We start from the raw sequence: 70,690 nt of genomic DNA on the forward strand, positions 1-70,690 counted from the left end.
ATCTATACACAATGGAATATTATGCAGCCATTAGAAATGACAAAATAATGGCATTTGCAGGGAAATGGATGGAGCTAGAAGGAATCATGTTGAGCGAGGTAAGCCAAGAACGAAGAGACAAACGGTACATGGTCTCCCTGATAAGTGGATGCTAAATCCAAAAGGTTAGGTGATACGACAAAACTAACAGGACTTAAGAAACAAAGAACTCCCGCTCATCTGGTTGAACCACTACTAAATATCCCCATGCTGCTGATCACAAATATGGTATATAACATGTGAACACTGTTATATATTACAGACTGTGGTAGACAATTTGCTCCAGGGAAGTTAGAATGAACTTGTGACTTTGAAATTATGTAATCATTTAATCACAATCAAAAAAAAAAAAAAGAACCTCGGGGAAAGGAGGGAGGGAGGGGATGGTAGGGGGAAAACAATGGAGGGGGTAACAATGTTCAAGAGGAAGTGTACTCATAACCTCACTCATGTAACTGTAACCCTCTGTATAGTAGCTTTACAATTAAAAAAAAAAAAAAAAAGCAGATAGGAACCCATCTCTTTGATGAAGACTAATGCAAATCTCCTCAACAAAATTCTGGCAACGACTAACAAAAAATTTATACATTGAAATCAAACGGGATTCATTCCAGGGTTGCAAATCTGGTTCAATATATGAGAGTCAATTAATGTAATCTAACACATCAACAGAAGCAAGGTCAAGAACCACATGGTCATCTCAATAGATGCAGAAAAAGCATTTGATAAGATTCAACACCCCTTTATGATAGAAACTCTGGTGAAGCTAGGAATCCATGGAACATTTATCAATGTAATAAAGGCTGTACATGATAAACCTACAGCCAGTATTGTATTTAATGGGGGGAAGTTAAAACCATTCCCTCTAAAATCAAGAACAAGACAAAGATGCCCATTCTCTCCACTCCTCTTCAACCTAGGGCTGAAAGTCCTAGAAAGAGCAATAAGGCAAGAAAGAGAAACACATAAAGAGGATTCAAATAGGGACAAAAGCTATCCAGCTGGGAAGGCGGCTCAGTGGTAGAGTGCTTTGGAAAGGCAACATCAGCCAACACATTGCCCACAACCAGCGCTGCAGCAAGGGCAGGCCTACCCAGACGGAACGATCCTGGGGGACCTGAAGAAATGAACCTCAGGACACTGCCACAGCTCTGGGGTTGGGCGGGTGTTTGTGGAGAACTTTGTGTGGAGAGTGAGGTCTGATACAGAGCCAGGGAGGAACTCCAGCAGTGGGAACTCTGACAGTAAAGGGGGCAGTGGTGAATGCCCCACCCTGCCTTCCTGGGGCAGAGGAGTCCCGTTGTCTGAGAATCTCAGTGGAAACAGATCATGGAGGATATGGCTAGTGTTGTGTTCCACCTGCAGGTTCCTTCATCTTCCCTGCTTGAGGTTCCTGAATCATGTGATACCTCCTCCTTCCTGTTAGCACAGAGAGGCATAGTGCCGGGAGGAATCTGAAAGCCCTAAGTGCTGACTCTGGGAAGCACGTTGGTACTGTTGGATGTCAAGTGGGACAAGAGCGCCATGTCTAGGCCTCTGAATCACATGATTTCTATGGAAGCCGGCTCTCCGCAGGGGAAGCAACTTCTGAGTATGACAGGAACCACTGATACTAGTGGGATGGTACCAGGGCTCGGGCCCTCCCCAGGGTGCACCACCAGTGCATCGAATGCCACCCCACTCTGCTTCATTTGGGGCTCACCAGGAGGCCTGAATTCTTGTTACTTCTGAGGGCATAAATGGGGGGAACTTGGAATGTTCCCTCTGGCTGCTCACTGCACCTCTGAAATAAAAATCACCCAGTAAACAGCTGAATTAAACCCAAACTACTCAAATAAAAGCTGCATGAAAAAGACAATAATGTAGCAGATGAAAGAGTTGTTCAGTAAGCATGTAGAAATTCTAGCCATACATGTGTGTAATTCTATTGAATAAGCTGAGATTCAGAGGATATTGATTCAAAGGTGGCTGTGAAGTAAGTCTGCAAAATTTCATCTTTCAAAATAGCAAAAAGCCAGACAGGAGCCATGGCTTAAGTGTGAGTGCCAGCCAAGCAAGCTGAGCAAACACAATATATACATAAGCTGGGCACTGGTGGCTCACGCCTGTAATCCTAGCTACTCAGGAGGCTGAGATCTGAGGATCATGGTTCAAAGCCAGCCCGGGCAGAAAAGTTCATTAGATTCTGATCTCCAACAAAAACCACTAGAAAACCGGAAGTGGCCTTGAGCTGAAGAGCACAGGGACAGTACCCAGGCCCAGAGTTCAAGCCCCATGACCGAAAAAAACAAACAAGTAAATAAACAAATGTGTCTATATACATATATGTGTCCATCCATGTACAGTATGTTTATTCACTATTCACAGTGATTGACCAGTGACAGATGATTTACTTATGTATACTTAATATATTATATATAGTAAAAATTAAAAGCCTAAAAATGAAAATCTTAAGTCAAAATGAAAAAATTCAGTAGAAAGCCTTATCAGAAGACTTTACAACTTGAGACAGACTGTCGAGCCTAGGAGAAAGTAGATACATATAAACATACTGTAATTAAAAAAAAAAAAACTGGAAAACTATGAATAGAAAATTCATAATTACTCTGTAATCAAAAAGCAAGTGTTTCTTGATCACAACAGAAAAAGAGAATTTTAGATATAGTTGAATTGAATTGAAAACTTAGTAGTCTTATAATTTAACAAAGACTGAAAAACAATCTCTAACTAGTCTTGTATAAAATGAATAAATTGAATTTGTTAAGAGACTTATATATTATAAAACACAGCTGGATCCAAATTATCCTCGGAACAAAATTGATTAAGGTGATTAGTCTTAACAAATTCCAACATCCCTTTGCCACTTGAGTGTAACTTGACCTTCAACCCTCTTTATTCTGAACCTGACAGCTCATTCTGGATTGAATAAGATAGTGAAGATGTTCAAGAGTGACACAGACATTGCATGCTACAGTAACAGTTTAAGTTGCTGCTTGTTGCCCCTTTGGTAGAAGAGTTGGGATGGAGAGAGAAACTGATGTGCTCACATACCTAGTGAGCTGAAAAACGACTTACTCCAATGTCACCATGAACGAACACACACCACTGTGAGTGGTGTGGGCAGCCTGTCAGCTCCCTGGTGCTGTAACTCAGTGTCTGACACATCAACTTAAGGAGGAGAGCTGTATTTGGGTTCCTGCATTCAGCCCATGCTCTCTTAACCCTGTTGCCAGGGCTGTGGCAGTAAAATGACCATAGCCAGGAGTGGGAGAGGAAAGCTTCTCACTTCATATGCCGGGAGAAGGAAAGGTGTTGTCCCAATGTCCCTATCAAACCATGTCCCCAGTGACTTACCTTGCACTTGGCCTCACTCTCCCATAGTGCCCCAGGGAGGGGAAACTCCTGAACATGTGGCACCTTGGGGCTGTTACAGATCTAAACAACAACAGTGGGTTAACTAGGCTCTGACCGGTGAGAACACACCACACATCTCCCTTGAGGACCCATTCAGAAATTTTAAAACATTCACATCCCACAAGTATGTATTGCAACTGCCTTTATTTCTTAGCCATACATATATGTCAAAGTAACAAATATACTGGGAAAAAGCCACAATTCTACATTGTAACTGGAGTCACCTGGCACATGGTGTATTTCACAATGCATTATCTAATTTTGAGGACATACCCAACTCTGAATAATTAAGTATTTACTCTCTACCACACATGGTTCTCACAAAGATGATCACACGTTTATCAGCACTGATCAACACCAGTGGACTGACTGTGGCATAAATATGGCCAACAAGAATCAGGATATAAAATAAAATTGGGTCATCATTCCACATAATTCGGGAGACATGGATACTGTAGAACAAACTGGACATCACCAAAAAGAAACCCATGAGCAGCAGAATGGTCCGGGTGGCCCTTTGCTCTGGGGACGCGTTTGGAGAAAGGCTGGTGCGGTGAAGATGCTGGGACCGCCTCTTGTGCCTGCACAGGAGAAGGACCATGTGTCCACTAGAGAGGAACATGAGGCCCATGAGGAAGACTTCCCGTAAGGTCAGCAGTGTAGAAAATACCTGCCTGAGAGTGGGAGAAATGGGACAAACGGAGCAGGATTTAGATACATAGACAAGATTGCTGGAGGTAAAATTGGGGGTACCAATGACAGACAAAAAGATGTGACTGTTCGCTAACATGTAGAAGACCCACAGCACAAGAACAGAACACAGGTAGTGACGTGGGGATTTACTCTTGAACTTTGCCAACCAAGAGTTTCTAGGGCTAAGGGTGATGGCCTGGAGGACGCTCAGCAGGCAGGTGATGCAGACAGACAGGGCCCTAATAAACCTGTGTAAGTAGACAAGTGATTTACATGTGATGTCATCCCAAAAACCCTCCCAGTACATTAAAATGTCTGTAGCTATGAACGCTGCGGTTATCAGCATCGCTAGGTGGGTGAGAGCCAAGAGCCCAATGGGCAGGTCGGTGGGCTTGGGATTGTGCTCAAGAAGGAAGATGAGGATATGGAAGAGAAGGAGGATGGCATTGGCCAAGATTCCAATGGCATATTCAAAGAAAATGGTGCTTCTGATAACAGTATTCTGGTACAGATCTTTTCTAATCATTCTATGTGATAAAGAAGCATATATTCAGTATCTATGGAGAAAGAACAAAATACTTCATTATGAAAAATCTTACTACTTCATTAATTTCAACTAACACCAAAGGCTCTGTCAAAATAAAGAGTAACAGTGAAGCTCAAAACACACATCACCATTGTTTCATGTGTATATTCAAAAGGATGATAATAATAAAAAACATGATTTCGAAAGGTGGACTGTTTGGATAGATCCAAGTGACGGGGGTTATAGAACCAGGTGACAAGATCTAATGAGATCAAAGTACATCATCTATATTTATAAAATTATTGTAAGGAAACCATTAGGAACAGGGGGTGGAGGAAGAGGATCAGAAAGAGTAATTCAGAAGCCGAATTAATTAAAGTGTGTTATATGTGCTCACAGAATAACCCAATGAAAAACCTTTTGCACAATTTATGCTACTAAACATATGTGTATCAACCCTCACACACCCTTTTCCTCCTTTCTTATCAAGTTTATCTCACACTTTGCAGAAACCACAGCCATTGGTTCCCACATACCAACATATCCATTGTGATTTGCTGTAAGTAAGGAATGCGTTTCTGTACATTACTTCCTCTGTGAGTTTTTCTGGGGTAAGAGCATTATCTTATTTTGTTCTCATCTGCGGTATCTATTTCTCATTTTTCAGTGCGGGAAGAACCCACCATGGCAACCATGCAAACTATGTCATCACTCTGTCACTACCACACCCACACCCTCCTGCGCATGACCTTATGTGCATAAAGGTAATAAGCACTCAAAAGTACTGGTGAATTGAATGGTGAGGACTGAAGGAAAGTGACGAGGAGACCTCTGCAGCCAAAGGACTCCACAGGTTTGACACACAGGTTATTCACTGCTTTCTCTCTGGATTTAGTATAGTTAATGTCAGACCCAATACCCTTAATAGATGAACAGAGCACAGGCTGCTATTGGTGGGCTGTAAAACTACTGCCTGAATCTGTAAACATGACCCTGAGCTACAACACTGAGCGCCAATCTTTTCTATATGAACAGTGGGAGTCATATTACAGAAGTGGGTACTGGTTGCTCAATATTTTTGTCAACCTGACAGACTAGCAATGAAGGATTACAGTTCAAACCTAACCCGGGCACTAAAGTCCAAGAGAACCTCTCAAGTATGAGTTGGATTGGTGCCACATGCCTGCCTGGGACCCCAGCTGGGAGAAAATGACTAACAGAGGATAGTACACACAGGAATAACAATGTCCAGGAAGAGAAATCCCTATAACAACTACCAAAACACAGAATGGAGGCATTCCTCAGTCTTAGGACCACCAACCAAGTAGAGCTTTGACCTCAGAACTCAGTCAGACCACAAAAAGAATAGGACTTGGAAAAACTAAGCATTCATAACAAATATGGAAGTGCTTCTGGCATGAAAAGACCTCTGTTGAATAACTGGCTAATATTTGATCATTATGTAATTTCTCACACATGGGATTTGAAATAATGCTGTTCTTTTAATATCAATAGCTTCTTTCTATTCTAGGACAGAGAAGATTAAAAAAAACTACAAAAGGGTAAAATAGTTTAGCAGTCTCCATTCATAGAACTGAGATTTCCAAATCTTTTGTCTGAATTGTTCCAAAATAACTACACATTCTATGCATGTTTATTTTTATGTCAAAATCAATACTCTAAATGACCAGAGTCTACACTCAAATGTTCATCACAGCTTATGACAAAGTGTTTTATATAAAGAGAGGAGTAGCATGGCCCCTGGAACCCCAATTAACATAGACTCTGAGACATTTAACATTCAGTTGGGGTAAGACAAGCATCCATCCAGCCCTGAAGTTCTCCACAGGAGTTCGCGTTTCCTTCCTGCCTCACGGGAGCCATGATGCCTCTCCAGATTCAAGAGGCCCAAGGACAAACTTAATAAGGGACAGTTTGTTGATGACGCACTGGTGGAACACCCCCTTATCATCACCATACATGTTTAATTCAAGCCTGATACACACTAGTTTTCAAAGCTTCCAGTGACACATTGAAACTATTAAAATTTAAAAATCAGAGATACAAAGTGGAGTCATTTCATGGATCTTCAGACTGTTCAGATCAAAAAACAAAAGGAAATATACAGAAAGGGAAATATTTATGAATATGGAATTCTCTTTCAGAATTCAGAGCTGTTAAAACACTGGAAATGTGATTTTTCAAAAATAAAAATTTCATGGTAGCATTAAAAGAATCAGCATTTTCCCAACTAGTAAACTATATTCTACATTCACACATACAATGTATATTAGTTAAGTCCTGAGAAATCAGAAAAAAACAACACACCCTTGAGGTTGAGCACCCTGGTGTCACACCTGAAATCTGGGCTACCTGACATGCCAAGAGGAGGATCATGAAGGTCAGCATGTGCCAACAGCTATCTATACTCCAGGGGACACATTAAGGTGAAAAGAGTCTATCAGAGAGGTTGTGCCACAGCTGAAAAAGTGCATGACACCCTGGGTCCAAACTCCAGAACAGCAATGTAATAAAGTATGATAAAAGAAGAGGAAGGAAGAAAGGAAGGAGGCAAGGAGGGAAGGAGGGAAGGAAGGAAGGAAGGAGGGAAGGAAGGAAGGAAGGAGGGAAGGAGGGAAGGAGGAAAGGAAGGAAGGAAGGAAGGCAGGCAGGCAGGCAGGCGAGAAAGAAGGAGAGAAGAGGGAGGGAGATGGGTAAGTACATGGAAATAGAAGAAAAGAAACTGTGTGCCTGTTCTTGCAACCACGCCTCAGGTTGCAAACTCACACTTTGTTGTCCATGAGGAGACAAAAAGTCCCTGTCCTCTGCAGGGTGTCCTGGGGGGTGCCCCGGGAGGGCCTCTGACTGGAGGGTCTGAACTGTGGCAATGTGGGAAATGGTTGAAAAGCTGCACACTCATGCTCAGAGCTTCCATTTTATACACAGGAAGAAACAAGCAAAATGAGCAGACTTGAGCTTTTTGCTGGCCCTCAGAGAAGGTGAGGCAGATACAGAGATTTCCTTAGTACCTGAAGGAATAAGCAATCATTTCAGAGGCTGTGTCCCTGGTAGTTGCCCAGGTCCTGTGTGAATGGATCACCAGCGAGCTCCAAGCTGGGGTGGAGGCCTGGGGCAGCGCCCTGAGCATCGGGAGGCGGAGGATGGGCTGCCTCGGCACGGCCCGGCATGGCGGGGATGTCTGCGGGGACAGACTGCAGCATGGAGAGAGGGAGGGAGGCACACCTGCTTCTCGTCTGCAGTATGAACATAATTGCGCTTATCCGCTGGGTAAATAAAGATGCTACTGCAGATGATATTCAGGAGAGTGACAGAACTCATGTCTACCCAGGCACACCACAAAGCACACACGTTCCTGGCACCACCACAGCTCCGCTTCACTACTGACACCACCACCATAACCTCACAAACGAAGGCGACCCTGCCAGCCTCACACGGGTGACCCTGGAAACTAGAAGAGCACCTGGGGGAGATGGCTCCAGCCTTTGGAAGGAAAAACACCCGCCAGAAACCAGCCCTGTGCCCAGAAAGGCCACAAGGGAAGCCCGGCCAGGTAATGGGCAATAACCAGAGAAATGTCCGGAAAATGGTTGGTTTTTCAGCTGGTTCTGAAAAACAGGATGAGAATGTGCACGACTTCGCAAGCTGACAGAATGGTAAAGAATAACTCAGGGCTCACACTTGGATGATACAATATCTACAGCATTAATGTGTGAAACTGCTCTGGGAGACGTCCATAGAAGAGTTCTCGATAGGGAAGACCGGAAGCCGGAGGAGTGCCATCCCTGACAGGAGGCTGTCGCCTGGGAAACCCAGACAGACCTGCAGACAACCTGCTTCCTGAGAAGCCCAGGGATGAATCAGAGGCAAACTGCATTCTTGCTAACCAGCTTTGGCCTTCCTTTCTCCCCAAATTCACTGTACCTTAGGAACTGTACCTATGTCTCTCTTCATACAGATAAGTTAATAAGAAGAGAGTCTGAGAAAAATAAAACTAAGCATGGAGACAAGGGCAAGATGAGACAGGAAACTTTCATGACAAATACTACCAGATATTGCAGGCACATTAGGTTAGCCTCCGTGAGTTACAAGCTTCGGAACAAAGAACCCCATTCCTGCTAAAGAATTCAAAATCTCTTTGTTTTAATTTAAAAACTTACAATTCACATGTAGCTCACTTTTCTACTTGATTTATGGAGAGTATCCAAGCTTTTGTCATAATGAGAAAGAAAAACATTATTTCATGAATTACATGTACATAAATAAGTAATCTTTATTTGTCAAAATTCCTGCCTGACAAAGTGTAACTTGAACATTCTGTGATCCTCAACTAAAGCCATTTAGTCAGAAAAATAAATAGGAATTACTTCTTACCTAGAGGAAGAGCCTACTAATATTATAAGCTACCAAATTTAAGGTCTAGATGTCCTAAGAAATGTTCCGTCTGCATTCTAGAGGACACGTCCTCTGAGCCATGAGGACTTTCAGAGAGGGAGGCTGAATCTGAGGCCCGACACCCAACACGCACTTCCCTTCCCGTCCTGCACAGGGGCCCCACCTGCCCGTCACCCTCCACCTGACACACAGAGCAGCACCGACCTGCAGCACGAGGGAGTCTGTGCGCTGAGAGGAGCCGCGCAGCTTTAAGGGCGTGAGGTGGTTGGCTCATCCCCCTGCAGCCTCTAATTTTAGTCCTCTGTCAGTCAGTGACAAGGTCTCGCCGGGGAGCGCAGGCCTTGGCGCCCCCAGTGGGACCTTTCACCTGCTCGCGGTTTACTTCCCTCTCTCCCAGACACGGCGATCCGGGGAGAGCTGTGCTCAGAACTTTTCTCTAGCTTCCCTTGCCACATGTGGGAGAGGGAGCAGAGGAGTCCCCTCCGGGGAGAGCCCCAAGTGCTCTTGTTGATCACACTGCCAAATGAGTCCAAAGTCGTTTCTCGCTTCGTGGTTTCTCCCTCTGGGGAGTGGCTCCGGCGCCTCAAGTTGGCGCCCGAGGCTGTGGGCGTCTTCTCCCTGCGGCCTGCCCTCCTCTTAGGTTTGTGGCTCCAGTCGCCCTGGCCGGTGTCCTTCAAGATTTCAAAACTCAGTGTTGGGCTTAAAGCTCTGTCCCAGGCTGACAAGACACTGAAATCGTTCTGGGGTAGATTGCAGGGATTGCCGGCGAGACCCCAGACTCCTGCTGAGCTGGCTCACAGCTCTGAGAGGAGCCGGGGGCCTTTCGCTCTGAGGCCGAGGCCCTGGGAGCCAAGCCCTGAGCCCGCAGGACAAAAAAGGAGAGGAACTGAGCTGAACACTGTATGGGAGCAAATACATCAGAAGACTGAACGACTCCGCTTTCTGTGTTTTATTAAACTTTGCGGGACAGGAACTGGAAAACAGGCACAGGCTGCTCTCTACCCACCGGACAGTGCGTTATTACACAGCGCGAGGCCAAGTACAGACCACAGAGGTCACCGGCTTCATAAAGAATGCCCTGGCTGCAAAGACTGCGCAGGCGGGCAACCTGCGCCAGGACAGGGGAGGACGCAGCCCGACCCTTCCTCGCCACCCTTCAGCACCATGGACAGCGAATGCAGCTGCGGCTTGGACTCAGCCGCAGATGGCAAGGGGTGGGGGTGGAAACCATGCAGCCATGCGGAAAAGCCCATCCCCTTGTGTCAGGAGGAAGGCCCGCCCTCTCATGGCATCAGCAGGAAGGCCCGCCCTCCCGTGGCATTAGCAGGAAGGCCCGCCCTCCCGTGGCATCAGGAGGAAGGCCCGCCCTCCCGTGGCATCAGGAGGAAGGCCCGCCCTCCCGTGGCATCAGCAGGAACACCTGCTCTCCCGTGTCCGGTGCTGCTACGTTTGTCTTCTTCTCAAGCTACTATCAGAAATGAAGTAAGTGCCACAAGAACATGGAGTGAGTGCTGACAGAATGCCGGATATGAATTGCGTGGTGTTTTCCTCAAGAAACACTGAAAAAATGAAGCATTAGGTAGGTCTCAGGGCATAGCGCAGGGGCAGCACATTGTTTAGCATGTGCAAGACCCTGACTAAATGCAATCGGTAGATGCAATGAAAAAACAAAATTAAAAATACTGTTCAACAATTCCAACAGGTACAAACCCTAAGGAAATGGAATTATACCAAAACATGTATTCACTCATTGCAGCACTATTCACAAAAACTGAAACACAGAGCCAACCTAGATCACCCTCAATGGACAAATACAGAATATGTGGACTACATGTACAAAGGGGTATCACTTAGCCATTAAAAAGAATTAAATCGGTGCTTCATAAAGAATGCCCTGGCTGCAAAGACTACGCACTGGGCTCCCTGCGCCTTGACAGGGGAGGATGCCCTCAGGGCACTGGTGGAAATAAGGGTCACTGTCTTAAGTGAGATAATCTAAACACAGAAAGACAAATTAGTGCAAAGTAGAAAGTTGGCCTCAGAAGAACAGAGTGGAGGATGGTCATGAGATTCTGGGAAAGGTAGAGAGGAGGGAGCACAAGGAAGTTTAATAAGGTGCGCCAAGACACAGGGAGAAGGAATTCTGCTTTTCTGTAGCAGTGTGTATAGAATATTATAGAAACATTGGAAGAGAAGGGAATGCTTATGGCCCTGATCTGATCATTACACAGGCATCAAATTATCACAACATACCCTACAGAACATTTTTTAAAAGTCTTAATAAGAAAGAGAAACTCAGCAGTAAGGACACAGATACACTGAGAGTGAACAGACAGAAAGACACGCCAGGTGGGTGGAAACCAAAACCAAGCATTAGCCACTCGTATTAGATAACACAGAGTAGGTCAAAACACCAAAACATTCACAGAGTAGGTCATGGCAGTGATGGATCATGAGAAGAGAAATCCACTGTGCACAGGCAGGGGTACAGATCAGCAGCATGAGCCTATAGCATCCAGAGGCAGAAAGCTTTCACAACACTGCCAGTCAGCCCAGGATCAACACCGGGAACTGTGAGTACCCTGCCGGGACCCCTCCCACAGGAGACCAGCACTGGTGGAGACCCACAGTGCTTAGCCTGGACCCCTCCTTCCCTCCCTCCCAAGAAGGGACAACACACTTGAAGGAAAAGAGGCCAGAGCCTGTCCTCCTCTCTCCCCCTCCCTACTTGTCTGCTTCCAGCAGAAGACCACCAGGGACAATACTGGGTGGGCACAAGGACTGCATCCTCCACAGCCCTGGCTGCAGCAGAAAAACCTGATCTGCTAAAAGAAGGTGGGCCAATCTCCCTGTGCCTACAGGAAGATCACCCTTCTGAAGGTCACACCCACCCCAGAGGCCTGGATCTAGCCACTCCCACCCCCACCCCGGGCCTGACCAAGCCTGTGCCAGCCTGAGGAGAGCTTGGCAGCCTGAGAGCCAAACTTGAGCCGGTTCACCCAAGTGAGCCACCCTCCAGGTGTTGGACAGTCCAGGGCCAAGAGCGTTCCAGTCTGGAGGAAGTAAATACCAGCCCGGGATTCCAGTGGGGACAATCTCCCGCACCACTCTGTGGGAGCCCACTCCCTCTGATGCCCATTCCTCTCCCAGTCCAGGACTTGTGGGGTGGGGGAGATAACCTCTCATTACAGCAGAGTGGGAACCTGCACCTCCCGCCCAGGGCTCAAATGAGATCCAGGCGCTGGAATACTGCCTCCAGCCCCTCTGGAAACAGACACCAGTCCAGGACTGGCCAGGGGTCAGAACGAGATCCCACTGGACTAGCGGGGATCCACCTATCCTGGATAAAGAACCAGACAAAGACACCAGACTGCTGTGCACTACATACCGGGAACATGCCACTGGGCCCAAACCTAGGCCAGAACACCAGACTGACCCCACACCACACAGCCCCAACCACTGAGCAGGACACATTACGCTATCCACACCACCCGGAGCTGAAGACTGCCGGACGCTAAGTCTGACAGATCCATCCAGTGAGTCACTCCACCACCACACTTCAAAACCCCGACGACCTCCACAGCCCCTGCACCCAAATGCATACATCACAACAGAAGATTACAAAACTCATCAACAATCAAGACAACAACAAACCAAATCCAAAAGCCAACAATCCAAGGAAGAAACGGGGTGAGAGTGAAGAAGAGATGGAGGACAAAAGAACCATCAAAGAAATGATGAGAGAATTGGTCGAAGAAATAAAATGGGATATCCAAAAGCAAATAGAATGAAAGGAGGAAATGACAAAGAAAATACAAGTCGCTCAAAAAAAAAGGGGGCAATACAAAAGCCACATTCCTCATTAAAAGACAAAATTAGGCTGGGAAGTTGGCTCCGTAGTAGAGCACTTGCCTCGCATGCATGAGGCCCTGGGTCCGATTTCTCAGCACCACATAAGCAGAAGAAAGCCCGAAGTGGCACTGTGACTCAAGTGGTAAGGTGCCAGACTTGAGCTGAAGAGCTAAGGGACAGCACCCAGGCCCAGAGTTCAGCCCCAACGACCGACAAAAAGAAAAAAGAAAGAAAAAGAAAAAAAAAAAAAGATGAAATTAACACTATGAGAGAAATGATCTCAACAAAGAACTTGGAATCATAAAAGGTTCAATTTCCTTATTGCAAAGCACAGTTGAATGCCTACGCAACAGAATAAGTGGAAAACAGAGCATCTGGAGTTGAGGATAAAACAGAGGAATTAAAGCAAAAACAAAACACAAGCATGGAAAAAACATTCAGAACATAGCAAAAGGAAATCTAAGGATTGGAAGACTCAGCCAAAAGGTCGAATTTATGCATAGTTGGGATTGATGAGGGCAAAGAATTGACAACTAAAGGCACTTGAAAAACCTACTGGATAAACTAATAACAGAAAATTTCCCCAATATTGAGAAAATCTCATCTACCTGATAGAAGCATACAGAATTCTAGTACACAGGATTCAAGAAGAAATACTTCTACACACATTATAGTGGAAACACTGCATTTAAAAAATAAGGAATTAAAAGAGCAATGTCACAATGGAAAGGTCAGAATCACTGCAGAACTCTCCACACAAACTCTCAATGCAAGGAGAGCCTGGAATAGTACAATTAAAGTTCTGAAGATCAGCAACTGCCAACCCAGACTGGTGTACCCAGAAAGGATAGCATTTAAACTTTACTGTGAAACTAAAACCTTCCACGACAAAATTAAAGGAGCTCATGAGCACTAAACCAGCATTACAAAGAATACTAATGGGAAGCATACAGTCTGAAAGAAAAAACAAAAACAAAATCAAGGAAACACACTGGACAAAAGTAACTAGAAGACTAGTTTAATAAGCACAGGAAGGGGAAAGAAGCAAATACAGGATATCAAGAAAATGGCAGGAAATATGACACATCTCTTCATAATAACTCTAAACATTAACAGACTCAATTCCCCAATTAAAAGAAAAAGAAGAGCAGATTGGATGAAAAAACAAGATCCATCCATTTGTTGTCTCCAAGAGACCCGTCTAACAGTCAAAGATAAAAAACAAATTCTGAGTGACGGTATGGGAAAAAAGATCTTTCATAATACATTCTGCAAGAAGATGGGAGTAGCCATATTGTTAGCTGACAAAATAGACTTTAAAATGAGTATTTTAATGACCTTCTTTGTGTCATTTCAAGAAAGGTCAATGCATAGTAATAAAGGGAATGTTCCATGAAGAGGAAATCACAGTGGTCAATAGCTTTGCACCAAATAATAGAGCACTTGAATACGTTAAACAAATACCTTCGGACACATAGAACAGGATGGACCCCAACACAATAACAGTGGGAGATTTTAATACCCCACTTTCACTAAAGGACAGGTCAACCAAGCAAAAGATAAGACAACACTAAAATAAATGACACCACAACCCAAATGGACTTACCCATCTAAAAGTATTCCAACCAACAACAACCCAATTCTCAGCAGCCCCTGGAACATTCAACAAACTTGATTGTATCATAGGACACACAAAGAACCTAACAAGAGGATTGAGATAACTCCTTGCATCCTACCTGACCACAGTGGAGTCAAACTAGTTCTCAACAGCAGAACGTATTACAGCAATCACTCAAAGACATGGAGACTGAATAACACTCTAATGAATAACACCTGGGTCATGGAAGAAATTAGAAATTTCTTACATTTCCATGCAAATGAACATGTTACAATGGAACCTCTGGGATACAGCAAAAGCAGGCTGAGGGGAAAGTTTACAGATACAGAGCACACATAAAGAAAACAGAAAAATAACCTCATGATGCAACTAAAACTGCTAGAAAATCAAGAACAAATCAACCTAAAACTACTAGACAGTGTGAGAGAGAGAGCAATGATTAGGGCAAAAATCAATTAAATTGAAACTAAAAAACTACATAGTCAATGAAATAAAAAGCTGGGGGTTTTTTGAAAAAAATTAATAAAAATTGACAGGCCACTGGCAAGATTAACAAAGAAGAGATGAGATTCAAGTCAATAAAATCAGACATGCCGCAGGAAATATTACATCAAACATCCAAATGATTATCAAGGACTATTTTCAAAACCTCTACTCACAAAAGAAGGAAAACCTACCAGAAACGGACACATTTTTAGAAACAAAGATGGCCAGAGGATGAGGGGGGAAGGCTGGGAAGCGGCCTTCCAAGAAAGTAGATCCTAACACCAGGCAGGAATCGCCATACTTTACCTGATAAAATAAACTTCAGGCTAAAGCCAATCACAAGAGATGAAGAAGGGCGCTTCCTACAGACCACGTGGCCCACGGAGAGGTCAGCTACTAACGTGTGCGCGGGCCACAGTTTGGGGATCCCAGGCACCTCACAAGGTCAGAGGAGACTTGGATACAACTGACGAACAGGCCAGGACTAAGACAAGTCAACAAAGACCTCCGGGCTCCAGCCCTCGCGGAGCACGGGGCCCCCAGGCCTTTCCCTGCGCAGTGCAGCCAGGCAGCCAGCGCAGCCAGGCAGCCAGCGCAGCCAGGCAGCCAGCGCAGCCAGGCAGCCAGCGCAGCCAGGCAGCCAGCGCAGCCAGGCAGCCAGCGCAGCCAGGCAGCCAGCGCAGCCAGGCAGCCAGCGCAGCCAGGCAGCCAGCGCAGCCAGGCAGCCAGCGCAGCCAGGCAGCCAGCGCAGCCAGGCAGCCAGCGCAGCCAGGCAGCCAGCGCAGCCAGGCAGCCAGCGCAGCCAGGCAGCCAGCGCAGCCAGGCAGCCGCGGACTTTCTCCGCAGGAAAGCCTGAGCAAACTCCAGACAGCCGGAGTAACTCCGTACGTTCTACGCGACCGGAGCGGAGTCAAACTGGAATTCCAAGGCGAGCCGCGCGTCAGGTGAGGAGTGAGCGGGTGACGCGGGGCGCAGGCCGGGACGGCGCCGCTCGGGGCGCAGGCCGGGCAGCCTCACCGTCCCGGAGGGCCAGCACCCCGACCCGGAACCAGGGGACCGAAACCTTTCCCTGAAAAGGCCAGACACGCGCTCTGCAGCCGGGGGAGACTCCGGGACACGCCCGCGCACGCGGACCACGAAACTGGCTGACTACGAGGAGAGGGCGAGGCCTCCGACGGGCGCGCCCGGTGCCCGCCGCAGACAGGCCTCCGACGGGCGCGCCCGGTGCCCGCCGCAGACAGGCGAGGCCTCCGACGGGCGCGCCCGGTGCCCGCCGCAGACAGGCCTCTGACAGGCGCGCCCGGTGCTCCCCGCCGCAGACAGGCCTCTGACAGGCGCGCCCGGTGCTCCCCGCCGCAGACAGGCCTCTGACAGGCGCGCCCGGTGCTCCCCGCCGCAGACAGGCCTCTGACAGGCGCGCCCGGTGCTCCCCGCCGCAGACAGGCCTCTGACAGGCGCGCCCGGTGCTCCCCGCACACAGGCGAGGCCCGCCGCCGGGCCGCCTCCATCCGCCCCTCCGGGCTCGGCGCGCCACACGCTGCCGCGCACGCGCTCAGGCGGCTCCAGCCGGGCTCCCGCGCTCACCGCTCACCGTGCAGTCATCCGGACCTCGCCATGGTCCGGGCTGTGGGAGGCGCGCGGGGCGGGCGTGAGCGCCCGGGAGAGGGCGTCCGCCCTTCTCCAAAAACTCCAGCCCAGACCCGAAACGCGGCCGTTCTTACCGAGGCGCTTGCCGAGCCCGCGGCCCGGGGTCGGATGAAGGGCAGAGGGAAGAGCTGGTCTGGGGCGGAGCACGGCCGAGCTGGGGCGCCCTGCGGACCGGCCCCGGCCCCGCGTGCCCAGGCCGGTGCGACGTCCCGAGATCCCCTCGCCTTTCTCGATGAATTACAGGAACCGCGGTGACCGCCCTGTTTTCTTCCAAAATTCATAATGTGGCCCGCCGTGGGGATGGGGCGTGCATGCGTGAGAGCCGCCGGGGCTTGGAGGCGCATGCGTGGGAGCCTCACGGCCGCTGTGGACCCAGGTGCGCATGCGTGGGAACCCCACATCCGCCGAGGGCCCGAGTGCGCATGTGTGGGAGCCGGACGACTGCTGTCGCAGCCAGGACCCCAGCCGAGCACACGACACAAGCAAACACAGACACAGCTAGGACCAGGCCCACGGCCACAGGCCGAGGACCTCCGAGGCAGAAGGGCAGCCACACTGGACGGGCCTGCTGAGTCCCCGGAGCCCGCCGGGGGAGGGCCGGAGGGAGGGCAGGGGGCCGAGGGAGGCGCCGGGAAGGCGGGGTCTCCCGCAGGCCCACAGCCCTGCGCCTGCCGCCGTGCCGGGGACCGCCACCGACGGAGAAGAGGAGCGCCTCGAGCCGCTGCGTGCGTCCGGCCTCCGCCGGGCGAACCTCCCGTCCCCCGCCGGAGCGGCTTCTGTGGGGGAAGGCCGCGGCGGTCGAGGCGCCCCCTACCGCTTGAGCCTCAGCGCCACTTCCGGTTTCCTGGTGGTTAATCGGAGGTAAGAGTCTCAGGGACTTTCCTGCCCGGGCTGCTAGGATGACGGGCGGGAGCCACCGGCGCCGCGAGTCCCGGAAGCGAAGGGAGAGGCGGGCGCCGGGCCGCACGGGGGCACGAGGGGGCGAGGGCTCGCCCGAGGGGACCCGTGTCCTGCACACCGGCAAGCGCGGGGCAGACGCCGCACGCGGGGCTCCCGGCTGAGAAGGGGAGGCCCCCCGCGGGCGGAAGCTGGCCCGCATCCCGGCCCAGGGCGCCCTCTCCACGCAGCCAGAGGGTCTCCAGGATGGGACATCCTGGGCCCCTTGGATGGGGGCTCGGGAGAGCCGGCCTGTGTGCGCCAGGGGCCGCTGGGTAGCAAGCCTCCCAGAGACGGCGTTCACGCTTTACTGAATCCACAGAACGTGTCCGGGGCCTCAGACTGCTCGGCTCCGCATCCCACCCGGCGCCCCTGCCCTCCCCACCCGTGGCCCTCCCTGCTAGTCACACCCATTCTCCTTCCCCCACAGAAGAAGGCCACTCACCACCGCATCCCTAGCCAGATTCCTCCTGGCCCCACCCCGCTCCACCCCCGACCCCCCATCCACCCTCCCTCCATCCACCCACCCCTGCTCCATCCACCCCCCCATCTACCTCCTCTCCCTCCATCTACCCCCCCTCCAAACGCCCCTGCTCCATCCATCCCCCCTCCATCCACCCACCCCTGCTCCATCCACCCCCCCATCCACCTCCTCTCCCTCCATCTACCCCCCCTCCATCCACCTCCCCTCCTCCAACCCCCCCATCCACCTCCTCTCCCTCCATCTACCCCCCTCCATCCACCTCCCCTCCTCCAACCCCCCCCATCCACCTCCTCTCCCTCCATCTACCCCCCCTCCATCCACCCACCCCTGCTCCATCCATCCTCCTCCATCCATCCACCCCTGCTCCATCCACCCCCCCATCCACCTCCTCTCCTCCAACCCCCCCATCCACCTCCCCTCCTCCAACCCCCCCATCCACCTCCTCTCCCTCCATCTACCCCCCCATCCACCTCCCCTCCTCCAACCCCCCCATCCACCCCTGCTCCATCCACCCCCGCTCCATCCACCCCCCCATCCACCTCCTCTCCCTTCATCTACCCCCCCTCCAAACGCCCCTGCTCCATCCACCCCCCATCCACCTCCCCTCCTCCAACCCCCCCATCCACCCCTGCTCCATCCACACCACCACCACCACCCCGCTCCATCCAACCTGCCGTATCAGTGTGGGCTCCCGAGAGGGCGGCCGGACACCATGGCCGTGGTGTTCTGCGGGTGCTTGCTAGTTTAAATGTTTTATGCCTAGGGATTCTGACGGCAGGACTCTGCATTGGGCTGCGTCAGCCAGCTCGAGAGCAAGGGCTCCTGGGAAAGCCCCAGTCTGGGATGCCCAGGTTCCCAAGAGACCCAGCGAGGCCCCTCCCCCGGGCCCTGGAAGCTAGTGCCCCTGCTCCTCTGCTGACTTGACCCCATAGAGCGGCTCACAGTATGGTACTGAAAACTTTTTAATGCACCCTGAGGTCAAGGTGAAAGGAGGCCCCAGTGCTTCTCTGACCGGAGCGCCTCCCGCCCCGCAACACTCAGGCAGGCAAGAGCGTCAAGGTTCCAGCACAGGCATCTGGCGGGTCCGAGTGGGGACACTGACAGCAGGTGAAATGCACTGCAAGGCTGCATTCTAACAGTTGACTAGAACCCATGCGGAGCACACGGCGTTCTTGCAGTGGCGAGTGTCTCTCCCAGAAGCCATGGACTGGCATGGGCCAGGCCCAGATGCTGGGAAGTTGCTCTGTGACTGTCAGTTCCACCAGAGTATCTCCAGGGACATGGAAAGAGAGGGTGCAGGGACTCTCGCAGGGACAAAAGGCAATGTGGCTAACTGTCCATCCTAAGGGCTTGGAGGAGTTCAGGTCTGACGTGCAAGAGTCGGCCGCGGCTCACCTGTGTACAGGTTCGGGGCCGGGGCGTCAAGGGCGCAGTCCTCCTGCTGCTTGCCGTCAGCCAGGGCTGGGGCCGCTGCTGCCGTCTCCTGTCCTCTTCTCATCTCTATGCCAGACTCTGTGCCCACAGTGTCCAGGGCACAGGGCATCTGGTCTTCAGAGAGTGGAGAAGGGAAGGAGGGCCGGCAGCAGCGGGCTAGCCTCAGCAGCCCTTCTGAGTGATGTCTAGGCCCGATGACTTTGTGATTTCCAGAGTTGTGAATACCTGCTCAAAGGAAGAACGAACAGTGAACACACGGAGACATGACCACCACTGCTGCTTTAAGAGACACTCTCGTAGCCAGCCGCCAGTGGCTCATGCCTGTAATGCTAGCTACTCAGGAGGCTGAGATCTGAGGATCACACTTCAAAGCCAGCACGGGCAGGAAAGTCTGTGAGACGCTTATCTCCAATAAACCACTAGAAAACCGGAAGTGGCGCTGTGGCTCAAGTGGTAGAGCGCTTGCCTTGAGCTGAAGAGCTGAGGACAGCGCCCAGGCCCAGAGTTCCAGCCCCACAACCAACAAAAAAAAAAAAAAAGAGAGACACATACACGCTACTCTACAAATCTCTGATAACCTGCTTTCAAATAGGTTTGCAAACACCATCAGCTAAAAGCAACCGCATGGCCTCCCACCCCTTACCTCCCCACATGTGGGGTGGATCCCGATGGTGTCACTGAGCAGCTGTTTCGTGAGCCCACACTTCATGGCGGCTGCAAACCCCTGGGTGATCTCACCAGCATTCGGTCCAAGAACATGAAGTCCTATGATGCGATCCTTTGATACAAAGAGAACAGGAGGACACAGGTTCGGGGTTGGCCTCAGGTTCACAGTACCCCTAAAACAGCTCTTAGTGCTTTGCCGAGCTGAGAAGAGAACATTCCACGGAAGCAGACTCTAACACTCTACTAAATGAACCAGGAAATGCTCACCCAGTGCTAATTTGCACTCCAACTTACTAGAACAAGCCATTTACTCAGCACAGAGGAGTCCATCGTCTAATGTAAATGTCTGAATGATGTTGAGCACCGCCACAGCAGAGGTGGATTCGACTCCCACGGTGCCATCATTCTAAAGTCCCAGCCGCACTAAAAAGGCAGCCAGCCACGGCAGGGAGCTGCGCCTGGCTCCGCACACAAAGCAGTGACCAGGAAGCCAGCACCCTAGTCTGTGTGGATGCCGGCGGATGCGAGCGCAGACCTGGGTGATAGGACGCGAGAGAACATGCATTTCTAGGGTCACAGTATGCTACAGGCTCACAACTCACTGGTACTTTCTCATCAGATTCGGGCCTTGTTCATCTTCAATACTGATGACAGTACTGGAAGGGCCATGGGCCAGCTGACCTCAGGCAGCAACGGTCCCCAAGCCACTGCGGCCTGGGATGCACAGGTAACGACCAAAAGGTTCGCTCTATACTGACAAGCCTAATGCACAGCAAGCCCAGGAAAAGCCCAGGAGAAGCCCCGGAGCACTGGCGTCCACCTCTGCCATGGCTATGAGAACTCTCGTCCTGAAGCGTGGCTCTAAAGAGACTAAAGCCCTCTTGCTAGGAACAAATCTCTGCTTTTAAATGCCAGCCCTTGGGGGGAGGGGTGGGCTCCATGGTGGAACCCACTGTGTTCAACCCCAGCCCCATAAGTGAGAGTGCCAGGCTGGCTACGTACGTGGTCACATTTGTTGCAGATTATCTTTGCGTAACAGGCGTTGTTTTCCCTGCCAGCTACTGTCCACTCCAGGGGCCAGAACAAAGTGTGATACACCTAGAAGACAATTGTGATACACCTAAAAGACAAGGATGATACATCTAGAAGATAACTGTGATACACCTAGAAGGCAAGAGCAGGGCGGCTGTTGCTCCTTTGGGCAGCGCAAGGACTTGAACTTGGGTACCAATGCATGTCAAAAGTCAACAGACATCATTTGTTGTGTTTGGCACTGAACACTGCCAAGAGAGAGGTCTGAGGAGGTTCTCTGCCTACATTCCCAAGGACCAATCACAGAGACAGACTGGTAGTTGTGCTCCACCAATCTCTCCTGGAACTGTTACTTCAGTCTTCAGATTCAGTTCTTTAAGGATATGTTCTTCTTTTTGTGTGTGCCAGCACTGGGTCTTGAACTCAGAGCCTTGCAGACTTGTTGCTTCTAAATCCCCACTCCCCAGTTGGAGTTCTTTAATTATTTTGCACAAAAGATTAATTTGAATTCTCCTGAAATAGAAATGTCATCTTCTATAATGTAGCCATTATAGCAACTTACAAAATGACAAGACAGAAAGAGCTGCAAGACGATGGCGGGTTAAAGGGAAGATCTCAAGAGGCAAACAAGGCACAGGATCTTACCTCCATGTTCTCCTTTTTGTAAACTTCAACAGCTCTCTCCTCAGATAGTCCACAGCAGCCATACTCCAGAGGGGTAAACACTGTGGTGGGAACATTCGTGTAATCACACTGGAAGACAACAAATCACATTCTCCTATTTTGTGACAGTGTTTCTGAAAAAAACTATTACAAACATTTACAAAAGGTAGTAGGACTGTCAGATTTAAAGGGACTTAGAAGGTTGTTAAGTGGCAATGGTGGCAGGTGAACCAACACACACACACACACACTCTGTCTCTGTGTCTGTCTGTCTCTCTCTCTCCATGGAGAGATGACTACCCCCTTGGCTGACCTTCTCAGGTGCCATGTGATGCAGTGAGCTTATACTCACAGACAGAAGTACAAGGGGCAAGTCAGGTGCTGGTGGCTCACACCTGTAATCCTAGCTACTCAGGAGGCTGAGATTTGAGGATCTCGATTCAAAGCCAGCCTGGGCAGGAAAGTCCATGGGATTCTTATCTCCAATAAACCAACAGAAAACTGGAAGTGGCACTGTGGCTCAAGTGGTAGAGTGCTTGCCTTGAGCTGAATATCTGTGGTACAGCACCCAGGCCCCATGACCAAAAAAAAAAAAAAAAAAAGTACAAGGGGCAAGGCACCATTGATGTCGCCATTTCAAAAAGCTCAGCCAAAAGAAGAGGAAAGAGTATATGCACAATATCTATGTTCACATGTATCAGAAAAGGAGTGAGCAGAAATGGCAGACTAGTCACTGGGTTAATATGGGCAGTGGTTTTACCACCCTTCCTGCGTCTAAAGGAAAACTTGGGAGAAGTAAGGTCTTTGCCAGCTCCTCACACCGGGACAGCCTCCCGCCCACTCCTGCCTACTCTGTGTACAAACTCCTCAACATATCACCTGCATCATGGTTCTCAGCCCTTCCTGTGACATGCCTGGCCCTGCTAGCAATGCCCACAGCACACATCCCATGTTCTCGTCTACACTGGTCTCAGAGACTGCCATGAGGTGACCACAGTCCTCAGACAAACCATATGTTGCAGACTCCATGCCCTTACCTGGACAACTGACCTTCAGAAAAATCCTTGCTGCCCTAATGTTGATCTGCTCATCCTACAAAGCCTATCCCAAGAACACAAAGAATATGAACACTGCAAACCACTGGACCCACAGCACTGGCCCAACAGTGGTGACAGAGGTTTGACCAAGTCTCCCCAAGCAGGCACTGAAGCCCCTGGCCACGCTGAGGGCCCTTCTGCATGTACGGAGGAAGCCTTTCCCCATCCTTTGCAGTGACAGCGCAGTGTCCTCCCCATGGCCCGAAAGCAACTGGCTTATGGCACATACTCATGTTCTGCCTTACTATTTAACATGCTGTCTGACTCATGACCACCAACCAACTGGTAAGCTGTAGGGCTGGACCATGGTGGTCTTAATTAAATCAATGCACCATCTTGGACAGAGAGAAACTCAGCCATATTTGTGTAAAGTAACTACTCAACAGTGAGCCAGCTGCAAATCCATCTCTGGGAAACCTTCACTTGGAAAGTGATCGCACAAGCATTACTTGTGCTGCTGTGTTCGGTCTCAACTTCCAGATATTACCTCGGGGCCAGGGGAGAAGCACACAAGGTTCCAGCCTCACAGAGAACAAGGACACCATTAGCACCTGGAAGAATGTTACCTTTTCCAGAGAGGTCCCAAAGAGTCTCCGAGCCAGCAGCTTGCCTGCCTGAATGGCTACTGGAGTGAGCTGCGGCCTGCCCTCCAGGACATCCCCAACAGCATAGACATAGGGCACAGTGGTCTGCTCCACATCATTCACTGGTATCTTGCCACTCCTGGTTGTGTGTGACAAGGAAAGGAAATCTGTGACTAACGGTACTGCTGACTGGTAGCATTCCATATGAAGAACTACACAAAGGAAAGCCCTCCTTCATTTGAGAACTCACATACCTCGGGCTAACGGTAATCTCTATTAATTTAAGATCAACACCTTAAAATAACCAGGGTTTCCATCATTCCAAAAGGCAGTGCCTCTGTGGTCCAGCATGCACACTTCTGGGTGCCAAGGCTCACCACCAACTCTTCCCATGTCACACACTGCCAGACTCTTCCCATGTCTCAGTGGATCTTCAGGCTCTTTTTCATTAGTCAGTACCATCAGAATTCATTCTCACAGACACTGCATCATATATTTCCACAAATATATTTAATCTGTATTTAAACAGCTGTCAGATACATGTACTCTTTAAGGCACATAGTAAGCGTGACTGACTGAAAAAACCAGAGTACAGAGTTGGCATAGTCCTGACTACAAGGAGAATTTAAAGCCTAAACATTTTATATCTTCTAACTGAGCAACCTAAGAGGGGGTGTGACAAAGCTGTGCTTTGCAGTGCAGTATACAGTGTGTCCACCCACCACAGCCCTGTGCTCATTCACACACTTACTTCTCGTTGATTCTGACACCAATCTTCTCCAAGCCTACTTTCTTTGTACATGAGTCACGACCAATTGCTAACAAAACCTACGTTTAGGAAGAAATTTAAAAAATAGGAGAGAAATAAGGGACAGCACTATAGATACTTTCTGTTGCTAAAGGGCTGGACATAAGTATTATAAGCAACCTGTACCAGCTTGTTTGTCAGCTTAGGTGAACACTCCTCCGAAGGTTTATGATAGAAGTCCACGTGAGCCTGTGTGTCCCTCAAAACCTATGCGTTGAAGGGCTAAGCTCAAGTGCAAGTGACTATAAGCAGAGGGCTATAAGCAGAGAGATGAAGCCACACAGGCATGTCCTGAGCACAGTGCACACAAGTGTTCCCTAGGACAGCTTACTTGTGCTGAGGATGACAGCATGTGTCCAGCCATGGTGCTGCCCCCCAGCTGAGAAAATAAGTGCATGCCACTTCTCCCAGCCATCAGTTGAGATGCGGTCTTGTGAACTTGTTTTTGCCTGAGCTATCGTGGAACCAAGATCTCCACATCCCAGGGAGCTGGGACTATAATTTGAGGCTCCACACCCACATGTTCAGTTTTTAACTACATGAGCATATGTATACAGTATATGCATATAGCCACTCTTGCTTTCTCTTGAGTTCCCTTTTCTTGGAGCATCTTTTTTCATGCTTTCACTTTTAGTCTGTCTTTGCCAGTAAGGTACATTTCTTGTAGGCAACAAGGGATTGGGTCTTGGGTGTGTGTGTGTGTTCTACCACTTGAACAACAGCTCTACTTCCAGCTTTTTAGTAGTTAATTGGAGAAAGATTTCACAGACTTTTCTGCCTAGGTTGCCTTCAAACTGAAATCCTCAGATCTCAGCTTCTTGAGTAGCTAGAATTACAAGCATGAGCCACCAGTGCCCAGCCTTTTAAAAAATATCCAATCCTCCTGTCTATGTCTTTTATTTGGAGAACTGAGACTATTAGCACTCAGAGTTAGTATTGAACTATACTAATTCCTGATTCATCCCTGGTACTTAGTTGCTTATTCTTCTACCGAGATTTGTTCTCCCCCACATTCTCATGGTTGTATTTCTCTTCTTCTGTGGTAGGCTTCTTTGAAATATCGTCTGTAGTGTGGCTCATGCTCATGAATTGCTCCCATTTTTATCACATAAGGTTTAGTGTCTCATTCAGTAATCTAGATACAGTAATCTGGATACAGTAATCTAGACTGGCAGTTATTTTCTTTCAAGGCTTGAAACATCATTTCCTGCCCTCATCCCTTTTAGAGTTTCTACTGGGATATAGGCATCTTGTGCTTCCCTTTTGCAGCTTTCAATATTCTTTATTCTGTATGCCCAATGTTATGGGGCTGTCTTAAGATTGAAAATACAGAACAAAAAACATTGAATGTTCAGACCAGGTTCTGCCTGGCCTTGTCTGGTACTCCAGTTTCTATTCCTGAATAACCATCTCTTCTCAAGATTTGGGTTTTCTACTAGTATTCTGTTGACTACACCATCTTTTATGCTTATAACTTGTAAGTTATGTCTTTCAGTAATGGTCTAGTTATCTCATATGTTCCATTTGTACTTTTCTGGTTTTCTTAACGGTATCTGAACACTATAATTCATCTACCTTTTCTTCATGCCTCCATAGTCTTTTATTTATTCTAGTCTATTGATAAGGATTTCAACTGAATTTTATTTGACTTGTTAAGCTTTTCATTCTAAATTTTAATTTTTCCCCCAGAAATTCTCTTTCACATCTTCCATTATTTCATTCCATTGTTTGTTTATAAACTTTACAAATGGAAAAATGCAGTTTTCTTCAATGAATTTAAGTGCTTATTTGTGTCATCTTTGACCTAGATCATTCCTATTATTGTTCTTTTGAGTGCTTTGGGGTTTCATTTACTTCAGCACTGAATGTCCATTTTTGTGAAACTACTGACTTTTGCTTTTTCCTATTTCTTGTGTTTCTGCATTGGCATTTGTGCAACTGGAGCCAAAGCCCTGGTTAGAGGGCTTACCTTACTGCATTCTTTCAGAATTGCATGAACACTGCAGTGGCAAGGAGGAAGTCCAGCTTCTCCCCATGGGATTAGGAGTGTGGTTCAACTGGCAGTCTCCCAACCCCCAGCTCTACTCTTAAGAGGAACAGACTGGCTTAATGGAGGTCATCCAATGACCTCATGGTATTCTTTATGAAACCACTGATAAGAGCTCTTCTCCCTATCTATATACTCTCCCAAAGAATAAACACTCATCACAGTATGGAGGTTCTGTAGGTTCAATTTCTGCTAATTTCTGAGTGTGTTCATTCACATACTGCTTATAAAACAAAAACTCACTGTGTTATATACTCCTTCGATGGTTTCTGGTCCTTCAGTGGATTTCGCCAATACTTTCAGCTTTCCAGGTGAACCCTTCTCCAACTGTTGGATCTAGTAAGGATAAATCATGTCATGATTCTATTTATGGTGACAGAGAACAAATGCGTCCAAAGACGTATGTGTGTGAGCATACCTATGTGTGCATGAGGATCTACATTGTGAGTGCACCTTCATGGCATACTTACATGTGAGAGTTTACGTGTGTGAGCATATTTATATGTGAATGATGGAGTGTGCAAGTGTCCTCATGAGCTGCCAGGAGGCACAGAATAAAATGAGGACAGAAATGTGTGACCACTACATTTCTTGAAAGGTAGTTTCAAGGAGTGATAGAGATGGCAGCAGTTAAGAAATGACTAGTGAAATACAGGTAAGAAGCAGCATGGGAGGAAGGAGGAAAGGAGGCAGGCAGGCAGGCAGTGAGAAAGGCATGGAGGTCTTCAGTGTTTCAGGACAAGACATACTGATGTGACTCAGAGGCAAGAAGATACTAAAGATAAATACTCTGTGAGGACGGGGCGAGGAGAGGAGAAGAGAGAAGAGAGCAGCCCTAGCCCTAGAGAACAGGGACATTGTCTCAAGCAACCAGAGAAAGAATTAAGTGAGTGAACTTTTGTGGATCCTGGGTGTTATATTATTTGCAATGCTACTTAAGTGCAGACTAATTTCTTTTTTTTTTTTTCTTTGTCAGTTGTGGGGCTTGGACTCTGGGCTTGGGTGTTGTCCCTGTGCTCTTCAGCTCAAGGCGAGAGCTCTACCACTTGAGCCACAGCTCCACTTCTGGTTTTCTAGTGGTTTATTGGAGATAAGAGTCTCACAGACTTTCCTGCCCGGGCTGGCTTTGAACCTCAATCCTCAGATCTCAGCCTCCTGAGTAGCTAGGATTACAGGCGTGAGCCACCGGCGCCCGGCTCAGACTAATTTCATTAATTGAATGCAGGAGAGGTAAACTTAAAAAGTTAAAGAGTAAGAAGAACAACTGAAGGAATTGCAAATGTCATTCACACCTACCGCCACAGGCACAAACTTTCTTATGAACTTCACGCCATGCTTTTCCATATAGGCGCCCACTTTCTCTGCCATTTCTTGATCAAAGCCACGAAGAAGGATTGAGCGCACCATGACTGTAACATCCAAGCCGAAGCCAGCGAGGAATCCAGCACACTCCAGAGCGACGTAGGAGGCGCCCACCACCAAGGTCTTCCCAGGGCAGTAGGAGAGAGAAAAAAGATCGTCGCTGAAAGAGAAAAAGAAAGAATGCCTGGGCCATGCAACCAAAATGTTACTGGGCTCCAGTTTTAATGGCCTTCAGTCGGACCCTACACCCTGAAGCTAGTAGGCCTGCAGGAAGTTTAGAAGCAAATTCTCAGGTCTTTTCTAGCAATTACCCAGACAGAGCATAGTTTTGTACATAAATCTTCCCACTCTTATTATTCATCTAATTTTATTTCATCTTTGCTTCATTACTTAGCATTTAGTGTGATCAGTCCAAGCTTTTGTGGAATAAGGGAGTAAATCCATTGAAGACATATAAAGGCAATGCTGTTGATTAAAGTCAGAATGGAGTACTTAACCTTACCTAGTAATACAGTATTCTTTATCTCCTGGGATTCCTAAGTAGCGTGGCCTTTCACCTGTTGCTATGACAAATTTTGAGGCAGTATGATACGTTTCCTGTCCTTTTTTATTGGTTGCCTTGAATAAAGGAAAGCAATTTTCACTTACTTAGTTAATATTATAGAGTATCAGACATAAGGGAAAAACTTCATTCTATCCATAGTTAACAGGGTTTCTAATTCAACAGAGTAACAGGTGTGCAAAAACAACAGTGCAGCACACGGAAGCAGAGATTGTTACAAAATGGTAGTCAAAGCGCACTGTGGGCTGGGGTAGCAGAGCAAAAGGTCAGCATATATTCAAACCAGAGATGAGTGGAGTGAGATGACCAAGAGGAATGGAGCCGGAAAGAGTGAGCAGCGCCCAAAGGCACCTGGCCTGCAAGGAGCTGGGCTGGGGGGCTGTCAAGTGGCCTGAAGCAAATAGTACATGGATGTGTCAGTGGTGAAATGAAACAAACAAGAGCCAAAGTGGAGGCCTTCTCATGGAGAGTCAGCTGTGGTTGTGGACTGTTTGTAATTATAGAGATTATTCAGAGCACACCTTCATATAAAGAATTCAAACCTGTGGGCTGGCATGAGCAGTCAGACAGAGGAGGGGCACAGGCCTGCTCAGGAGTCCTGAGACACACCAGAAGTGCCGGCCACAGGCAGAGGGGAAGAGCTCAAGGTTCTAGTCTGAGCCACTGAGGAGAGGCCGATATTGCTGAGGCCCTCAGGAGGGGCAGACTCAATTGGGGAATGGCTGGCTATTCAACCATCTGCACCAGGCACACTGCAACGTGAGAAATAAAACTTGTATTTTACAGTCTTTCTTGTGAATAATGTATTGCCCATGCATAGCTTTAGAGGGGCACTCTAAATGACCACCTCAGTGAGCTAACAGCTGATGCAGAGTAATCAGAATCATATCCAGATTATCTTACATGATCTCCCAGAGCAAAGCACTAAGTTCTGCGGATAATAGTTGACTGTCTTTCATAATTCTATCTTAAAAATTCTGTGTTCATCAAAATGATCTCATTGTGGGGCTGGGAAGGTGGCTCAGTGGTAGAGCGCTTGCCTTGCATGCCTGAGGCCACATAAGCAAAAAGAAAAAAGCCGGAGTGGCGCTGTGGCTCAAGTGGTAGAGCGCTAGCCTTGAGTTGAAGAGCCAAGGGACAGCGCCCAGGCCCAGAGTTCAGGCCCCACGACCAGAACCAAAAAAAAAAAAAAATGATCTCATTGTTCTTACAGTACTGATTTGATAACATAAATATCATAAACATAAATATATTAATTCTGATATACTTTATCCAGGATCTTATGAACAGTATACTTTGGAGTTATAGTTAACATTTCAGTATACAAAAGGATTCCAACTGGGAATGAGTGGCTCATGCATGTAATCTTAGCTACTCAGGAAATTGAGATCTGAGGACCATAGTTTGAAGCCAACGTGGGCAAGAAAGTCCATGAGACTCTTATCTCCAATTAACTACCCAGAAGTATGGAATAGAGCTGTGGGTCAAGAGATAGAGCACTAGCTTGAGCTGAAAATTTCAGGGGCAGAGCCTAGGCCCTGAGTTCAAGTCCCAGGATGAAAAAAAAAAAGAAAGGATTCCACAGCTAAAATGCTAAATCTTTTAGCCTTTTAAACTATTGAAGAGGTCTTTAAAATGCAATTTCTTCAATTTAGCCCACATATGGGTAATTAACAATGGGAGAAATGCAGATGGATGTGAAGCCATGTGTATGCCCTGCACTGGGTCTGTGCTGTCTGTGCTGTGTGCATAGGTGTGCATGCGTGCGTGGATGCCTGGCCCCCATCCTTGATGTGCAGCATGGACAGGACAGGGCATCTGACAACACCTTTATTTTATGAGGCTCAACAAATTCTCCATAGGAATTGACGTAGGTCACGCCTTTCTCCCTCAAGGACAGCCTGTAGCCCCAGTTCAGAGAGCCGATGTGGCTCTGGATCGCTTGTGTCATGGTCTCCCAGTTGTGCTTCACTGAAAAACAGAAGCAGGCACGGGTGTGAAGTGCATCATATTTATCTTTGAGACAGTATCTCAACATAGCCCATACTGGCCTCAAACGCATGATCCTCCTGCCCTGGAAGACAGTGCTGGACTGTCCATGTGTATGACCACACCTGTGGACTTTTACTTATAATGGTAACTTGCATATAGCCACATATTAGCTGTATTACCTATTGCTTTATAAACCCAGAAGTGGACAGAAAGAACTTATACCTATTTCCATTTCATACAACAAGGCCCTGCAAGCATCAGGGCTCTGTAAGAAGAGATAATACAAGCATCATGGGAAAGGCCGTGCAGGAGAGCAGACCTCTCCGGTAGCTGATGCCCACCACATAACAAAGAGGGTGGCCTTCATCATGGAGCACCTCCTGGATGCCCCCCTCCCTCTACCAAGCCTGCACCCCTGGGCTGTGGGAGTGCAGAAGGCTCAAGTCAGTGAGCACCAGCGTGGCTGGCCACACCCCCCCACAGCCACTCATTGGGTATGAGAGGCCTTGGTGACAGGGCGTGCATGTTCTCTTTCTCTTTTGTGGTGCTGGGGATGGAACCCAGGGCCTCACAAAGCTAGGCAAGCCCTCTACCACAAGGCAACACCCTAGGCCTTTACATTGCTTCCTAATTTATATTTCTTCATTATGAAGGTGAGCTACCCAAATGAGTAACTATTTCTTCTGCGGGTGGGAAGGGGCCTGAGGATAAGCTCTGAGCCTGGCCCGTGCTAGCAAGCACTCTCGCACCATGCGGTCTCCACTCCCAGCCACTGAGGATGTCTCCACACCTCATCCCAGCAATGACAAAGCATTCTGCAATGGGCAGCTTTGAGGAATCTCAGTTGTGCTCACAGGAGGAAATGAGATTCCTCAAAGTTCCTCATATATAACGTCTACCTAACGTCCAGGGGGCTGTTGTGATGTGTATTCAGGAAGATCTAGCACTGCCCTACACAGGCCCCTACTGGACTGCAAAGAACAACAAGTAACTTCCGGTGAGGCCCGTGGGCGTGAGACATCCCATCCGACTCCCTAACATGGAGTCCAGGCAGGTGAGACACTGAAGGGCAGACAAGAGGAACCCCTGGTTACCAGCTGGTATGAATCATGGCATGCGAGGGTCACCCACATAAGCAAGCCACCTCCACCTTCACCACCAAGGCTCTAGGGTTTACTCCTTGCTATGGTTTGTCTTCACTACCCTCAGACTGGAATCTTACTGCCTTGAGGGTACCAGGAGGGCCGTTCAGGGTTCCTAACATCCTGGCTGGCACCCATCTGAGTCACTAACCAGAAGCACCTCGCCTGGGCTTCCATGCAAGAGGCGGACTTGAGACAAGGAGGGTTCTCTGGGGACCTCACACATGCCGGCACTCTGAGCTGCGGGCCATCAAGGGGCATCTCCTCGGTGAAAAGACTGTCTAGAAGTCACGCTGCCAGTGGGAAGGCCTGGTCCTAGCTACAACCAGGCTGTGCCTGCTTGAGCTAGCACTCTCCTCTGCCTACAAGAACAGTGAAGCCCCAGCCCACTATCCTCAACCCTGCCAGGCCCGACCGCAGGCCTGCCCTGCCCATGCTGCACATCCCCAGCTCCCAACCCTTCCTCTCTCTTCTACCTGACCAGAAGGCCTGTGCCACCTGGCCAAGCCTCAAAATCACCCGAGACACTCTAGAGAGGCCTGGTCCACGCCTGCGGCAGGGGAACCATGGGGAGAGATGAGTTGTGGTGGCTTCTTAAAGCCCACAGGACATTCTTACAGCCACCATGATGGAGAATCACCAGTCCACACCTAGCTGGGATACTAACTGGACAACCCTCAGCCTTGCGCAGGGGCCACAGAGCCTGGAGTGTCAGCCTGGCAAGTGCTTACCAAATGACTTTCAAACTCGGCTATGAAGTATGTATAGCAGGCTGTCCTTCTCACCTTGTTGAGAGTACTCCCAGCCGAACTTCCTCGAGTCGCTGAGCGCCTGGCCCAGGAGAGCAGCCTGATGCATCAGCTTCTTAGGAATGCAGCCCACATTGACACAAGTGCCGCCAAGACCTGGGGAGAAGGAGCAGTTGTGATGCCGTGTGCGTGCTTTCCTTCTGCATCATGCTACTGAAACATGGCGTGGCCAGGTTGAATGGTGGTGGAGAAACACCCCGCCCCCCAGTGAGACACAACTCTGCATCACGGAGTCAACAAGCAAAGCCATAGGTGTTAGAGGGAGAGTTTTCTGGAGGCAGAGCCAAACCTCTTGCTTGCATCTGACGCACAAGGGATGGGAGCTGCCTTAGACTTGTGAGGCGAGCACCCTGCCAGGCGTGGAGGCACAGCGTCAGGGCCCACAGTCAGAGGCCACCACAGCACATCAGCGCCAGCCCTGCCAGGCAGCCAGGGACTCCCTCCCTGACTGTGCTCACCTCATGTCTGCCTGATAGACTGGGTCGTGTCTGGGCAGGAAAGGGAGAAAGCAGGAGAAAAAAAAGGAAGAAGGTAGAAGTAGGGGAAAGAGATAAGTGTACACTGCTCAAGACAAGACACAGCCGGGCGCTGGTGGCTCACGCCTGTAATCCTAGCTACTCAGAAGGCTGAGATCTGAGGATCGCAGTTCAAAGCCAGCCCTGGCAGGAGAGACCGTGAGACTCCTATCTCCAATAAACCACCAGAAAACCAGAAGTGGCGCTGTAGCTCAAGTGGTAGAGCGCTCGCCTTGAGCTGAAGAGCTGAGGACAGTGCCCAGGCCCAGAGTTCAAGCCCCACGACCGACAGAAAAAAAAAAAAAAGACACAGTCAGGCTGGGAAACTGAATAGAGACAGGAATTACAAGGGCTCGTAGGGTGCACTGGGAGCCCTGTGTGAGGGAAAAGGAACCTGAACGGCCACCAGGGCCCTGAAGGTGGCCTTCACAGGAGGAGACCCAGCTCCTCTCCTCTCTCCCTGTTCCCCTCTCCCTTCCCACTACTGGCCATGCGCAGCTGGAAATCTGAGGACAAGGTGCCAACTGACCTGTTCTCTGGGCAGAGATGAAAGGAGAATGTGTCTGAAGAATAAACGGAGAACATCTAGCACAACAGCTGCACATTCGATTCCACAGTGAGCACTGTCCGAGCAAGCAGCAAGGCTGCGCCTCGCTCCCGCCCTTACTCAGCAGATACAACACGCTGATGCCACAGCCAGCAAACCCAGCTCCAGAACGGGTGCAGAACAGGAAAGCGTTCAGGCAGACCCGGGACCCAGCACAAACACTGGGACCACAACAATGCAAAAATATGAACACTCGTGGGTAGAAAACACCATGCGGCAGAAGTGCCAGAGCACCAGTCACGGCTGTACCATTCTCCGCGATGGCGTCACACTGTCACACATGGAGCACAGCTGGCTTAGACTCCTGAGAGGGGTGGGGCTCGGTGGGCCTGGGTAAAGCACAGCACATCAGACAGAGCGGCTTACCCCAGGACGCGCCATGTGGGGATGGAACCACAAAGTCTAGCACCATCACTTTCTTTCCCAAAATGGCAGCTTCCTACAAAAAAAAAAGGCTATATATAAAAATCTTGTCATTTTCTTGTCCTCCATTTTTCTACCCTTAACAGACAACAGTTACGTTTTACAAGAGAGCAGTCTTTTCCCTAAATTAAACAAGTTATCATAATAAAAGCTTCAACCACAACATTAAGATTAACTTTTAGAAAATGTCCTGTGTGGGCTTAATTTCCAGTCCACACCTTTGCACACGAGAGGCCCCCGGAGCCCCCGCCGATGATGATGAGGTCGTAGTCGTGCACCGAGTCTTCCTGAAGGAGCTTCTGCAACAGCCCGTTCTGATGCGCCTGCAGCCCACCAAAGCAGAAAGAATGCCCAGTGAATGAACGGTTTAAAACTTCATTTGTACTCAGTGTGCAATCAGCATGGAAGTCTTTTATTTTAAAAATACCTTAGAAACAAATTGACATGTCTACATTGGAATTGTAAGTCTCTCCGGATGCTATCCTAACAGGGAGCAGCCAGTGTGACGTCAGCCTGGCACTCTGCTGCCCTGCCCGCACCCCATGGTGAGGCATCTGCCGAATGGCCCCAGGGCACAGGCTGTGTTCTGTCATGTTCCCAGGTCTAGTGATCAAAATATCACAGTTGAGGGCAGTGAAGTGAGCAGACATCGGCGTCCTGGTCCTCGTTCTCCTGTGCTAATTTTCCTTTTAAAAGTGGCTCTGGGGGCTGGGAAGGTGGCTCAGTGGTAGAGCGCTTGCCCTGCATGCCAGAGGCCCTGGGTTCGATTCCTCAGCACCACATAAGCCGAAAGAAAAAGCCGGAAGTGGTGCTGTGGCTCAAGTGGTAGAGCGCTAGCCTTGAGCTGAAGAGCTGAGGGACAGCGCCCAGGCCCAGAGTTCAGGCCCCACGACTGGACAAAAAAAAAAAAAAAGTGACTCTGGTGCAGTATCTGTGCCTCCCCATCGCGCCTCACGACTGAGCTGAATCCTGTGACTATGCTGGGGAGCTTCCCACAGAACACATCACCTGTGGTTTTGGCAAGGGCCACGATGCCAGCTCTTCTATTCATCCCTCTCTTGGGTGAGGTTAACAACCATTTTCTTTATGCAAAGGCACTTACTCAATCCTGCGCTTGGGAAGCAGAACAGGTGTTTCATAACTACAGACTCGCCCCACAGAATGAGCGCCCAAGATGCTTTTAGAACATCATAAAAAGGGTACCAATCTCCTTACTTTTAGGTGCTTCTAGAGAAATCCTTCTCTAAGAATCTGCTTTCTAAGGACAAGCCTTTCAGTCCTGAAGTGCATTCGCTACCTCTGTTACCTCTAGATTCAGGTTAGGACCATGAGCCCAGAACTTCACAAATGTTTAGGGGCTGTGATCAATCACAGTACCTACCAGCCTGCACATGAGCACTTTCTAGGGCTGACAAAGCAGTCAATTACTGCCTAATGAGGCAGATTGCAGATTAGCGCTCAATGCAGACAGTCTTTTTCCCTAACCAAAATATAATTATTAATTACAATTTCAAACAAGTATTTAGTCAGTCACTGAGTATTAACATTTCATACATGTATAAAGCATTCCCTTTAACATAATTTTAATGAAATTAAGTAACTAATAATGAAGACTTTAATAAGCATCCACAGTAGAGGAGATGGGGAGAAGAGTCATGCTGGAGACTAAACCCAGGGCCTCGTAAGTGCTAGGCAAGGGCTCCACCAACCACTAAGCTACATCTGCAGCCACATAAACATTGATTCTTTAGTCTGTCACTGCCTGACTCCTGCCTGCACTCTGCAAATCAAAATCCTTACAAGTCATGGGCCTCTGCAGAGCACCCAGAGCTGGCAAGGAATTCTAATTATCCCAGATCAATGTCTGTGCTGACCTCGCTCTCCTGGAGGGCAGCCTTGCTTCTCTCCCTCAGGGAGACTCGGCCTGGCTCCAGGCCTGTGTGGCCTCCTCACCTCGTTCAAGAAGGACCATCTTCTCAGATTCAGACATTCACTGGGTGGTTGGCAAGATTATCTATTGCCATCCTTTTCCATTTTACAGCTTCCAAAAGACAGAGCAACTCCTAAGAACCATTCCCCCTTGGATATTTTTTAAAATAATATGGGCAGGCGGCGTTGAAGTAGGTAAGCAACCATTACCTGGAAGATTCGGTCACATCCACCCACATGTACTTTGTTCACAAAAATGTTCGGCACGGTTTTCTGATTAGTAATTTCCAACAGCATCTCTTGAACATTGGCTCCATCATCTACAAACAAAGAACTCCATAAAGAACTGCTACGCCCGGCCTCTGTGAAATCAACCCAATGTCACCACGCTGCCTGCCGTGAGTGCCAGCCTGTGTGAGCTGGGTAGACTGTCACTACGCTGGGTGTCTGTGGGTGCCCACCAGCAAGAAGCCTGGATGCTTTGTAACCTTGCCAGACAGGACTTATAATTATGTTTTATAACATAAAACCAGTCCTTTTTAAATAAGCCCTCTGAATCAGCTTGGAAAATAATACAATGACTGCCAAAAAAAAGAGCAATTATCAAGATGAAAGATAATCCATAAGTCTCAATGACTATATGTAAAGATTCTTTATGAACATAGTCCAAAATTTATCCTCTATCACTGAAAATAAAACTAGGTCATGACTACTAAAGACTTACTTGTTTGGAATACTCTAGAGAAACATTTGGTGGATGGGGATGGAAGGACAATGGAAGAGGTGACACTGTCCAAACAGAAATGCACTCATTACCTGACATGCAGCTGCAACTCCTCTGTGCATCACCTTTATAATGACAATTTGACAAAGATTTGTTTTGTTTCCTATGACAATTTGGCTGCAAACGAGACAGAGCCAGGGAGGTGAGAATTCTGACGACACACTCCACCCCACATGTGCAGCACTGTTCAGTAGCAGGCAGGGGGAGGGGTCACAAAGATCTAGATTCTAAAGCCTCGAAGGTGGCGTTCTCTCCTCCTTTTGGGCAGCATGTTTGGGAAGCAGGAGCTGACTCTTCTGTTTGCCCACCTATTTTGCTAGAGAGTTGGCAGCTATACCTGAAACTCCCCCAAAGACTTCAAAAGTAGCAGCTTCTACATCTTCCCCTACTCCCTCCCTCAAATACAAAAATGAATAAATAAAATCTACATCAATTATGTCATGTAAATGTTCGTTTCTGCACGGTTGAATTTTTTCTCTCTCTCTCTCTTTTTTTTTGTGCCAATCCTGGGGCTTGAAATTTGGGTCTGGGCACTGTCTTTGAGCTCCTTTTTGCTCAAGGCTAGTACTCTTATTACTTGAGCGACAGCTCCACTTCCAGCTTTTATCTGGTGTTTAATTGGAGGTAAGGGTCTTACAGCCTTTCCTGCCCAGGCTGATCCTCAGATCTCAGCCTCTGGAGAAGCTAGGATTACAGGCAGGAGCCACCAGCACCCAGCTCTGCATGGTTGAATATGGATAAAAATGGACTATCTAACGCAAAGAGACAAGAGTAAACTGAGTTGAATAAAGTAAGTGAGAAGAAGCTGATGTTGTTGGCATTTTATCATGAACAATAAATGTCTACCTACCGACTTGATCAAGTTCCAAGATATTATAGTCAACTCCCAGAGAAGCAAAGAGCTCTTTAACCTGTAACAAAAATATAGCTGAGTTTCAGTCTTACAAAAGGTGCAGCCTCATTATGAAATGAGGCCACAGTCATTACAAGATGCCAAAATAAATGTTCTTTACAAATAAGAGTTCTGCTTGACATATGTCTTGCCTTCATTTTATTGTCACCTGCCTAAGACTCCCCAATGTACAGTGTTGTCCAAATCTCTCTCTCTCTCTCTCTTTTTTTTTTGTCAGCTGTGGGGCTTGAACTCTGGGCCTGGGTGCTGTCTCTCAGCTCTTCAGCTCAAGGCTAGCACTCTACCACTTGAGCTACAGCGCCACTTCCAGTTTTCTGGTGGTTTTTGGATATAAGAGTTTCACAGACTTTCTTGCCTGGGCTGGCTTTGAACTGTGATCCTCAGATCTCAGGCTCCTGAGTAGCTAGGATTATAGGCATGAGTCACCAGCGCCTGGCTCCAAATCTCTTTTCTTTTCCCCACAAACACCAGGCCCCAGATACAGCTGTCTTTCTCACATTAGTTCCTCGTGTATTTCCTTTCAGCTGCCATTAACTACCTCCATTGCCTGTCTGTCCCACATCTAGGGTGGGAAATCTGCAGCAGAACACAAACTCCTCCCTCTAGGGAAGTTGCCCATCAAGAAACCCCAGAGAAATGGAGGTGTGGCTCAAAGAGCAAAGCTGGTACTGTGCTAGCTGTGAGGAAGAACTGTGAGGCCTAGTGTTCAGGCCCGGTATCAGCAGGAAAAAAAAACCAACACAATTTACACCTCTTTGTACTATCAGAGATAACTTTTAAAATTAATTTAGAAAGAGAAATTTGAGAACCTTGCTGCTCAGAGGGTAGCAGCGGGACCTAAGCAAACTTCCCTGTAGCCTGTAGCTCCTCAGGCAACAGCTTCCAGTCTGGACTTGCAACTCCATCCCTCCCAGCACAGCCATTACTAAGTCTTAATTCTCCATGCTCAACCCGTTTATCTTTCCCGTCCCCCAGTGCTGTGATCTGAATTTAAGCCACCAGTATTTATTTATTACTGGAATTTCTTGGTGGCATCACTAGATTTCTCTTTGCATCAACTTTGTGTCCCTCTAACTCCAGTTCCCATAATTACAGCAAAGGGGGCTTTTCGAAGCCATCGTGTGCCATGTTACTCAAAACCTTCCAATGTTCTCAGCCCCAGAGATAAACCCAGGAGGTCTGTGCCCCACTCCCTGTGAAACGTATTAAAGTCTATGGAAATCCTGCAAGAGCGCTCAACAAATGAACACGTATTTGCGAAGGTCCACTGCCTCTCAGTAGAGTGTCCCATCCTGCCCCCCCCCCACCTGCCTGGCCCGAGCCCCACTTCAATGGCAGATGGAGAAAATGGGCTCCCAGAACAGGCTTTACTTGGGCATGGGTTTCAGCATAATGGAAAAAAGGAAAAGGAGAGCTATGAGGGAGGTTGAAGACAGTCAAGGCATTTCCTACCCAGGCATGAACTCAAGGAAGGAGGAGAGCGGGTGATGCTGCATCACCGTCTGAGATACAATGACCCTCCACGCTTCCTTCAGATTCTTTATGTTCCGCCCAACCAAGGTCTTCATCATCTCCTACCTCTGCTCAAACCAGCTCCATTCATTAGGAAAAAAGCATTTGGACGGTAGTTAAAGCTAGGGAGAAGACACTCCAGGAGGTGCCCAAGGTACTAGCCTTATTTCATTGACTTTTAAAATGAACACACGCGAATACGTGCTTAAGAAATCCCATGCCAACGCACGCATATCAATGATCTTGACACGTGTGCATGTGAACACCGCAATGAGCAAAGAACCCGCATGCAGGCTCGGTGCAAACTAAGCGAACTGGGAAAGGACGGCCCGCCATTCTACCCCGGACCCGACCGCGCAGGTTTGGTAAGGCAGCCTTGTTCAGAGCCGGTCCTGACCGGCGGAGGGTGACCCGTGAAGGCGCCGCCGGGCACCACGCCCCGAGCTTACACCCCGTCTGGTTTTCAGCTAACGGCATCCAGGAAGCAGGGCGGGCCCGTGCCCGGCGGGCACGCGGCGCCCCACACCCGGCCCCGCCGCCCAGCGGCTCCCTTCTAAGGCGGCTCAATTAAATCCGCCTCCGGGTGAGATGCGGGAACCCGGCCCGCAAGTCCGGCGCACCGCCCGCGCCGCGCCGCGCACGGGTCCCCACTAAGCGGTTGAACCAGCAGACACCGGGGTGCCGCCGGCGGGTTGCGGGCCTCGATCCGTGGACAGGCCCAAGCAGCGGGGCTGTGCGGGAGGCGGGAGCCCGCACCCAGCCGTGTATCAACCTCCACCGAACCACCGCGTCCGGACCACCGAACGCTCTCGGTCGGGACTCCCGGGAAGCCCCGCGAAAGGACCAACCTGGCCCCGCCCCCTCCGCCGCGCAGGCCCCGCCCCACCAGTATCGGCTCCCCTCAGCCCCGCCCCCGCAGCAGCGTAGACCCCGCCCCGCCAGTGTGGGCCTTCCTCAGCCCCGCCCCACAGCAGCGCAGGTCCCGCCCCACCGGTGTCGGCCCCCTCAGCCCCGCCCCCGGGACAGCGCAGGCCCTGCCCCCCGCGGGGGGGGTCTCAGTTGCCTCGGCCCCGCCCCCTCGGCCGCGCACGCCCCACCCTCCGCAGGTCCCGGCCCCTCGGCCCCGCCCCTCGGCCGCGCACGCCCCTCCCTCCGCAGGTCCCGGCCCCTCGGCCCCGCCCCTCGGCCGCGCACGCCCCTCCCTCCGCAGGTCCCGGCCCCTCGGCCCCGCCCCTCGGCCGCGCACGCCCCTCCCTCCGCAGGTCCCGGCCCCTCGGCCCCGCCCCTCGGCCGCGCAGGCCCCGCCCCCAGCCCGGCCGCTCTGCCAGCCCGGCCCGCCCGGCCGCCGGCCCCACCGCCTACCCGCTGGCTGTGGGGGCAGTAGCTCTTGCTAAAGATCATCACTCGGTTGCCGTCGATGAGGGCGCGGAGGCGGCGCCGCAACTCCTCGCGGGTCTCAGAGCACGGGTGGCTGGGCCCGGGAGATGCCAAGCGGGCGCGGCGCCCCGGCGGCGACGACACGGGCCCGCCGCGGACGCAGCCCAGGCGGCGGTTGGGAACGACGCCAGCCTTCCCCAGCCCGGGCGACATCTGCGCCCGCGACTGCGGCGGCGGCGGCGGCGACGGAGGCTGCTCCAGGGCTTCGCGGTCGCTGCCGCCCGGGCCGGGCCGGCTCAGGAACCGAGAGGCGGCCGGCGGCCGAGGTGACGGTGCGGAGACGGTGACCGAGGGCCCAAGAACTCTGCTCACGCAGCGCGAGCTCCGCGCTGGCCGCTGGCCCTGGGCGCACGCGCGCCCCGCCCCCTGCGCGGTCCCGCCCTCGTGCCCGCCAGAGCCCCGCCCCCTACCTGCTCAAGCCCCGCCCCAGAGAGGACCCGCCCCCAGTAAGGTTCCACCCCTTTATGGCCGCGCCCATGCCCATTCAAGCTCTGCCCTGCTTAGGCACGCCCCCTGTGAGGCCCCGCCCAGAGCCCCGCCCCCAGCGTGGCCCTCTGCTATTCTCACCAGAGGAAGGGTAGGCCGTTAGGCCCTGGGCGGCCTGCTCTGAGCGCTACGGCCCAGAAGTGACCTCGTGCCATTCCTTCCACTGCTAGTCCCCTCCACCAGCCCCTTAGGCCATCTTCATACACAGATGTTCTCCAAGCAGGATAAATGTCTTATTTTGGGAAGTGTGAATAAAGCCAACCTTAGGAAATACTGATATTTTCAAAAGTAAGTGTCACCTCCTCCTCTGGCCTGAGGACAAGAGAGCAGCAGTCAGACCAGGGAGAGGCCACGCACCCAGCCATGCAGACAGACTGCTCCTGTGTGTCAGAAGTACATCTGTCACGTGTAAGCCACCTAGGCTGTGGTTCTTTGCTGTAGTCAGAGCAGACCCACATCACCCTCAGCAGACAGCTCCTTCCTGCCACCCAGGTCTTGGGGAAAACGTTCTCCGAGGACCCCTTTTGCTGGGTCCCTGAGCTGTCACTCCACACATGTTCTAATCTCCTCAGGACACATGTATGCCAATGGTCTCCTGTAACTATTGCTCTACTCTTATCTGCCCAGGTCCAGGAGGAAAAAACCTCATCACAAGCCCCAGCTCTAGCCCTGGAGCCTCGTCGCAGGCCAGCAGTATACTTGACAGAGTGAGCCACAGATGGCATTACCAGCACATAGATGACCCTCGTCTCCTCCCCCTGGTGTACCCCCATGACAAATGGTCATCTCCACTGCTTTCCCTTCTGACCAGAGAGCCCCAAATCAGGGAAGCAGGGGCTGCCCTGGTCCCTGCCACTCCCAGGCCTGTGCAGTTTATTCATCCTTTTGGCCCACAGGCAGCTGCTTGACACTAGGTGTGTGGGGCATGTTAGGAAAAGGACACGAAGGCCAACACCTGAGTTCTGGAGCGAGAGCCCTCAGGGAGAGAGAAATCAAGACGATGTGGAGGAGGGCACAGGCAGAAGCCAGGGGACACCTGGGAGGACAAGTGGCCTGCGTCCTATGGAGAGCCACCAGAGGGCAGAAGTGAGGAAGACATCAGTGTGGATGCTGTGAACATGGCTGGGTAGCCCAGACCTTGCTGTAGAAAAACTCTCAAGGAAGGTGGCTTGGTGGTGGAGAGCTTGCCCAACATGTATAAAGTCCTGGGTTCAATTCCTCAGTACCACATACTCAGACAAAGCTGGAAGTAGCGCTATGGCTCAGGTGATAGAGTGCTAGCTAGCCTTGAGCAAAAGCAGGTCAGACGCTGCTCAGACGCTGAGCTCAGGACTGGAAAGAAATAAAAGCAAAGAAACTCTCAAGGAAGGAAAGAATGTCATGCAATGAATTCACACAACTGGGCTGTCAGCCTGAGCAAAGGTCAGGGTTTGGAGAAACTTAGGAAAGAAACAACAGGGGCATGTCCCCTTCCTCCTTCAGACTGGTCATATGAGTCTTTCTCTTCTTATCTGTCCCTCCTCCTTCCCTCTGTCCTTACCCTTTGCCTCCCACTTTGTTGAGGTGGCCTCTGCTATGCAGCTCAGGCCAACCTGGAACTCCCTGTGCTGTTCCGGCTTGACTGGCCTTAAACTTGCAATCCTCCTGCCTCAACCTCTACATTGGAATCACGGCCGTGCATCACTGTGCTTAGCTGAGTCTCAGCTCTTAATCTCTCTTAAGGTCTTGATATAAATTATCCCCACCCACGAAAGGCTCCTGGTTGAAGGCTGTGTCCCTGGTGCCAGAGCTATGGTGAAGAGGCTGGGGGAGGGGCTGCTGACTTCCTTGACGGACAGTAAATCTGTAGCTCTCAGGCTGCCAGGGTGATAGGGCGTATCAAACCTCACCATCTTAGCGTTTACGCTTAGCTTCTGTAATTCCATTTTGCTTTTGTGACTCCTTCTTAAAGGTAGGACTGCACTTGCACTCATGAGACTACTTCCTTACAGTTTGTCGTGTAAAGATATATGTACCCACTGTTCCGTGTATGCTCCTAAGCAAGTGGGTCATAGAGATGGGTCCTGGAAATGGTCATGCTGCCCAGCTCAGTGCTGTGCTGGCTTCTGTCACTTCCCGCTTGGCTTGCACCTGTGGGGGGGGGGGGGAAGTTAGGGACTTTCCACCTGAGCAAACAAGAAGGTGGGTGTTCTGCTTTCAAAAGAGCCCTGAGACTGGACTTGGGCTGCACTTTGGGCACCCGATGGCCTGGTGTAGTCCTGGCCAACTAATAAAGACTTTCTATTGACTGTACTCTGTGTCATGTGGTCTCTCCTGGTGGCCGTCCTCACAACACGAGGGCCTGGGGCCTGATGGGAGGAAGATCACCGGGAGCATGGCTCTAGAAGCTGTGTCCTGTCTCTGGTGCCCTCCCCCCCCCCTTTCCCTTTTCTTCTCCCTTCTGGCTACCATGTGGCAAGCACTGTGCTCCTGCACAGACCTGCAGCACAGGGACCTCAGGACCCTGGACTGAAACCTCCAAAGTCATGAGCCAGAAAACCCTTTCCTCCTCTTTCAAGCTGATTTTCCTCAGGCATCCTGTCACAGGCCAGAGCCCAACGAACAAAGCTCTTAATCACTCTTTACCATTTTACTTCTCAAAGAAAGTTTTCCATTTTACTCATCAAATCTCTGGGTTTTTTTAAATTCACTAATTTTTGCTTCTGCCTTCGCTAGTTCTTTGAAACCATTTTTATTTCTTCCTATTCCTTAAGTTGTACACTTAACTCATTTATCTCCCACTTACTTTTATAAAATAATGTACCCAGGCTCAGTGGCTGACATCCATAATCCCAGAGACTCAGGATATGAAGATCAGGAGAATCACAGTTCTAGGCTGGCCTGGGAAAATAAATCAAGAAATTCTATCTAAAAATTAACTAAAGTAAAATGGGCTGGCGTTATGGCTCAAATGTTCAAATGGCCCTGGGTTCAAACTCCAGTACTACCAAGAATTGCTCATTTCCCCCCCCCCCCCAAAAAAAAAAAAAAACTCAAGCAACACATAAAAGTACTGAAGACAGATCAGACTACAAGATAACGAACATCCTAAAGTTTAGCAGAAACAATTTTTGTCCCTGTATGTATGTTGGTGTTGGCTATTCCATCCATTTTGTATGTGCTTAAACAGACAGAAGAATGCATGGAAATATAATTTTACAAATATAGCTATGCTGATTTATTTTGGGCAGTACTGGGATTTGAACTCAGGGTCCAACCATTTCTAGGTAGCCTTACCACTAGCCCTTTGTAGCTTTAATTATTTTTCAGGTATTTTTCTCATCCTTCCTTGTAGCTCGGATGACCTGTGCTCACCACCACACATGACTTCCTGAGAGGAGACCTTAGTAATTTTTGCTTAGTCTGGCCTTGAACTGCGATCCTCTTCATCTCTAGCTCTGGGGTAGCCAGAATTTCAGGCCTGAACCACTACACCCAGCCCTGGTTCTGCTCATTTTAAAACAAAATATAAATGAAATAATGAAATGTTGAGGCAGGGGGAGGAGGGAGGGAGAAGCTAAAATGAAATTGGATGAATTATATGTTCCCATGCTCCAAACAAATTTTTTCCAGAAAAGATCATTTCCTCACAGAGCTCTTTAAAGAAAAGTGATTAAGCAACATTGAGATTGGAGTTCTGACATTGTTGACAAACACCAACCTTTAGCTACATGTTTTTACTTCCCAACAAGAAGAAAGTAGAACACTTGGATGTTTTGCTACCTCACCTCCTTCTCAAGCACAAATTTTGTGAATTTTATTATTATTTTTCCATTGTCAGTCTCTGATATATGCATTCTGCTTGAACGATAGGACCGCATTTGGTCACACGTATTTAAGTGGGGATACAATACCAAACACCGACTTCCTTCCCAAGGCTTTTACATCCATGAATTTAGATATTTCAATCGCCGCTTCCTTATTCAGATTGACTTGTCCCAGGTAATTTGAGTGGGAGGTGGTACTCAGTTTGAACTCAGAACTTCAAATTTTCTAAACAGGCCCTCTACCACTTGAGCCATGCCCCCCAAGCTGCCCTTTTTGCTTTTTTCCCCAGGCAGGCCTTGAACCACCACCCTTCTCCACCTCTGCCTCCCAAGTAGCTGGGACGCAGGCGCGAAGCCCTGTGGGTCACCGTGGTGGCCAGTGCTGGGTTTAAGCGCCTGCCTGCTACAAACACAAACAACTTAGCAAGTCCCAAAGCATCTGGATCAGACTTTGTCTCTCTGAGCATCGCCTGGAATGCAGGGGGCGTGGAAGTGCTGAGAACAGACTCTCCTCCACCATCTGCCAGCCCAGGACTGAGCAGCTAGGAACAGTGGCACCGATGATCCCGAGGGCCACTGCATTGTGGCTCTGGCTCAGGTCTGTGTGAGGCTGTGTCCCGTGGCTGAGCAGGGCTGTGGGCATCCACGGCTGCGCAGGGTGCAGGCTCTCCTCTCTCCCTATCTCTCTCATTCATTCTCTTGCTCTTTCTCCCTCTCCCTCCCTCTCCCCTCTAGCTCTATCTCTCCCCCCCCCCCAGCCCCCACTCCCTCTCTTTCTCTGTCCCTCCTCCCTGCTTGTGCTCTCTCTCTGTCTCATTTTTCTTCCTGGCCATCAGGAGGCAGGCCACTCTGCTCCTCCCCCAGCTCCCGCTGTGTGCTGCTGTCTGTGGGCCGCATCCCCGGCCGTGGACCACAGACAGGACCTCTGACACCTTGGCCAGGATAGCCCTCCCTCAGGCCAGCTGAGTTTTCTCTGGCATTTTGTCCCTGTGATGAAAAGCTGACCCACAGAGCGGGTGTGGCTGGAGCAGGGGGGAGAGCCAGCGTTTCATAAGCTAACTTTATTAGGGGGGGGGTGGCTGGAACTCAGTCCAGCCCGGATGCAAGGAGGACAAATCAAGCTCCATTTCTTTTTGAGGGACTAGGTTTGAACTCAGAGCCTTGAGTAGGCACAAGGCTGCTGTCACACCACCAGCCCTGCTTCTTGCAGGTTAAAGATATTTACACTGGAATTTTGAAACTACACCAAGTTATGCCCTGCGTGACCCCCCAGCTAACCACTCTTAGGTCACGAGGAAGACCTGTGTACGGAGAATACAAATGGGTGAGAGGCCTTGGGCCTTGAGAAGGTGCCGAGCGTGGAGCAGTGCTGCCCTCTGGCTGGACAGCTGCCATCCAATATTTAACTTGCAATTGCTGGCAAACAAACGCTGCCTTAAAAATTAAACAAAATATATATTCCAGGGTTGTATTCTTAGGTTCAGAAAAAATCAAGCCACACTTTCCTAAAAACCATCCTTTGTCCTGATTAACGCTTCAGTATTGGGATAGCAATATATCATATACATAGGGCCAGTGTTAGTGGTAAAAAGTTTTTTCATAGTAAATGTATGAGTTGGTCAATACGGAAACGTGGGTAAGATGCTCGAATTCATAGAAATATTGATGATAAAATTAATGTTTTGACAGCAAAGTTGCATGATGACAGTTCTGGTGTGAGGGGGTTGTATGTGGGACCAAAAAATAGGATAGTTGTTAGGGCATTTATAAGGATAATGTTTATGTATTCGGCTATGAAGAATAGAGCAAATGGTCCTCCTGCGTATTCTACGTTAAATCCTGAGACTAGTTCTGATTCGCCTTCGGTTAAGTCAAAGGGAGCTCGGTTAGTTTCTGCTAGTGTAGAAATAAATCATATTATAGCTAGAGGTCATGCTGGGAGGATTATTCATATTTGTTCTTGGGATGATGATAGGGATAGTATTGAGAAAGAGCCACTAATTAGTATGACTGAGAGGAGAATAATAGCTAAGCATACTTCGTAGGAAATGGTTTGTGCTATGGCTCGTAGTGAACCAGTCTTATTCGGGACAAGCTCTGTCTTTGCTGGCTTTCCTAGGTAACCGCCCTTCCCGCGTTTGCCCATCAGCTTCCTGGATGGGACCCGGAGATGAGTCACGGTTTAGGAGTTTCGGCCGTGGCGAGTGTCTAGGTTAGCTGTTGCCAGCACACGCGAAGGTCTGGTAGCTTCGAGAAACCAGGGCGCGCTGCTACGGTTCTGCCAGGCGCGGGCCGGGGCGCCCGGCTGGTGTCGGCCGGGAAGCCGGCTGCAGGGGGACGCGCAGCCACGGGCCGCGCGCGGGGAGGGGGGTGGGACGGCGGCACCGCAGACGCGGGCTGGTCTGGGGAAGAAACGCTTTAAGAAGGCGGCGCCAGTGCTCTGCTCGCGAGCCTAGCCTGGGCGCGGGGCACCGGTCCGCGGAGCCCCCCTCCCCGCTCCCGCAGCGCGGCCTGGGCCTCGGGCCTAGACCCCGCCGCGCTCCCGCTCCCGCAGCGCGGCCTGGGCCTCGGGCCTGGGCCCCCGCCGCGCTCCCGCTCCCGCAGAGCGGCCTGGGCCTCGGGCCTGGGCCCCCGCCGCGCTCCCGCTCCCGCAGAGCGGCCTGGGCCTCGGGCCTGGCCCCAGCCGCGCTCCCGCTCCCGCAGAGCGGCCTGGGCCTCGGGCCTGGCCCCCGCCGCGCTCCCGCTCCCGCAGAGCGGCCTGGGCCCCCGCCGCGCTCCCGCTCCCGCAGAGCGGCCTGGGCCTCAGGCCTGGCCCCCGCCGCGCTCCCGCTCCCGCAGAGCGGCCTGGGCCTCGGGCCTGGCCCCAGCCGCGCTCCCGCTCCCGCAGAGCGGCCTGGGCCTCGGGCCTGGCCCCCGCCGCGCTCCCGCTCCCGCAGAGCGGCCTGGGCCTCGGGCCTGGCCCCCGCCGCGCTCCCGCTCCCGCAGAGCGGCCTGGGCCTCGGGCCTGGGCCCCGCCGCGCTCCCGCTCCCGCAGCGCGGCCTGGGCCTCGAGCCTGGCCCCCGCCGCGCTCCCGCTCCCGCAGAGCGGCCTGGGCCTCGGGCCTGGCCCCCGCCGCGCTCCCGCTCCCGCAGAGCGGCCTGGGCCTCGGACCTGGGCCCCGCCGCGCTCCCGCTCCCGCAGCGCGGCCTGGGCCTCGAGCCTGGCCCCCGCCGCGCTCCCGCTCCCGCAGAGCGGCCTGGGCCTCGAGCCTGGCCCCCGCCGCGCTCCCGCTCCCGCTCCCGCAGCGCGGCCTGGCCCCCCGCCGCGCTCCCGCTCCCGCAGAGCGGCCTGGGCCTCAGGCCTGGCCCCCGCCGCGCTCCCCACCGTCCAGGGCGGAGAGCAGGCCGCAAGGCGGGAGACTCCCGCACTCCCTGGGCCCGTGAGCGCGGGACGGGGACGGCTCGGCTGAGGCCCAGGGGAAGGGGAGCCGCCCCCTTTCCTGGCTGCGGTGGATCTTTCCAGAAGGTAGCCTAGCTGTGGGGGTTCTGAGGGAATGGCGACGCCTGCTCAGGCGGAACAGGGCGATGCCAGCGGCTCCTCTGTGACCGAGACCTCCGGTGCCTCGGAGCAGGGTGGCCTGCCCACCCCACTCTCCTTCAGTGGGGTGCGGGAGGCGCCGCGGCGCCGCGCTTTCCTCCACTGGGAAGCAAACGGCCATCAACCCGGCGAGCCGCGCCGGGGCGGGGCCTCCCGGGACGGGGCGGGGCCTCCCGGGACGGGGCGGGGCCTCCCGACCCTCGGCGCCTCGAGCCTCCCTTCTGGAGGGCGGAGGCTCTCGGAGGGCGGTGGCTCGGAGCGCCGCGTCCTCGGGGGCGGCCGCGGACACCACGCTAGCGGCGGACGGTTCTTCGGCCGCGCGTCCCCGCAGGTAGCTCGCTGGTACCGCCCTTTACCTGGCCTGCGTGCCCGGGCCGTGGGTTCGGCCCCCAGCGTGGTAAAGTTAGTTACTGTCCTTATCAGTAATGACCACGACGGCGGCTGGTCTGGGCCAGCGTGCTCGCCGCACACGGCTCCGCGCCCGCGCCCGCCCCCGTCGCGGAGTGAGCCCCCATCGTGAGATGGGCACCGCAGAGCCCCTCGGCGGGGCGCCGGGCGCGGCTTCGAGGAGGGTCCCGGGAGAGCAGGACGCGGGCGGCCGCCGGGCGGCGCTGGCGCCCCTCGGTTCGCCGACGAAGCCGCGGCCCCGCGCCGCCGGAACCACAGCGGGGAGCCTGCTCCCGTTCGGCCGCCGCACTCGGCCGGGGAGGAGGACGCGGCCCGCGCCGCTCTCCCCGCTGCGGAGCCGAGGCCCGGGCCGGGAGGCTCCCGCGGGGTCCGCGGGCACCGGGGTGGAGAAACATCGCGCCGCGGCCTCTGATGCGTGCAAATGGCTTAGACTCTTCCTGGGCTCAGCAAGGAGGCCGAGGCCCGGGCTAGCCGTCCCGAGGTGGAGTCCACACGTTGATGGAGGCGGGGGGGGGGGGGGGGGGGGGGGGGGGCCGGGCCGGGGCGTGCCGCGCCGGGGGGGCGTGCCGGGGGAGGCCGGGGCGGGGATGGGGGCGGGCCGCGGCGGCGGGGGGGGGGGGAGGAGGGCCGGGGCGGGGATGGGGGCGGGCCGCGGCGCGGGGAGGGGCGGCGGGGAGGGGAAGCCGGGGCGGGGATGGGGGCGGGTCGCGGCGGGGGCGGGGGGGGAGGAGGGGAGGGGAGGGCGGGGATGGGGGCGGGCCGCGGCGGGGGGGGGGGGGGAGGAGGGGAGGGCGGGGATGGGGGCGGGCCGCGGCGGGGGGGGGGCGTGCCGGGGGGGGCGTGCCGCGGCGGCGGGGGGGGGGAGGCTGGGGCGGGGATGGGGGCGGGCCGCGGCGGCGGGGGGGAGGCCGGGGCGGGGATGGGGGCGGGCCGCGGCGGGGGGGGCGTGTCGGGGGGGGCGTGCCGAGGGAGGCCGGGGCGGGCCGCGGCGGCGGGGGGGTGGGGGGGAGGCCGGGGCGGGGATGGGGGCGGGCCGCGGCGGCGGGGGGGGAGGCCGGGGCGGGGATGGGGGCGGGCGGCGGGGGGGGGGGTGTGGGGAGGGAAGTAGGGGTTGCGGCGGGGGCCGCCGCGGGGCGGGGCCTCGGTGCCCCGCGGCCTGGACCCGGCGTGGCGCCGGGGCCTTGTGTCTTCAGTGCCAGGCCCGGGCTCACCCCGCCAGGCCCGGCGCGCTCCGGGCGTTGGCAGCCCGGGGGGGCCCTTGGGGCTCCGGGCCTCACCCGGCGGCAGCGCAGCCCTTGGCAGCTGTTGTATCCCTCCCCTTCCCGCCGCCCCGAGCCGCGGCGGTGGTCGCGGCTCCCGATCCGGCCTCGGGGTCGGACACCCAGCTCCACAGCCGCTAGTGTCACCGCTCCCACACCCACCCGTGGCCCTGAGGCTCGGCAGGTCCCGGGAACGCTTCCAGCAACGGGGGCACCGGGCACCGTTCTCCTCTGCGGCTTTGCCGGCCCTCCCGGTCTCTGACTCTGCTCCGCTCCCCTCTGCTCTACGGAACTCAGACCCTCTCTGACCAGCTCCGCCCTGAGTGGTGCTGCTTCTGCCCCTGCCTGGCTTCAGGTTACCAGCCCAGCCATTACTTAAAGATTGGAACTATGCTTCGGGAGCAGCCCCGAAGGGCGTCTGCAGGTTGGCACCGTGAGAGGAGCAGCCTGCTCCGTAGCTGGGATGCTAGTAAGGCCAGGGTGTCTGTACAATCAAGACATAGCCTTTCATGCAAATGAGGGGTTGTGCTGCACCAATCATGGTATACCTCTATGTAAATGATAGCTTTGCCTGCACCAACCACAGACCTTCATGTAAATGAGGAATCGGGGTGACACCAATCACAGCAGCCCTCTATGCAGACAAAGAGCTGTGTCTGCATCAATCACAGCAGCCCTCCATGCAAATGAAGAGCTGTGGCTGCACCAATCACTGGTCTTCTGCTGGACCTTTCCCCCCCCCCCCAGGGCAAGTGCGCCCCCTCTGGCCGGGGTGGCAATGGCGGCAGGGTCCTCTAGGCAGCCAGCGGTGGGTGTGCTGGAAAGGGCAGAGCAGAGCCGCGGCTGGAACGGTGCCTTCCGGAGCCGGAGCAGCTGTGGTTGCCGCGCAGCCTCCTCGGGGTCTCTGGAGGTTCAGGGAGGCCGGGCCGCGGTGAGGCGTCCAGCCCTCACATCTTGGGCTCATTTACAGTGAAAATCAACACTGGAAGGGGGCTTGTAATGAAGATGTTTCAATACCAGTGCTTTAACCGAATCTGGCATGCTCTGCCGCTAGCCAGCACCCAGGGAGCAGGCGAGGGCCAAGGGCCCTTTCCAGAGCAGCTCAGGAAGGCAACAAGAGCAGAGATGGATCCTGGCACCCTTGGGGAGGCGGTTTGCACAACCGCCTCTTCCTCGGCCCCTTTTCTATCTGATCCGCCCCGAACCCCTGAGGCCTAACTTTACCCAGCCGTGCTGCAGATGATGTGTTCAGAGGGCAAGGGTGGACGAGATGGACGGGATCTTTGGGGCCAGGCCTCCCTGGCGGCTGCCTGGGCGGCCATCCCATCGCATCTGGAGGCCCGCTGCCTCCGAGGCCGAGTGGGCTGTGTACCTGCAGGATGTTACCCACGGCTCCTCTCAGGGCCCCTTCCTTCCTTTCTCCTCTCAGACGCTGCATAATGGCCCCGGAAAACTGGGGTTGGCACGCTGGCCTTTCAGATTTGCTTCCTGCTCACTCACAGAAATCATCTCACTCGCAAGAATTCATCTTGCTCCTCTATGGCAGAGGTATCATATGCCGGTTAAAGATTCAGAGTTATAGTTATTGGAGATAAAACTGGTTTCAGCAAGTTCCAGTGTCTGGAGACAGACCAGAGATTGGAAGCAATTTGGGAGGCTGCTAATGGTCAATTATTACAACTCCCGGTGGCTTTATTTATGTATTTATTTATCTTGCTGCAGAAGTGTGCTTCTTGTCCTTGAGCCGTGATGTATGGAGCAGGTGAGAATTTTCTGAGAGATATCAGTATGCTCCCCCCTGCCTTTGTCTTCCTTCTTCTAACAGCCATAAGAATTAGTGTCTAAATAAAATCAACCAACAGGAAAGCATGCACACTGCTGCTTTATGGCTCTGACAGATGATCGTAATGGGCAGCAAGCCTGTAGAATAGAAAACCTATAAAACAGCTTCAAAAGCACCTCTCCTTTGTCAAGTTAGGATGAAGAACATCTATAGACTTGAGGAAAAAATATCAACCAGCCAGAAAGTGTGGGTGAATTTCTTAGGTCTGAAAACAAGATGTTTATAACACACAAGACTGAATTCTAAATTGCAAAGCTATCCAGGCTGGGATTGGAGGCAGATCTAGACTTTCTTCCTTTACAAAGTCTATGGGATTTGAATAAATGTACTCATTCCTGTCACCGGAAGACAAAAGACCCAAGGCGCACTTTTTTGGGGGGTGGAGGGGTGTCTTCCTATGTAACTCAGACTGGCTTTAAACCCCAAAATCCTCCCACCGCAACCTCCCAAGGGCTGGTATTATAGCTGTGCATCACCAGACCTGCCATTCAAAACTTTTCTTATGAAAAAACAGAACAAAAAAAGGACTTGGAAGGCAGCTATGCTAACCACTATACCCACAGTGCCCATACAAGAGAGACCTCAAAGTCCAGCACACGTGACTCAGCCCCATTCTGCAGGAATGGTGCAGGGGATGTCTTGCTGTCCCACAAGAGCCTCTGGGCGCCACCAGTGAGCTAGCATGCAGAGCTCCCTGGGTTCAGCAATGCCAGTTGCACACACAGCGCCACCTTCAGGAGCCCTGGGCAGAGTCATCACAAACCTGCCATGCCCGCATGGGTTTGCAGGGCTCTTCACACTGCCTTGATTTTCCTTTTCAACCACATCTGTGCCTAGGATTAGTCAAATGACTTTAACTTACTGGATCAACCCTTGGCACTCTCAAGGGTTTGTGAAATGTCCTTGCTCTGTCCTCTACCTCCGCCCTCTACCAGGAACGACTTCTTGACCTAGCTTTGACTACCAATGGTTAAGCACCAGCTCGATAAGGCCCCTGGTTTACCTGTGAAGAGGGTTCAATGAGGCTTCAACACCCTGGAGCACGTTTGAACGGGGAAGCAGGAGGAGGCTGGAGAGGCAGAGGCATGCTAGGAGCAGAAGGCTGCAGATCCCCTCTTCCCCGGTTCTAGGTGAACACCTCTCCCACTAGCATCAGTACTGCTAACTGCTTGATCTGTTTGGAAACCTGCAAGTTTGTATTGAGATTCTGAACGGTTAACAAGAAAGTCTTTCTGTCATGTTCTCCCCATAACAGCCCTGTAAAGGAGAGTCACCAAAATCAATCAACGGCAACAAAAAGTATGTCTCGGGAATCAGGTAGAACAGAGAGAGTGAACAGGAATTTGGGAAAAGTATAATAGGTGACTTCGGAGATCTGCCCAAGGTTGTTGCCTTCATTTAAAAAATAAGGATATTAAAGACCTGACTCCCTAATTAGGAAAAAAATTCAATAGCTAGCTTGATGAAAAGTCGAATGAATACAGCTGATGATCTAACTGGTAATTTGAAGACTCATGCTGAGAAATTATCCCACAAAGTACCATAAAAGCACAAAGCATCCACTCATCTTGTAGAATGATTACTAAATGACCCATGCTGCTGACCACATATATGGTATATATGTGCATATCTTAGGGAAACTAGGAGAAGGACACAGAAACAGAGGGAAACGGGAAAACATACAACAGCGGGACCCATCAGCTGTACTGGTCATTGATCAAAACGAACTAAGCAACTCAATGGCAGCGATGGGAGGGAGGGAATGAGTGGGAAGGAGGGAAAAGCTGACACTAAGCAAAAGGAACGTAACGTACATATCACCCAATGTGGAAGAAATAACTGTATTGACAAAGCTCATAGAACTCATAAACTTTATAGACCATGATAAAGACAATTTGCCCCATGGGGGGGAACACAAAGCACTAGAAAACATGGATGCTGGGACTGAACTTGCCTAGCACGCATGAGGCCCTGGGTTCCATCCCCAGAATCATAGAACAAAAGCCCAAGAACTCTACAGGGTGAGGTGGCACACCCTTGGGATCCTAGTACTCGGGAGGCAGAGCGGAGGATTCTTGAGCTCAGGAAGAGTAGTGAGATCCTCAATGAAAAGGAAAAAAATGAAGGAGAGAATGGGGGGAAACAGGGAGGAGGATAGGACTGAGGAGGAAAGAAGGAAGGGAGAAGAAAAAAGAGAGGGAGGGGGGAGAAGAAAAGAGAAAATCAGTAACTATTTACATACTAGCAGATGTCCATTAGAAATGAGCAAAAGATTCCTTCCAGGAGGCAATGTAACAAGAGGCCCAATGTAGACCCGCATGAAGACCCACATACAGAAAGCAACCACCATTCTCTGAACGGTTGTGGTAAGAATGCGCTGGATAGATCTTCCGTGGAGCAACCTGTGAGTTCAATGGAACCACGGCGGGCATCTCAGGGAAGACTGTTGACGGTATGTGCCACAGGGATCCTCCCCCCCCCAAGAGGAATTTTCAGGAACAACCATGAGATTTTCAAAAAAGAAAGAAAGAAAGAAAGAATAGGAAAAGGATTATTTTCCCTTAACAAACATTAAGATGGCTTCTAAAATGACTGGTGAAATCTGAGGTGAGTTTTTAGACGTATTTGAAGAGCAGACTCACAAAGCCAAGGAAAGCAGGCTCCCTGAACACGCCGCCCCCCCCCCCCCAATCTGCTGGGGTTTCCTTGTGAGTTCTAGGCGCTCCAGATGTGCCTTGCATGTGGTCTCACTGAGTCTGGTGGTGCAGACAGACGGATGAAGACAAGCACAGTATTAGGATAGGCCCTTGGTGGGTGGTCAGGGCCTGGCAGCTTCGGTGAGGCCAGTCTTGGGGTTATTTGGAGAGCTACTTAGGGGCATGGTTAGCACACCTGAGGTGGGGTGGTAAGAGATTGGGAAGGGGAGGGGAAACTCCTGCAGCCTCCTCTGGGTGAGCCCTGGCTTGGTGTGTCCCACAGGCCAGCCTGGGGTCCCCTCAGCTGCTCAGAGCCCGCAGGGGATCCAGGGGCTGGCCCCTCCCATTCCTGGCCAATAAAGGCTGAAAGGCGGGAAAACAACTTAGCTAAGGAGGCAGGTAGAACTTCCCAGGAGCCCCTAAAGGAATTGGGCTGATGTAGAGCCCCTATTTCAATGTAATGTTATTTCCTTAAAAGTTTACCTACACATTTAATGAATTCATAAAACTCAACCTCAAGCCTCTCACAGGGTGTGGGGAGGGGCGGGTGCAGTTTTGTAATTTCACATTTGCACTCTGGATGCTGGAGTTTGCAGAAGCCAGCGTGGGGGCCGGGCTGGGAGCAGGAATGAGGAAGTGAGATTCCCAGGAACCTCCTGTCAGTCATGTTAGGTTTATAAAACGAGGTAGGAGTAAGAACAGCACCACGCACGGTATTCAGGTCAGGGGTAGGTTTATTCAATAGACCTGCTGGGACCAGGCCAGGTTGGCACTCCACGTGGCTGGCAAAGAGGGTGTCTGGCCCTAGGTTAGGTCTTATCTAGGGTAGGGGCAGGGAGAGGTGTGTCCAGGTAAAGGGAAGTGGGACCAGGTAAGAGGAGGTGGGACCAGGTGGGAGAAAGGTGTGGCCACATCAGATCCAGATGTGACCTCAGCAGATGCTGATGTGACCTCTTCCAGGTGTCCCAGTTGCCTAGGTAACACAGGTACTGGGCAGGGACTGCTCACCACCCAGGAATGGACCTTACAAGTCACACCTTAAGGCCTGGGGGGGGGGGCGGAGTTGTGGGGAGGGGTGGGGCATGCCCGCTAGGAGGAGCCTCCTCCTCTCATACCCACACCACATGGTCAGCTGGGCCTTCAGCTCAGCCCAGCCCTAAGGACCAGCTGGTCTGTGTTCCAGGGGATACGAGGGGCCTACATGGGGCCTTGGGAAGGGCTTCCCACCTTCTGAGACATCTAAACCAGAGTTCACGTCTTGACACTATCTTTTAGTAAAAAGAGCCTGAGGCGCGTCTTGAGAGAACAAGAGTAATTCTATCTTGCTCAGGCAACCTACCTTGATTAACTTTTTGCCTTTGTTCTAAGCCCTGCTAGCCAAGATGTTTTTGAGAAGTGTCATTGTATTGAGAGGTATTATTATGTTGAAATTGACCAGAACCTGCACAGATTACAGAAAGAGGTTGTTTATACTGAAACCATCAGACCCTAACTACCCCCCCACCACACACAGATGACCCATCCGGTTCTGGTTCTGTAACCCCCTGCTGACGCTAACCACCCCGAATGTTACCCCTAGCTCCGAGCCAATCAGATTTGTATTCACATGTAATTCTGTTTGAACACCTGGATAATGTATCTTTTTGTCACCTTGTGGTTTTTGCCTTTATAAACCCTGATGGGGTCTCCTCCCTCTGCTGTGTCAGAGTGTGTGGGACGAGGTCCTAGCCTAGGCTTGTTCTGAATAAACCTTGCGTTTTGCAGTTCGAGTGTCTGAGTCTCCGGTGGTCTCCGGTGATCTTTGAGGAGTGGGCATTTCAGTCTCATTTCCCATCTGAAACTCGGTTTCCACATCTGCGGTGGCGCTATCCCATCTGCAGGGTATTTGGGATGACATGCACTCAGTCATAACTATGTATTTCCTCTTCGCTGGCTCCAATCATTCTAAGTCCAAGTGCCCACACAGGCAATTCTGAATCAACCCTGTGAGTTGGAACTGGCATCTCTTTCCTCTCCTCCAGATGGAGAAATAGTGGCAGAGAAAGGGCGGGTTGGTTGGTTTGCTGGAAGATCCCACAGGTAGCACATCTGGGAGTCCCCAGGCCCAGGGCCTTTATTCTCAGGCACTGATTTTCCTGCCCTGGACAAGGAGCCATGACACCAGCAGAGCAGGCTCCTTCACTCAGTCAATCAGCCGCTCAACGATTTCTGAGAGCCCATCCCTACCAGGCCTTGACTATGTGCTAGAAATTCAGTGATGCAGAGAGCAGACATGTCCCTATCTCTGAAGCTTCTGAGTGTGTGTGTGTGTGTTTATGTGTGAACCAAGGGCCATACTGGAGACAAACAATCAACAAGTGAATGAGCAACAGCATAGAGTGGCCTTCATCTTCCTGGAGAGATGGTGTGGGGTCTCCATCTGTGGAGGTGAGGAAGTTCCGTCTGTGGAGGTGAGGATCTAAGCTGGGATCTGAGCTGGGATCTAAGTGGACAGGCTGCACAGGGTCAGAGGCTTGGCCGCTGCTCCCGACAGAGGTCCTGACACCTCAGGCTGCCCTCTCTGCCCCAAGGTGCTCCCTGGTCTGGAGCTGCAGCTTGTCTGGCCCCAGCCTGCCCAGCTGGAGCCCCGTGAGTTGTGCAGGGCTTTGGGCCTCTTTGTTTTTTGTTTGTTTTTCTTGGGGGGGAAGGGTCTGGTCGTGGGGCCTGAACTCTGGGCCTGGGCGCTGTCCCTCAGCTCTTCAGCTCAAGACTAGCTCTCTACCACTTGAGCCATAGCGCCACTTCCGGCATTTTTCTTTTTGCTTATGTGGTGCTGAGGAATCGAACCCAAGGCCTCATGCCTGCAAAGCAAGTGCTCTACCATGGCCACCTTCCCAGCCCGCTTTGGGTCTCTTTGGAGCCCAGATTTTGAGCGTTGGTCTGGTGGTGGATGTCCGGCCCTGGCCCTCTCAGTGGGTGACAAAGCCCTTCCAGGGTTCCAGTCAGACCTGGAAACAAAGCAAGACTTTTGCCAGACAGAGCTGGGGCCTGGAACTGTGCACAAGCATGCTTGTGTGTGGGGTGGAGAGGAAGGCAAGGGGGTGGTGGTGGGAAGGAACAGAGAAAAAACCTAGGATCCAGGGTGCACAAGCTAAGTCCTCAGATCCTCTCACTGGACATCCAGTGGCCCATCTGGCTTTTTGAGCCAACATGTCTTTTCATATTGAAACCCTTAGCCTTCCACACCCCTGGCCACTCCTGGCTGCCCTGCTTGGGGAGCTCTGACTTCTCGTGGCACTGCCCCAGGGAAGCTACCAGGCTGCACAGAATCCTAGCTGTCACTGGCCTGCTCCTCTCACTAAGCAGTCAGCTGCTTGGCTAAATAGACAAATCCAAGGCTAAAGCCGAAGCTTAAAACTCTGAAAGACAGAAAAGGAAATTGGAGCCAAGGAGGCAGATCCTGACGTTCTGCTTGAGCCACTTGTGCTTTTCAGTCGATTCATTCCATCTGGAAGCTTTGCCTCGCGCTGAGAATTTCCTGGATTTCAGGAGAGCAGGTGGGGACTAGAGCACAGAGCAATGGAACAATGGGCCCAGTAGCTTTATTGTCAGGGCTGACCCTCCCTTCCCCGGCAGTGACATACACACACACACACACACACACACACACACGTAGTTCATTCCCACTGCACACACAGCAACTGGCCAACAATGGGCCCAGTAGCTTTATTGTCTGGGCTGACCCTCCCTTCCCCGGCAGTGACACACACACACACACACACACAGCAGATGTAGCTCATTCCCACTGCACACACACACAGCAACTGGCCAACAATGGGCCCAGTAGCTTTATTGTCTGGGCTGACCCTCCCTTCCCCGGCAGTGACACACACACACACACACACACACAGCAGATGTAGCTCATTCCCACTGCACACACACACAGCAACTGGCCAACAATGGGCCCAGTAGCTTTATTGTCTGGGCTGACCCTCCCTTCCCCGGCAGTGATACACACACACACACACACACACACACACACACACACACACACGTAGTTCATTCCCATTGCACACACAGCAACTGGCCAACAATGGGCCCAGTAGCTTTATTGTCTGGGCTGACCCTCCCTTCTGGCAGTGACACACACACACACACACACACACACACACACACACACAGAGCAGATGTAGCTCATTCCCACTGCACACTCACAGCAACTGGCCAACAGTCCAGCCCTGGCAGGAACAGATGGCTGCTCTAATGGGAGCCTGAAGAGGTGTGAGGAAAGGACTGTTTACAAAGGTGTGGGCGGGCTGATTTTGTAGGCAATGAGCTGTGCTGGTGAAAGGCAGTTGTGGCCACACCGCCCCCTTTACCAGAGCCTGGTGGAGGAGTGGGTGTGTGCCAGGCCTGGCTTCTGTGACTCCAGCGGAGGACCGCTGGTACCTTCTGGGGACGATGGACAGAGCTGGGGGGGGCAGAGCACTCCTGGCACCACAGCCTCCCCACTAGCTACTGGGGCCGGCAAGGGTGACCCCTGCATCCTGGCCCCCTGTGAGGAGCATGGAGGGGTGGGGGTAACATGCAGAACAGAAAGATGGGCAGGGTCTCCATCCCGCCTGAGCTGCCACCGCGGCAGTGTGCTTCCTGCAGGCAGGCAGACAGACCTCAACGAAGCGAGAGGAAGGGAGGAGTGTCACATGCTAGAAACTGGACCTGGCTCTCAGTGGCCAATGGATGCCACCGTCACCAGAAACACAAAGCTGGGAATGGAGACTCCCCCAATCAACTGGGTCTTCAAGGGTCAACGCAGTGAAGAGGGTGAGTTCCCTACAGACTGCCCGAGAGCAAACACCAGGCAGTGCACTCTGCATCTCGGCCTCGTTGTTTCGGGGTAGGAGAGGCTTTGGGAAGTGTCTCTGGGCTGTGACAGAGATGACCTTCCATGGTGGGGCCAGGAGCTCCCAAAGCACAGGGTGGACCAGGTCTTTATTCTGCTCCAAAACTCAAGACTTCCCCACTTCATCTCCACCTCAGGGGTCAAACTTGGAGCCTGGCATTCATGTCCTTCATCTTTATGATCCAACTAGACTTTCGATTAATTTTCCCGAACTCCATCCTTCTAGTGCTCTAGGCCTGGGGTCTCATCCCTCCCTATGTCTGTGCTATCATTCATGGTTCTCGAGCAACAGAGTTGCTAAATCCATTCAGACTGTTTTGAAGGCAGGCCCCACACTTTTGCTGGAAACCATTTAACTCAAAAGCACCAGCGATTGAACAGAAGACTACATGGAAATGGGAGACAAAGTGCTATCACACACAGAACAAAATCTAAGGTCAGTACAGAGCAGCCAATGAGTGAAAGCATCAGGCATCCAGGTCCAGTGTCCTAGTTTTAGACCCAAAAAAGGAAGGAACAAAACACTATCTGGCAACCAACTACTGTGTCACATTTAGGCTTTGCCCTCTGTTCATGGAACCCTTGGAGCCCCCAAGTGGCAGCAGTAGCTTGTGGTGAGAAGCTGTGGCGGGCTCACTTGAGTCTGTGCGTGGTGTGAATCACATGGCACCAGGATGGTGTCCAGAGGGTGGGGATTTCCAGCCCATCCCCCAGCTCCAGGGAGGGGCCAAGCTGAGAGACTGGGTTCAGTAAAAACCCTTGAACCAGATTCAGAGAACTTGAGCTGGCATCCCACTTGCGTCCCTGGGGAGAGGCTTCTATACCAGGCCTTTCTAGACCTTGACCCATAGACCTCTCTGTTGTACTAAGTACAACGCTTTCTGCTGGGAGTGTCCCAGTGAACTACTGAACCTAAGCAGGGGTTGTGGAAATATCCAGTTGGTAATATAGCCCAGGAACCCTATTTGTGGTTGGCACAGGGGAAGGGACTGCCTGGTGTGACTGAAGTCAGCTCTAGGAGTTACTGTCAACTGACCTGATTTCTAGGACTTGTTGGTGTAAGAGAATCAGGACACTGGTTGGTATGAGAAAAAGACATTTCTTTTTCTTTTTTTTTTGGGTCCGGTCGTGGGGCCTGAACTCTGGGCCTGGGCACTGTGCCTCAGCTCTTCAGCTCAAGGCTAGCGCTCTACCACTTGAGCCACAGCACCACTTCTGGCTTTTTTCTTTTTTTGCTTATGTGGTGCTGAGGAATTGAACCCAGGGCCTCATGCATGCAAGGCAAGTGCTCTACCACTGAGTCACCTTCCCAGCCCAAAAAGACATTTCTTTAGAGTCCAAGGACACCTATTTTGGTGTGAGAACCTTTTAACCATAAGATTAAAAAAATGACAACACACAAACGATTTGGCTTCCAAAGGTTTGTTATACATGCTGGCATGCTAGCACCCTGAAACAAATCTTCCTAAGGTAGAAGATCTGTGGGATACAGTTACTGTTCAGCAAAACACAGATAGAAGCTATTATCATGACACATTTGCTTCCCAAATGGTTATAATTGTGGTTCTGTGCTCTTTTAGTGCGAGAAGTCAACCTATTTTCTTAGATGGGCCTTCTCAGAAAACAACAAGGGAGGGCTGGGAATGTGGCTTAATGTTAGCGCTTGCCTAGCATGCATGAAGTCCTTGGTTCCATTCCTCAAGTACCACATAAACAGAAAAGGCCAGAAGTGGCGCTGTAGCTCAAGTTGGTAGAGGGCTAGCCTTGGGCAAAAAGGCTCAGAGATAGTGCCCAGGCCCTGAGTTCAAGCCCCAAGACTGGCAAAAGAAAACAACAACAACAAGGGATCAATGAATTGTGTACTCATCAGTTGTACAAGGCTCTAGTGGCGCTGGCTGGTTAGTGCCTTCTACTTGTCTACTGGACTTCCCAGGCCCTGCAGTCAGGGGGGCTGACGGCCGGAGCAGAGAGAGCCACACGTGTTCAGTGAGCCAGGATCAACCCCCTCCCGGCAGGTGAGGAAGAGAACACTTTTGTGTTAAATGTCCCCAAGCGTATTGCTCCGGCTTTCCTCCCAGGCGCCTTCCAGGGAGCGAACTCCCAGGCGACAGTGCGCGTGCGCAGGGCTCTCCTTTGGCTCTTGGGCCCTCCACCACCGCAGCCCTGGCTGCGCTTCCCTCCGGTGTCACGGAGGGCCAGACTGCCTTACCCGCGGCAGGAAGTGCGAGGGTTCCAGGCTACAGACTGGAGGCCCCCGCTCCACAGAACATGCCAGTGCGTCACCCACGGCCGGGGCGGCCCTCAGCACAGGTCCGGGGTCGCGCTCCACGCGAGCGTGCAGCAGGAGGCCAGCGCTCGGCCCGCTGACCGCCCGCGCCTCCGCGAGCCCGCCTCCGCCGCGGGACGCGCGTTGCCGCCCGCGTGCCCGACTCTCCTGAGGGTCGCGCGCCCGGCTCCAGAGCACCACGCCCCCGCCGCGCTCCCGGCGTGCCCTGGGGCGCCTGGAAGGTGGACTACGACTCCCACAAAGCACCGCGGGACCAAGCCGTCTGATTGGCCGAGCCTCCGGCGTCGACCAATAAGAGGAGCTCTTGTTGGCGGGTGCCTTGGCGGCCGAGTTCGGAAGTGTCGGGCTCAGCGCCCGCGCGGCGTCTGCCTGGTTGCTCTGGAGCCGGTGGCGTCGCTGCCCGCCCTCCGGTCCGGCAGCCTCTGCCATGGGGAGCGCCGAGAGCAGCGAGAGCCGCAGAGTGTCCTTCGAGATGGACGAGGAGGAGCGGGTCCGGGTGCTCCAGGGCATCCGGGTGAGCGGCGCCGCGGGGCCGGGCCGGGCCGGGCCGGGCGTGGAGGGCGCCCAAGGGCGCTGCGGCGCGGCCCGGCCCTGAGGGAAGTGCGGCCGGCCGGAGCGTCGGCCGCCCGCCGTCCTCGTGGAGTCCCGGCCGGGCCAGGGGTCCGGAGGCTCGGCGGGTCTCCGGCCGGGAAGAGGCCACGCCGGGCCTCGGTGTCCAGCCTTCTCGACACGGCCGTCCGGGAGGAGGAGTGGAGGCCGCGGGTCGGGAGGCCGCCAGCGTCCGAGGGAAGCGCAGCTCGGGTCGGCTTAGCGTTTACGTTTTGCGAGTTTGTTCCGCGCCCGCGCCTCTCCCCAGTGTGCGCGTCGCGTTCTGTGTACCGGGCGCCGCCTGCCGCGGCCGCCCGCGCGCGGGAGCGCCCTGCCCTCCGCCGCACGCAGGAATTGCGCCTGAGGTCCTGGGCCGCGCGTCCCTGCCGAAGCCCTCCACGTGGACCCGCAGCCGCGCTCTTGAGAAAGCCTCCTCTCCAGGCTATGCAAGGCTGCCCAGGTGCCCGCTGACCTCTCTGACCACATCCCAGGCCAGTCCCCTTGCCTCCTCATCTCCACCTGTCTGTTCGCTCAGGAGTTCTTTCTTGCCTTCTCTAGAAGATGCCAAGCAATCTCTATTTACCGTGCACCGCTCCATTCCTCTTCCCGGTTTCCACCTTGTCACTCCCCACACCTTACATGTTTCTCCCCATCCAAGCACCAAACAGACTTGACCCTACTTAGCTTCCAAGACCAGGTGTGTTCAGGTCAGAATGGGCCTTAGACAGATTCTATGTCCCTGACCACGAAAGTCCAAAATAGCGTCCACCTGGCTGACAGTTTTATTTCCATTGCACCCGTCTCGTTTTAAAACTTGCGCTGATAAGTTGTTTTTCCGTTAGTGTAAGTTCTTGAGACAGGCTCTTGTGTGACAGGTGAGACTATCCCCAAAATGCAAGAGAATAATAAAAGCAGCTCATAATTTTGAGTGTGGTGGCAGCTGTGCGTTGCCCTTTACAGACAGTATTTCATTTAATTTTCTACAGACCTCTGAGAGAAGTATTCTACCATCCCATTTCTTGAGTAAGGAGATCTGAGGTACTGAGCCAGAAGTCACATCCGAGATCACATAGGTGACCACTGGGGAGAACCAGGATTGAAGTAGGTCTTTCCAGACCTTGCTGTTGAACTCCCAACAGTTTATAGTTCCTCCTACACTGCGTGTGGAACGCTGCGAGTGCTGTGTCAATAGTTGTTGAATGATTAAATGCATATACCCAGTAAACAGACCAATTTAAAAGAAATACCCAGTGGATTGTAGAATTAAGTAGGGAAGTAGTTCAGGAAAAAGCTCAGTTAGGGGCTGGGAAGGTGGCTCAGTGGTAGAGTGCTTACCTTGCATGCATGGGCCCTGGGTTGGATTCCTCAGCACCACGTAAGCAAAAAGAAAAAAGCCGGAAGTGGCGCTGTGGCACAAGTGGTAGAGCACTAGCCTTGAGCTGAAGAGCTGAGGGACAGCGCCCAGGCCCAGAGTTCAGGCCCCACGATCGGACCCCCACCCCAAAAAAAAGAAAAGGCTCAGTTAATGTGGATTTGGGTTAACAGCTTTTTTTTTTTTTTTGGTCTTAGTTGCCACCTTAAAAAATTAGTTAATGTGGGGACTGGTGGCTCACATCTATAATCCTGGCTACTCAGGAAGTTGAGATCTTGATTAAAAGCTAGCCCAGGCAGAAAAGTCTGTGAGATTCTTATCACCAGTTACCCACCAAAAAGCCGGAAGTGGAAGTGTTCTTACTTGGTTCTTACTAGGTGGTCTAGAGTCCTGTTAACTTAGCTGTGACAAGTAAATGGGAAGGAAAGAAGGAACCTCAGTGATTGTGTCCTCTTCTATTGGGCAGGCTGATCAGAGAAAATAAGTGTCCTGTCCAGAGGCACGTGGGGAGAGGTGCTTAGCTCCATATCAGGAAAGGATAAGTCATGCTTGTGTACTTCATTTGAAAGAGAACGATAGAAGAAAGGATGGGATAGTAATGAGTGCTTTTTGTTACTCCTTGTTCACTTTATCTTTAGGCAGGTGAGTAGAGATCAGGAAAAAAAAGATCGATCAACAAAGCAGTTATGGAAGATGAGAAGATGAGAAGTTAATACATTAACCTAGTAAGAGATTCTTAAAGAATATCTGCCCTGGCTCCTTCAGAGAAAATAAAGTATTCCTAGAGACCACTTGTATTTATTCCCCAGGTCTTAGAAAGTGTTCTGGTTCCTTTAAAATGAAAGGTTAGGGAGGGCCTTGCTCATTTGCATATATTTGCATATAAAGTCTTAAGCCCTAATTTTTTGGAAGGAAAAAGAAATTTAATTAATGCAAAGTGCTACAATTATATTCAACTCTACTTTTTAGAACAAGCATGCGTGAAATACATAAAGATAATTTTAACCAGTTCATTTACCCTCATCCTCAAATAAGAATAGACAAACTTATGGCAATAGTATCTTCTGTATGTCTACTTTTTTTCTCCATCCCATGTAAAAAAGCCACCTAATAATTCAAACAAAGTTGGTTGCTTGTTGACATCCAGACTTCTCACAGTTCTTCAACTTCTTCCCTATGCTAGTTACTCAGCTTCCTATTCCACTGCCTTGGTAAACCTATTTCCTTAACCTTGTCCCCAAGCTCATTATTTAGACTAGATAAGCCTTACTATTAGTGCTCCTTTGAGAATAGCTCTGGGCCACTGGGGAGTGGAAAGTCCAGAGGATACAGTTAGATATGCAAGAGAATCCCACAACATCCCACAACCAGAGAGGCTACCATCTCAGGAAATATTTGCTGCCAGTATATTACCAGACATGCCTCGCCTTACAGAGATGAAGAACAAAGGCCAAGTGTCTGCCATCTGGAGGACTCAGGTGTGTAGAGGAAAAGATAGAAAGGAAAGACAAAGAGGCAGCAGAATGAAAGCTGCAAGTTCTGAGAAAATAGCACAAAGGCAAATGCCTGTTTGGGGAGATGACTCTGGTGCTATGATCTGAACCAGTCTTGTGGATGGTGCATAGTGACTTGGCTGGGCACTGTGCCTGGTGCATTATTTCAGATATTGCACATGCTAACCTTGAGAGACACCATAATCCCCCTCTTAGAGTAAAATGTCATCCCCATCTCATAAGTGAGGAGGTAGGTTCAGTGAGCTGAGTGTGTTAGTAAAAGATCTGGAAAGCCAGGTTCAAAGTTAGATGCTTGACAGGCATAGGGATGAGGATGTTTGAGAAAGTTGTGGGCCACCGGGAGCTGGGCCCCGGATGCCAGGAAACGCTGTGAATATGTTTTCCTGGAGGCCACATTGAAGTTCTCATACCAGGAGAAGAGTATTTAAAGATATAAAAAACAAAAAAAAAACTATTAATACAATTTTTAGTGTTCTTTGACATGGAAACACAGTCTCAATTTCATGTCCATCCAAAGACATTTCATAATTGTGCATAATGCAGTCCCTTTTTATTTAGAACAAATTCAAAGGCTATGTATCGAAAGTTTTCATTCTTTTGCTACTTCTTTCCATTGGCTTTTGCCACCAATACAATGGGATGGAACAGATTGGATCCCTCTTCTGAAAGGCCACCCTGGCCTCCTCCCTAGTCAAGTTTTCTCTTTTATTGATCCTGCCTCGATATATTTTAATTTTCTCTAGCCTCTGGATGTTAAATCTTTGTTTTTTTGTTTTTGTTGGTCCTGAGGCTTGAACTCTGGGCCTGGGTGCCTGCTCTGAGCTCTTCAACTTAAGGCTAGCTTGCGCTACCACTTGAGTCACAGTCTTCACTTCTAGTTTCTGGTGGTTTATTGGAGATAAGAGTCTCACTGTCTTGCCTGCCCAGGCTGGCTTTGAACCATGATCCTCAGATCTCAGCCTCCTGAGTAGCTAGGATTATAGCCATTGGCACCTGGATGGATGTTAAATCTTTTACTGATGCCTGCCTCTCTCTCTCTTTCTTTCTCTCTTTCTTTCGCCATTGGGCTTGAACTTTGGGCTTGGGCACAGCTCTTCAGCTCAAGGCGAGCACTCTACCGCTTGAGCCACAGCACCACTTCTGGTTTTCTAGTGGTTTATTGGAGATAAGAGTCTCATGGACTTTCCTGCCCAGGCTGACTTTGAACTGTGATCCTCAGATCTCAGCCTCCTAGTAGCTAGGATCACAGGCGAGAGCCACCGGTGCCCACCGGTGCCTGGCTGATGCCTTTTTCTGACTTGCTAACTTGCCTGCTTTTGCTTATAGTCATGTGCCTGGGGTTTTATTTCTGGTTTGTGGAGATACAGAAATGTGTTTATAGGGGCTAGGAAGGTGGCTCAGTGGTAGAGCCCTTTCCTTGCATGCCTGAGGCCCTGGGTTCGATTCCTCAGCACCACATAAGCAAAAAGAAAAAAGCCGGAAGTGGCGCTGTGGCTCAAGTGGTAGAGCGCTAGCCTTGAGCTGAAGAGCTGAGGGACAGTGCCCAGGCCCAGAGTTCAGGCCCCACGACCGGACCCAAAAAAAAAAAATAAAAAACAAGAAATGTGTTTATAATTTGCCATGTTTGCTAAGTTTTTTTTTTTTTTTTGTCGTGGGGCCTGAACTCTGGGTCTGGGAGCTGGCCCTCAGCTCTTCAGCTCAAGGCTAGTGCTCTGCCACTTGAGCCACAGTGCTACTTCCTGCTTTTTCTGTTTATGTGGTACTGAGAAATTGAACCCAGGGCCTCATGCATGAAAGGCAAGCACTCTACCACTGGGCCACCTTCCCAGCCCTTGCTAAGTTTTTTATTAGGTGTTTCTGACTTCGTTTTTAAAAACAAAAACAAAAAACTTTACTGAGATGTATTATATATCACAAATATTTCTCATTTCAAATATCGTGTGTGCATGTGTTGGGGGGGGGGTGTCCTGGGGCTTGAACTAGAAGCTGGGTGCTGCCCCTGAGCATTTTTGCCCAAGGCTAGTGCTCTACCACTTGAGCCAAAGCTCTACTTCTAACATTTTAGTGCTTAATTGGAGATAAGAGTCTCAGGGACTTTTTCTGCTTGGGCTGGATTCAAACCATGATCCTCAGACCTCAGCCTCCTGAGTACTTAAGATTACAGGCATGAACTACCTTCTTTTTTGTGGTGCTAGGGCTTGAACCCAGGGCCTTGTCCATTCTAAGCTACATATCAGCTCTTAATATTTTCAAAATTGGTGGTTTTATAGGTGTTTGTAGTCTGTTGCTTTTCATTGCTGAGTAGTACCCTACTGTATGGGTTATATAGAACATTTTGAGTGTTCCGTCCTCAATGGGGATTTGAATTGTTTCCAATTCTCAGCTATTTTGAATGCTACTAGGATTGTTTGTTGCAAGTTTTTTTTTTTTTTTTTTTTAATATGTCTTTATTTCTCAAGGATAGACTTGCTGGGCCACTTTGTTTATGAGTTGGGTTTAACTTTTTAAGAAACTGCCAAGTTGGATATAGTGGTACATATCTGTAATTTTAGCACTCAGAGGGCCCAACCAGGAGAATCATCATTTAAGGCCAACCAAGGCTATATGAGACCCTGTCTAAAAAGAAAAGACAAAACAACCTTGCCAAGTTGTTTTTTAAAGTGGTTGTATTCTTTTCCATTTTCACCAGCATTTATGAGAGTTTGGGTTCACATAACCTTTCCAACACTTGCTATTGTCTTGTCTTTTTGATTATAGCAATTCTAGTAGCTGTGAAATGGTATGTCATTTTGGTTTGAATTTGCATTTGTCTAATAACTAATGCTGTTGAGCATCTTTTCATGTGCTCATTTTCTATCCATATTTTTTTTTGTGAAATATACTCATATCTTTACCATTCTAATTGGATTATTTGTCTTTTTTTAAAATCATTATTCCTTTGTGCTGGATATAAACTCTTTGTTCTGTTCTGATTTGCTGGTCTGCTCTGATTTGCTGCTATTTTTTCCAGTATGTGGCTTGTGTTTTCATTTTCATAATAGAGTCTTTGAACTGCAAATGTTTAGTAATTTTGATGAAGTTTATTCTTTTCAAATTTGATTGTGCTTTTGATATTGTAAAATATTTGCCTAACCTGAGGTCATGGAACTTTTCTCCTGTTTTTTTTTCCCTAAAAGTTTTATAGTTTTTGCTATTATATTTACGTTTATTGGTATGTTTTGAGGTGACTTCAGTATATGTTGTAAGGTCTGGCTGTAAGTCAGAGCTGGACAAAAATCCTCTTTCAGTGGGCCCGATAGTAAATCCATCAAAACACCAGAAAGTCTGTGTCATGAGTACTCAGTTTTGACATTTTTGGTGAAAGTACCACAGACAATATGTTAATGAGTGGGTATAGCTGCGTTTCAGTAAAAAATGATTTACCAAATCAAGTGATGAGTTGAACTTGGTTCAAGTACTAGAGTGTGCTGAAAATTTTGTTTTGCATGACGTATCTTATTTTTCATAATCCATTTGTTGAAAAGCCTATTTTTCCCCCTTGAATTACTTTGGAATCTCTTCGTGAAAAATCCATTCAGTATAAACCTAAGGTTTATTTCTGGACTTTGAATTCAGTTCCATTGGTCTCTATGTCTGTCCTTCTGCCAACACCATGTTTTTATGATTATTATTGCTTTGTACTCTCAAAACTGGGAAGTATGACTTCCTTCAACTTTATTCATTTTCAATATTGTTTTAGCTGTTTTGAGTCCTTTGTGTTTCTGCATACATCTTAGGATCAATTTATCAACTTCTACAAAACACCTGTTGGGACTTTTTTTGGGGGTGGTGGTGGATAGGCTAGTCCTGGGGCTTAACCTCTGGGCTTATGTGCTGTTCCTGAGCTTCTTTTTGCTCAAGGCATGAGCTTTGCCACTTGAGTCACAGTGCCACTTCTGGCTTTTTTGAGTAGTTTATTGGAGATAAGAGTGTCATGGATTTTCCTACCTGGGCTGGCTTTGAACTGCAATCCTCAAATCTCAGCTTCCTGATGAGTAGCTAGGATTACAGGTGTGAGCTACTGGTGTCCGGCTCTTGCTGGAATTTTGTAATGAATCTATAGATTGCTTTGGGGAAGAATTGCCATTTTAACAATATGGAATCTTCAGTCTGTGAAAATGTATTTTTTCCATGATGTATCTCAGCAACATTTTATATTTCTCGTGAAACAAGTTTACACTTTCTAAAAATATTCCCAAGTGTTCTTTTTTACATTGTTATGAACAATTTTTTTTTTTTTTTTGGTTGTGGGGCTTAAACTCTGGGTCTGAGAGCTGTCCTTGAGCTCTTCAGCTCAAAGCGAGCACTCTGTCACTTGAACCACAGCATCACTTCTAGTTTTCTGGTGGTTAACTGGAGATAAGAGTCTCATGGACTTTCCTTCCCGGGCTGACTTTGAACTGTGATCCTCAGATCTCAGCCTCCTGAGTAGCTAGGATGACAGATGTGAGCCACTGACGCGACTGACGCGTGGCATTGTTTTTTAAATTAATTTTTTATTTTATTTTATTTTTTATGTGGAACTAAGGAATCAAACCCAGGGCCTCATGCATGCTAGGCAAGCACTCTACCACTAAGCCATATTCCCTACCCACAAAATTGTTTTTTAAAATTAATTTTTGACTTTTAGATTGCTAGTATGTAGAAATAGAGTTTATTTTTGCATATTGATCTCATGTTTTGCAACCTTACTACAGATTCTTGTTCTTTTCATTATTAATTCCTTAGGATATTAGGTAGGATCATACTATCTGCCAGTAAAGGCAGTTTTACTTCCATTCCACTCTGGATTCTCTCTCTTTTTTTTTTTTTTTAACTTGTCTTATTGCATTGGCTACATTCCACAGCACACTGTTTAATAGAAGCTGTGAAAATTATTTTCTTGCCTGAACTTAGGGAGAGATCATTGCATCTTTTCATGAATAATATGTGAACTGTAGGCTTATGTATATATCCTGTTCACATTAATGATTTTATTAGTCTCTGTCACCCTGTTCTTTTCAGACTTTGATCTTATTTTTCTTTAGTAAGTTCTAAGAGAGCAAAGATTTTTTTTTTTTAAGTTAGAATGGCTAGTTAGTTATGTGACTTTTGAGTTCATGTTGACTTAGTGAATTAACAGTTCTCCTTGTCAAGTTGGCAATCTGACAGCTGTGAAGGAGGAATTACTAGGACTTGTTTCATATGTATATAGCAGTTTCTTTTCTACTGTACTCTTACCCAACAGCATTTCTGAGCTTGAATCTTTGAATGTCCCAGCATTAATAGCAATGATCTGTATGGTAGTTTATATTACTACTTTTTCCTGTTCTTTATCTCTGTTTTGTTTTTGCTAGATGTTAACGTACATATCTGGGATCCTCTCCAATCGATAATAATCTTTTTGTTTGCATCCTTCATCTTAAGTTGACTTGGTTAAAGTAAGTGTGTAAACAAAAAATGTTGACGCTTTAGAGAGATAGATGTGATATGTCCTCCATGTATATATTTAGCATATATACCTTGAA

The 70,690-nt window shown here is 50.7% G+C and overlaps 2 protein-coding genes across 5 annotated transcripts in view; one reads left to right on the top strand and one right to left on the bottom strand.

The window, feature by feature from the left end:
- Positions 1-4,042: 4,042 nt before the first annotated feature.
- Txnrd3 (thioredoxin reductase 3) lies at positions 4,043-40,431 on the bottom strand. Of its 4 annotated transcripts, XM_042680273.1 has the most exons (17): positions 40,352-40,431; positions 37,415-37,475; positions 35,991-36,100; positions 34,070-34,174; positions 33,795-33,867; positions 32,283-32,402; positions 30,192-30,334; positions 28,304-28,419; positions 27,736-27,961; positions 26,683-26,775; positions 24,336-24,412; positions 23,567-23,723; positions 21,886-21,993; positions 21,211-21,306; positions 20,186-20,320; positions 19,504-19,767; positions 4,043-4,127 (listed from the first exon to the last, which is right to left on the bottom strand). In XM_042680273.1, the coding sequence occupies exons 1-16, from the start codon at positions 40,388-40,390 to the stop codon at positions 19,705-19,707; spliced, it is 1,722 nt and encodes a 573-aa protein (XP_042536207.1). In that variant the 5' UTR covers positions 40,391-40,431; the 3' UTR covers positions 4,043-4,127; positions 19,504-19,704. The 4 variants fall into 4 exon arrangements, with proteins under 4 accessions (XP_042536207.1, XP_042536208.1, XP_042536209.1 ...); XM_042680275.1 differs by lacking the exons at positions 4,043-4,127; positions 19,504-19,767 and having other exon boundaries at positions 20,229-20,320; positions 21,886-21,965; XM_042680274.1 differs by lacking the exons at positions 4,043-4,127; positions 23,567-23,723; positions 24,336-24,412 and having other exon boundaries at positions 19,110-19,767.
- Positions 40,432-61,999: 21,568 nt separating this feature from the next.
- The window catches only part of Chchd6 (coiled-coil-helix-coiled-coil-helix domain containing 6), a 226,180-nt gene continuing 217,489 nt past the window's right edge, over positions 62,000-70,690 (top strand). Inside the window, exon 1 of the mRNA XM_042679920.1 lies at positions 62,000-62,184. Within this exon, the coding sequence (XP_042535854.1) occupies positions 62,098-62,184 (87 nt within the window). The 5' untranslated portion in view covers positions 62,000-62,097. The remainder of the gene's footprint in view (positions 62,185-70,690) is intronic.

Source organism: Dipodomys spectabilis, unplaced genomic scaffold (assembly GCF_019054845.1).
Source record: "Dipodomys spectabilis isolate Male_0828 unplaced genomic scaffold, ASM1905484v1 ptg000054l, whole genome shotgun sequence".
Lineage (NCBI taxonomy): Eukaryota > Metazoa > Chordata > Mammalia > Rodentia > Heteromyidae > Dipodomys > Dipodomys spectabilis.

What these genes read in the sequence shown, in the direction of transcription:
- Txnrd3 (XM_042680273.1), bottom strand. Translation starts at nt 40,390, where the DNA reads ATGATCTTTAGCAAGAGCTACTGCCCCCACAGCCAGCGG. An exon ending in TCGAAGGAGTATATAACACA is followed by an intron (nt 24,413 to 26,682) that starts GTGAGTTTTTGT and finishes TCCTAAACGTAG; the next exon opens with GTTTTGTTAGCAATTGGTCG. An exon ending in TCTGCAACAAATGTGACCAC is followed by an intron (nt 20,321 to 21,210) that starts GTACGTAGCCAG and finishes TTTGTATCAAAG; the next exon opens with GATCGCATCATAGGACTTCA.